The sequence below is a fragment of the Lepidochelys kempii genome, chromosome 7, assembly GCF_965140285.1.
Source record: "Lepidochelys kempii isolate rLepKem1 chromosome 7, rLepKem1.hap1, whole genome shotgun sequence".
NCBI classification, from domain to species: domain Eukaryota; kingdom Metazoa; phylum Chordata; order Testudines; family Cheloniidae; genus Lepidochelys; species Lepidochelys kempii.
In genome coordinates, this window is record NC_136386.1 from 101,077,609 (window position 1) to 101,149,697 (window position 72,089).

A 72,089-nucleotide genomic window follows, 5' to 3' on the forward strand; every position below is an offset into this window, starting at 1 on the left:
ACAAATGAGCATTTGAAAGTTTTGTCCTTTTGAATAGTTTAAGAGAAGATCTGAATAGATGTTTTAATCTGGCATGAGAGGACGGCATCTAATTGCCACCATCGCTGTAATTCATCATAGACCTAATCCAAAAACCCATTGTAGTGAATCAGAGTCTTTCCATTGACTTTACTTGGTTTTGGATCTGCCCCACATACAGAGGAGACATAGAGTTAACATACAAAATGCAAAAAGGAAGAAAAAGAGAGAGAGATTGGAAAGTAATTAGATATAGAATAACAGAAGGTTCTCTAATGGGTTTGTCAAGGTTCCTCCCCCACTCTGAACTCTAGGGTACAGATGTGGGGACCTGCATGAAAAACCTCCTAAGCTTATCTTTACCAGCTTAGGTCAAAACTTCCCCAAGGTACAAAATATTACACCTTGGACAGGCCGCTACCACCACCAAACTAATACTGGTTACTGGGGAAGAGCTGTTTGGACGCGTCCTTCCCCCCAAAATACTTCCCAAAACCTTGCACCCCACTTCCTGGACAAGGTTTGGTAAAAAGCCTCACCAATTTGTCTAGGTGACTACAGACCCAGACCCTTGGATCTTAAGAACAATGAACAATCCTCCCAACACTTGCACCCCCCCTTTCCTGGGAAATGTTGGATAAAAAGCCTCACCAATTTGCATAGGTGACCACAAACCCAAACCCTTGGATCTGAGAACAATGAAAAAGCATTCAGTGTTTTACAAGAAGACTTTTAATAAAAAATAGAAGTAAATAGAAATAAAGAAATCCCCCCTGTAAAATCAGGATGGTATATATCTTACAGGGTAATTAGATTCAAAAACATAGAGAACCCCTCTAGGCAAAACCTTAAGTTACAAAAAAGATACACAGACAGAAATAGTTATTCTATTCAGCACAATTCTTTTCTCAGTCATTTAAAGAAATCATAATCTAACACATACCTAGCTAGATTACTTACTAAAAGTTCTAAGACTCCATTCCTGTTCTGTCCCCGGCCAAGACGACTACAGACAGACACACAAACCCTTTGTTTCTCTCCCTCCTCCCAGCTTTTGAAAGTATCTTGTCTCCTCATTGGTCATTTTGGTCAGGTGCCAGCGAGGTTACCTTTAGCTTCTTAACCCTTTACAGGTGAGAGGAGCTTTCCCCTGGCCAGGAGGGATTTCAAAGGGGTTTACCCTTCCCTTTATATTTATGACACGCCCCCCAAATCTTAGCTAGGGTGAAACACTGGCTGGGATTTCTTCCTGGAGCTCTAGGAAAACAGAGTTAATAAGACACATGCATCTCTAAATATACTACCAAGTACATAAAGACTAACAATATTTTCCACATCTCAAGGACGATTTTAACCAGTTGATTCTGGGAAACTTTCACGGGAGAGTGCATCAGCCACTTTGTTAGAAGCTCCTGAGATGTGTTGGATGTCGAAATCAAAATCTTGGAGAGCTAAACTCCACCGAAGAAGTTTTCTGTTAGTTTCTTTGACGGTGTGAAGCCACTTTAGTGCAGCATGGTCGGTTTGCAGGTGGAAACGCCGTCCCCAAACATATGGGCGTAGCTTTTCCAGAGCGTAGACAATGGCATAACATTCTTTTTCAGTGACTGACCAGTTGCTTTCCCTCTCAGACAGTTTTTTGCTGAGAAACACTACAGGGTGGAATTCTTGATCAGGTCCTTTCTGCATTAAAACTGCTCCCACACCACGCTCGGATGCATCTGTGGTTACTAGGAACGGTTTGTCAAAGTCTGGGGCCCTTAGTACAGGGTCAGACATGAGTGTCGCTTTAAGCTTGTTAAAGGCCTTCTGACACTTTCCGGTCCACTGAACAGCATTTGGCTGTTTCTTTTTGGTTAGGTCTGTCAGTGGGGCAGCGATTTGGCTGTAGTGAGGTACAAATCGTCTGTAATAACCGGCCAAGCCTAAGAAGGATTGAACCTGTTTCTTTGACTTTGGGACAGGCCACTTTTGGATAGCATCCACTTTGGCCTGTAGGGGGCTGATAGTTCCTTGACCCACCTGGTGTCCAAGGTAAGTCACTCTGTTTAGGCCTATTTGACACTTCTTAGCCTTAACAGTTAGTCCTGCCTCCCTTATGCGCTCAAGGACTTTTTGTAGATGTTCCAGGTGGTCTGCCCAGGAATCCGAAAATATGGCCACATCGTCAAGGTAGGCGACTGCATATTCTCCTAATCCCGCTAGGAGACCATCTACAAGTCTTTGGAAAGTGGCGGGTGCATTTCGCAGCCCGAAAGGGAGTACATTAAATTCATACAGCCCGAGATGTGTGATGAAGGCTGACCTTTCCTTGGCAGATTCATCTAGCGGTACCTGCCAGTACCCCTTGGTTAAGTCCAAGGTAGAGATGAACTGGGCCCTTCCCAGTTTCTCTACTAGTTCATCTGTGCGTGGCATGGGATAGTTGTCTGGGCGAGTTACAGCATTTAGCTTACGGTAGTCCACGCAAAAACGTATTTCCCCATCTGGTTTGGGAACTAGAACCACTGGAGATGCCCATGCACTTTCAGAGGGGCGGATTACACCCATCTGTAACATATCCTGGATCTCCCGTTCTATAGCAGTTTTAGCTTGAGGAGACACCCGGTAAGGTTGGACCCTAATTGGGTGAGCATTACCTGTGTCAATGGAGTGGTATGCCCGTTCAGTCAGTCCTGGGGTGGCTGAGAACGTTGGCGCGTAGCTAGTGCACAGCTCCTGGATCTGCTGTCGCTGCATACGCCCAAGGGTCATGGAGAGGTTCACCTCTTCCACACCACCAGCACATTTCCCTTCGTAGTAGACACCTTCAGGCCACTCAGCGTCGTCTCCTCCCTGGGCTGTAAACTGACAAACCTTTAATTCTCTGGATCGATTAGAAGAGCTGAGAGGCGGTGGGTTGCTCCGTGCCGCCGTCCAAGCTCTCTGGAGGCTTTCATCTGCTTCCTGTTCGGTCTGGAACTGTTCCCTTGATGCTGGAGACATCAGTTCCTCATGGGATTGTGGACCTAGGCTTGGTCCCTCTGGAAGCGATATAGGGGATGGAGCTGTTTCTGTTGACTGTGAACCGCTCTCCGCTGGTGCACTATGTTGGGATTCAGGCTCCGGCTGAGCCTCTTGTGTAGGGTTATCGGCTGCTGCCAGTTCAGGTTCGGTGGGGCCCTCTGGTGTTGAGGTTGCAAGTACTGGATTCAGTGCTGACACGGGGTCTGGTGTTGGTTGTTCGGCTGGTTCCGGTTCTGGGACTGGTTCCGTCTGGGTCTCTGGGACTGGATCCACTACTGCTGTTGCAGACATTGGCCTGGGGTCCAGGTCCATCACCTCTGACTGGGTCCTGATAGAAGTTTCCGGAACAGAGCTAGGCCTCACGGCTTGTTTAGCCTGGTTGCGGGTGACCATTCCCACCCTCTTGGCCTGCTTCACATGATTGGCCAAGTCTTCCCCCAACAGCATGGGGATGGGATAATCATCATAGACTGCAAAAGTCCACATTCCTGACCAGCCCTTGTACTGGACAGGCAACTTGGCTGTAGGCAAATTGAAAGAGTTGGACTTGAAGGGTTGAATCGTCACTTGGATCTCTGGGTTGATTAAATTGGGGTCCACTAAGGAAGCATGGATAGCTGACACTTGTGCTCCGGTGTCCCTCCACGCGGTGACCTTCTTCCCACCCACACTCACAGTTTCCCTCCGCTCCAAGGGTATCTGGGAGGTATCTGGGCCTGTGGACCTCTGGTGTGATTCCGGTGCAATGAACTGTAATCTGTTGGGGTTCTTGGGGCAGTTGGCCTTTACATGCCCCAGCTCGTTACACTTAAAACATCGTCCAGCTGACGGGTCACTGGGGTGAGGAGGGTTGCTGGAGAACGGGGTGGTGGGACGATAAGGGGTCTGGAGGGTTCTTTGGGAGGTAGGTGGGGCTTTGGGCGACCCCCGGTAAAAGGGTGTGGTCTGGGGTGGTCCCTTCTGGTCTCCGCTCCAACTGCGACCAGTTTTCTTCTTCTCTGCCACCTCCACCCATCTGGCTCCAATCTCTCCTGCCTCAATTACAGTTTTGGGTTTCCCATCTAGGATGTATCTTTCTATTTCCTCAGGAACACCCTCTAAGAATTGTTCCATTTGCATTAGGAAGGGCAAATTTACTGGAGATTCAACACTTGCTCCTGATATCCAGGCATCCCAATGTTTTACAATGTGGTAGGCATGTCGGGTAAATGACATGTCTGGTTTCCACCTTAGGGCTCTGAACCTCCGACGAGACTGCTCGGGTGTTATCCCCATTCTGACTCTCGCCTTGGATTTAAACAGTTCATACTTGTTCATGTGTTCTTTAGGCATTTCAGCTGCCACCTCAGCTAAGGGTCCACTGAGCTGCGGCCTCAGCTCTACCATGTATTGGTCAGTAGAGATGTTGTACCCAAGGCAGGCCCTTTCGAAGTTTTCTAAGAAGGCCTCAGTATCATCACCTGCCTTGTAGGTGGGGAACTTTCTGGGATGGGAAGTGGTACCTGGAGAAGGATTGCTAGGGTTTGTTGGTATATTCTGCTGGGCCTTTATCCTCTCCATCTCCTCCACATGCTTCCTCTCTTTTTCCTTCTCCTCCTCCACATGCTTCCTTGCCTCCATTTCCCTCTTGTGGGCAGCCTCTTGGTGTTGTTCTGCCTCCCTTTCTTGTTCCTTCTTCAGCTGCATGAGTTCTATCTGTCTTTCATGTTCCCTTTGTTTTTCCTCAGCCTGAAATTTGGCTAATTCCAGCTGTAGTCGAGCTGAGGATTTGGCCATTCTAACCTCTCTGTTTTTAACTAACTTTACACCCGAGGTTTAGAAATAAACAAACAAAACTTGGCTGTAAAATTTTGCTGTGCTGGAATAGAATACCTATTCTCTGATAGTGATTGTCAGCCTACAGAAAAAGACAATTCCCTTGTCTCTGCTCTGGGCCCAAATTAAAGCAAAAACCCTCCAACTACTTGGAAACCTGCTTACCCAGCCCAAAGAAGAAAAAAAATTTCTTTTCAAACCTGTGCTCCTTGTAAAACAAAAAAAAAAAATCAAAATCCTAAAAAAACCCTGCCACTTTTGTCTCCAGGCAAATGGGTAGAGCACACACCCCCTATTTACTTTTAGGAAGAAAAGAAAAAAAAAAAAACCTCTGGGTTGGAAGACTGTGAATTTCCCTGCAGGAGTTAAGTACCCTGCCTCCAGGCAAAGAAAACCTGCAATTCACAAGATAATCCCCTTTTGTCTCTGCTTGGCCACAAAGCAGAGAGAAACCAAGCTGCTTTCAGTTTCAAAGCTGCCTTCTGGACTTCCTAAAAATTCCTTTTTAAAATCTGTATTTCTAGTTCAAAAAATCTCAACTGGATCTCAGAATGATTTCAGGTTAATCCCACCACTGTGCCACCATGTCAAGGTTCCTCCCCCACTCTGAACTCTAGGGTACAGATGTGGGGACCTGCATGAAAAACCTCCTAAGCTTATCTTTACCAGCTTAGGTCAAAACTTCCCCAAGGTACAAAATATTACACCTTGGACAGGCCGCTACCACCACCAAACTAATACTGGTTACTGGGGAAGAGCTGTTTGGACGCGTCCTTCCCCCCAAAATACTTCCCAAAACCTTGCACCCCACTTCCTGGACAAGGTTTGGTAAAAAGCCTCACCAATTTGTCTAGGTGACTACAGACCCAGACCCTTGGATCTTAAGAACAATGAACAATCCTCCCAACACTTGCACCCCCCCTTTCCTGGGAAATGTTGGATAAAAAGCCTCACCAATTTGCATAGGTGACCACAAACCCAAACCCTTGGATCTGAGAACAATGAAAAAGCATTCAGTGTTTTACAAGAAGACTTTTAATAAAAAATAGAAGTAAATAGAAATAAAGAAATCCCCCCTGTAAAATCAGGATGGTATATATCTTACAGGGTAATTAGATTCAAAAACATAGAGAACCCCTCTAGGCAAAACCTTAAGTTACAAAAAAGATACACAGACAGAAATAGTTATTCTATTCAGCACAATTCTTTTCTCAGCCATTTAAAGAAATCATAATCTAACACATACCTAGCTAGATTACTTACTAAAAGTTCTAAGACTCCATTCCTGTTCTGTCCCCGGCCAAGACGACTACAGACAGACACACAAACCCTTTGTTTCTCTCCCTCCTCCCAGCTTTTGAAAGTATCTTGTCTCCTCATTGGTCATTTTGGTCAGGTGCCAGCGAGGTTACCTTTAGCTTCTTAACCCTTTACAGGTGAGAGGAGCTTTCCCCTGGCCAGGAGGGATTTCAAAGGGGTTTACCCTTCCCTTTATATTTATGACAGGGTTCAAAAGCAATATTATAAAGCACACTAGTTTGATATTTTTCGTGCACATGCAGGGTCAGTGCAAGAAATATTGCTGCCACATTCTTCTGTTTTGTAGTAAAATGAGCTTTATTCGTAGAGCTAATGTAACAACAGATTTTAGTTGAAACAGAGTTTACACCAGTACTGAAAAATACAGGAAGTACTGGTGTGCATTTCATAGCTTCCTGGAAAACTAGAATGAGGTGGGTATCATTATGTGGGTAGTGTATTGAAAGAGAGCTACTGTAAGGCAGATGATGTGCCAGCCTATAAATTATGTTAAACTGATAGAGGTTGCCTTTGGTTGAATTTTCCCAAATTCTTGTGAAGGCTCATGTAGATAGTCCTAAGCTTGATCTTCTACACAGTTCCCTTTTCTAACTTTTCATATTATTACATCCATGTTATAGTAAGTACTATCCACATTGTTTGTGGCTTAAGCTCCTGCCCTCAGTCTCGTCTTCTGATTTAGTATTTGTCCCTCTTTCACATATTTAGTTTTGAACATATTTGCTGTTACTGACTGGGTGTAAATGTGAGATTTCTAAGGGAGTGGTTTCCATAGCAACAATAAACTTCATAGAAGGTTTCAAAAGTTCTACCTCCTACTCAGAGTACTGTAGAAATTCTGAAAGCATAAGGAATAAAATGAGTGCTAATTACCGGACCCAAATTTGCTGTGGTGGGCAGAACAAAGACAATTGCTATAAAATGGCAGGCATCATTCAGCACATACTCAAATTTACTTTACTAAAAGTGACTCGTGCAAGTATGATTACTTTGTGTGTATATAAATGGATAGGTAAATAACACATTTTTATATGAGGTGGTTAAGAGCAAAAAAGCATAAGCTTCAAACTACAGGTCGCTTTCTATTTACTTTGATATACTCTTTTTTTAGTCCTCTGAAGGCGTTTTCGTACAGTAAGTACCTTTTTGGTACAGTATGTACCTGGTCAAGAGGTTGGAAAATGAAACATTCTCTGAAGATACTTAGTGATGCTCTGAGAATCAGCCTGAAAATTATTTTAAAGAACAGTGTAACCAGCATTTGCCTTTACAAAGACACCTTGGCAAATTGTTTATTCCACTATGACTTCAGAAGTGTCTCATTGTTACTCAGTCCAAATCTCCTGCATCACAGCACTGACTCTGACCAAAAGAGATGCAGTAAGGCAGAATATAGCAAACGTGAAAACCCCTATTTTTTATTTCTAATAAAACAATGGTATTTTATCACCCTAATTTGTAAGTAATATTGTACTGTACATCTTCGTATTACCATAAAACATACAATATGCCTTTCAAAAACCCATCCAACAATTGACATCAGTTACCTCAGAGGCAGCAATACAATTAGCTATGAAGGTAGGTGGGAGGCAGTAGTAGAGAAAAGATATGGAAAGTTCATAATAGGATGTGTTGATTTGGGGAGCTGGTTAACAGGTTACTGGTTATGCGTAGATATTTGCTTTTAAAAGTGGTGGGGAAATCATTGAACTTGGCATGCTACTGTAGCGACAACTAGAGGTACAGTCAGAGAAAGTATTTACATGATATTTCAAGATAACTTCAACTGAACTAATTCATGAATGTATCTTTCAAAATCAGCTACCAACCATCAATGGGTTAGTACATTTATTGATTTCACAGAGTAAGGTGGCAAAAGAGTGCAAATGTATTTAATGGAAAAGCAAGCCATTAGCTTTGTTTAAACAAGCAACAAAATTACTTATATTGGGAGCCTAATAAGAATTTGTGAAGCATTCAGAGAGGAGCATATGTTAAGATAATAATAAAGAACCAAAATAAAGCAAACCATCAAAAGAGTAACTCAGCTTCCAATTAGTATTACTGTGCAGTGCTAACAAATTATGATCCAGAAAACTCTCTATTATTAGGTCCTAACCTTTCAGGGTTGACACTAAAGTTGAAGAAATTGCACATGTTAGAAATAATTACTGTTGATAATGAATACAATTAAGCATAAAAGAATCTTTATAACCCTAGCACCAATTGTACACTTAGCAAGAGGTTCATATATTTTTCTTCACAGATGTTACAATAATGGTGTCAACACTTTTATTTCTTTGTCCATAAGTTGAAAATTATGACTGTTTCGTAAATTGCGAACATGCTTAGAAGATGTAGGCCCAGCTGCAGTGCACATGAGTTCAGGATCCTGCCCAGGCCTCATGTTTCTCAATGACCTCAGTTTCCTGTGCTGAATGGGAACCAATACGAGTAAGTTCTTGTAAAACTGTTTTTGAAGAGTGAAGTTATGAAGAGGTGCTGCAGTGTCAAACATCTGCTTCATCCATTACACTCAAATAGCAGCAGTGAATGTACAGTAGGGCAAGAGCCATCAATAAATTAAAATTCTCTTGTGACACACTTTCCTAGCTCACTTAAGCTGCCTGATTTTTGTGCCAATTTTAGCCATGAAATAAAGATGCTAAATAAAACAATGGAAACTTTTTTCTTAATCTGAAAGATTCTTTTTTCTTTCTTTCTTTCTTTTTTTTTGTAGCAGTAATTAGTGTCAGCTTTTCTTAAATAGTTGCAGGATTTTTTGTATAATTATAAGCAACTTCTGACTTTATTAATCAATTAATATTTGTTAATGGGTTCATTTGATCATGGGATTTCAATACTAACTTGAATAGAATTATGATTTTAGATTTCAGTTGTCCATTTTTACTTAATAGACAAATGAAAATAAATAATGTCATTTTTGATAAGTATGAAGTTTGCAGATGGAATAAATACTGAAATCCTGTATTTATGATTTCTGGAATCCAATACAGTTAATCACATTAGGAGATGCACTGTAATAGCAACAGAATCTCTTTTGTCAAAACTGACTAGTACATTAATTATCTAAAGGAAAAATACACGATAGTTTAATAGGACAGCTGTTCCTTGTGATAAAGTATAATCTGTATTCCAGACAAGATATGATACACAAGCAAAATTTTAAAAACAGAGATCTATTTATAGGCAGAGAGAGTCTGGAACTGAAACCCCAAATTCAGGCACTGTGTGGTCTGGGAAATAATTAAGCTGTGAAGATGCTCACCTCTAGGTTATTGGTGCATATCTTGTCTAGATCAGTTATATTAACCAGAAGTCATTACCACCTGACAGCTGTTAGGTAGCCTGTGTAAAATGAATAGGTGTTTCTTGCGGTCCATTTTCCACAAAAAACAAGATAGGGTTTGCACACTTATCATAATACCACTATATAAATCCATGGTACACCCACACCTTGAATACTTTGTGCCGTTCTGGTCACCCCATCTCTAAAAAGATATATTAGAACTGTAAAAGATGCAGAGAAGAGCAACAAAAATGATTATGGGTATGGAACAGCTTCCATACAAGAAGAGATTAAAAGACTGGGACTGTTCAGCTTTTGAAAAAAAGATGACTGAGTTTAAGTTTATGGAAGGAATATTTGCCAGTGAATTTCAAACAATTATCATAGATTGTTCATGAAAAGTGAATCTTGCATTCATAATCACAAATATCTGTACCACAAACCTGATTATAAGAGGTACGCTTATCCCATCAGGGACAAATAACATGTGATCTACAGTATTTGGACAATCAAATCAGCTTGAATTTCACATATCAAATACAATAAACTGCTGGCAAACTACCTATATTATTTGGTTTATAGAAAGTATTTAGCAAATAATTTTCAAAAATGGATAAAGCCTAGATTCTGATACTCTTATTCATGCTTATGAATATTTTACTCCTGAAGTAATTCTTCTAATTTTAGTATGCAGATACTACAACCTTTACTCACACTGAGTAGTATGCTACTCCATGAACAGTCCTATTGATTTCAATAGGACTGCCTGTGGAGGAAGGCGCTTCTCAATCTGAATAAGGATGGCAGGATCTTGCAATGCAGTCTATTTATAGACAATTAAAGAACATAAAAAGAAACAATTTTATTTGAGGAATTTTATTTGTTACAGATTATTTAACCAGTTCTGCTTGTGCTGTTTCTGTAGCTGTTCCATGAGTAAATAGGGACTCTTGGGTTCTATTGTTATCAGTCCAGTGCCTTTCATCAATGTACTAAAAAAAAGTAATTAAAATTACATTTACCTCATCTTTCTTGGTATTCATAAAATGTCAGGTGTTTGATAATACAAGTCTACTACAGAATAATGGCCCAAAGGTAGAATAAGTATCACATTCTTATTTTCAGTATCACTGCCATGTCATGGAGGAAAAATGCTTACATGAGAAGTACAGTGGATAAAATACATTCTATTGTAATGAGGTCCATATAGGTACCATGGATAGATAAACAACTTGTTGCCACTATATCTTGTATCTTTGGGGAGGCTGAGAAACGTGTTTCTGAAGATTTTTGCTTCCTCAGATTTGTGGTTTGAGATCTATTTCTACGATCTAAAGGGTAGTACTTGACAGTCATTTGGATTGTTAATATTCTATAAAACACATTAAACAGATTGTTTACCTTTAGTTTAGGGCTGTCGATTAATCGCAGTGAACTCACACGATTAACTCAAAAAATTAATTGTGATTTAAAAAATTAATCGTGATTAATTACAGTTTTAATCACACTGTTAGTAGAATACCAATTGAAATTTATTAAATATTTTTGGATGTTTTTCTACATTTTAAAATATATTGAGTTCAGCATACATATATTGATACAGTATACAAAGTTGACAGTGCTCACTTTATATTTTATATTATTTTACATTTGCACTGTGAAAATGATAAACAAAAGAAATAGTATTTTTCAAGTCATCTCATACAAATACGATAATGCAATCTCTTTATCGTGTAAGTGCAACTTACAAATGTAGATTTTTATTGTTACATAACTGCACTCAAAAACAAAACAATGTAAAACTTTAGAACCTACAAGTCCACTCAATCCTACTTCTTGTTCAGCCAATTGCTCGGACAAACAAATTTGTTTACATTTACTGGAGATAATGCTGCCTGCTTCTTATTTAAATGTCACCTGAAAGTGAAAAGAGGCATTCGCATGGCACTTTTGTAGCCGGCATTGCAAGGTATTTATGTGCCAGTTATGCTAAACATTTGTATGCCCCTTCATGTTTTGGCCACCATTCCAGAGGATTTGTTTCCATGCTTATGATCCTTGTTGAATAATTCATTTAATTAAATTTGTGACTGAACTCCTTGGGGGAGGATTGTATGTCTCCTACACTGTTTTACCCGGATTCTGCCATATATTTCATGTTATAGCAGTCTCGGGTGATGACCCAACATATGTTGTTCGTTTTAAGAACACTTTCACTGCAGATTTGACAAAACACAAAGAAGGTACCAGTGTGAGATTTCGAAAGATAGCTACAGCATCAACCCAAGGTTTAAGAATCTGAAGTCCCTTCCAAAAGCTGAGGGACTAGGTGTAGAGCATGCTTTCAGAAGTCTTAAAAGAGCAACACTCCAATGTGGAAACTACAGAACCCGAACCACCAAAAAAGAAAATCAACCTTCTGCTGATGGCATCTGACTCAGATGATGAAAATGAACTTGCTTCGGTCTGCTCTGCTTTGGATGGTTATTGAGCAGAACCCGTAATCATTATGGACGCATGTCCTCTGGAATGGTGGTTGAAGCATGAAGGGACACATGAATCTTTAGTGCATCTGGAACATAAATATCTTGTGACGCTGGCTACAACAGTGCCATGTGAACGCCTGTTCTCACTTTCAGGTAATATTGTAAACAAGAAGCAGGCAGCACTATCTCCTGCAAATGGAAACAAACTTGTTTGTCTGAGCGACTGGCTGAACAAGAAGTAGGACTGAGTGGATTTATAGGCTCTAAAGTTTTACATTGTTTTATTTTTGAATACAGTTATTTTTTTACATAATTCTACATTCATAACTTCAGCTTTCATGATAAAGAGATTGCACTACAATACTTGGATTAGGTGAATTGAAAAATACTAGTTCTTTTATTTTTTACAGTGCAAATATTTGTACTCAAAAATAATAATATAAATTGAGCACTGTACACTTTGTATTCTGTGTTGTAATTCAAATCAATATATTTGAAAATGAAGAAAATATACAAAAATATTTAAATAAATGGTATTCTATTGTTTAACAGTGTGATTAATTGTGATTAATTTTTTTAATCGCTTGACAGCCCTACTTTAGTTATATCCACAACTGCTCTTGGTGGTTTAATGGTTTGTCAGTCGAGAAGGAATAATAGGAAGGCATGATATGCTAATGATGTAGTTCTAGCCAGTTGGTAGCCAGTAGTGATTATGTTTTTCAGGAAATGTACTTTTACTTGAAAATAGTCAACTCAAGTGATTCTAAAATGAACAGCAGCAAAGATGGCAGCAAGCCCTTCTGCTAAGGTCTGTATGATTAACTATAGGAGGTTTTTGCCTGAAAGGCACTATGGAGGTGAAAAGTATTATTGCTATTAGTATAGAAGAAACCACAGAGTCTATATTAAATACCTCCAACTCTCTTAAACTCTGTGGGTGATAGGGTTACCAATTTTGGTTTTACATATTCCTGGAGATTTCCTCACATGACATAGTTTTTAATTAAAGATCAATCTTTAATTCCTGGGGACTTCAGGAAAATCCTGAAGAGTTGGCAACCCTACTGGGTGAAGGAGGACCCTCGTACTGGTACTCAAACTTTTCCAAAATAGATTAATCCATTTCTATTTTAAATTACAACACCCTATATTAATCCCAGACATAATAAAATAAAAATGTGTATTAATTACAGGTCAAATCTTGATTTTCCTTCTCAGTTTTCATTAGTCCACATCCAGGCAAAAATCCAATGGGAATTTGTCTGAGCAAAGGCTAAGTACCAACTGAGCATATACCTCAGGATCTGGCAATTAATAACGCTTTGTATCTCCATGACACCTTTCATTCAATGGTCTCAAAGCACTTTAACCAACTAAGTCTTCCAACACTCCTGTAAGGCAAATGCAAATCACTTCACCCAAGCCGGAAATGTGGCCACATCTCTGGGCAGAATTATGGTTTGAAATGTGGCATTTATTTAACAGAACATAGAACTTTCTGAATCTGAATCCTGATCATGAGACAGCAGTGTAAAACAGCAGATATTTTTCCTTAAACTTTTAGGAGTGAATGAAGTCTTCAGCAAAACTTAATGGACCAGATTTTCAGTGGGTGTAAACTGGTGTAGCTCCCTTGACCAGGGGTTCTGATTTTCTTAAGATGTGCACATCAATCAAAGAACAACCATGAGACATATATGAAAACAAAACAAATCTAGAAAGTCTAGACACTTGGGGATTTCTGTTGACCAAATCATGAACTGATTCCCAGTATTTCTCTTTGGGAAGGAACTGAAGTCATTGTTCAAGTGTACAAATAAACTGGATCTAGTGGGGATAATATTAAAAAAATTACACTGTTCCATCTCATAAAACTATCAATTACATGGTATTTTTCTTCATTTGTGTAAACTTTGTGTAAAATAAATGTTTTTACTTAGTTCTGGGTAGACAGTGGAGCTGGCATAAATTTGTATGCTAATATAAACAATAGGCTAGGAATCTGGTTAGCAAACACATTGTGGTTTTATTCAAAGAGCAGTACTATCACAAGGAAAACGAATTCAGATACTGCACAGTGTCTATGGATCAAGAGTTTTCAAAACCACCTGCCCTTTTTGTTTTCCCCAGATAAATCCTGTTGCCTTTGTTTATAGATGCTATTCTGCATGGAAGGAAACTGGATTACCTGCTCTTTGTATACATATTAGATAGATTAGATAGATCTAATATATAGATTAGATATCTTGGTTACAATTATATCATTTACATTTTCAGAATGTCCTTACATACATAGCATAATGAGAGGTATTCAAAATAGACTTTTAATAAACCAATATATTAACAGGTAATATAATTTGACAACAGGGCCTTCTTTTGGGAAGCCCTATGTTGTGGGTATTGTGTCCATGTTTTGGAGGATGTAGTAATGGGTGAACCTCAAAAGGTACAGAGGTTTGGCTGGACTAGAGAATGCACCTAAAAAAATCATATGCTTATCCAAAGACCATACGACTATCTGAACTTCTGGGGTTTGCCAAATTGCAGTGGAAAACACATGAGAACAAGCTTTCTTGTGAGATTTCTTGCACTCTCTGCTTCTGGTCAGATTAGAAATGCCATGAGAACAGTCTTTCATATGGTATTTCAATACCTCTATTGCTGTTCACAGCCAGAATTCAGAAGTACAGAGAGGTAGAAAAACCCAAAATAATGGAAAATATATTGACTTGTTTTAATTTTTGACCTCCAAACATAGGTTTAATTTGTATTTTCAATAAAGTCAATTTTATTTCATCCAAGTTGGATTGCCTATCCCTTCTAGAAAGTCTCTTAGTTGAAATGTCACCTTTACTCCTTTTTGTTTTGGTTTTTTGGAGAAAGGTGCACTCTCCTTGGGAATATTTGCAGGACACTGAACTCAGCAAAAATATGTCAAGGATTAGAGTAGTGGATTTGGCCTTTGACTGGGGAACTGCAGGCCAGTCCTGCTGACTATGAAGAGGAGTAATTGTGATGGAAATCAGCTTAGATCACTTCACCACACCAATGTGAGACTCATTATTTGGGCTCAGTTTATGGCTCACATATGCAAGAAAAAAATAAGGCAGGACAATCTATGTCCATTCCTTGATCCAGATGCTTGAAAAGTCTTAGGGCAATCAACTAATGGCAGAGAACCATTGTCGTGTCTTGTTTTCAAGAAAGGATCAGTTCCCTTTGACTCCCACTCTAGCACCTTTGGTGAATTACTCTCTTTTGATATTTTCCTTCAGGTGGCTGGCAGGCAGGCAGGCAATTACCCTACCCCTTCAAGAACAGATGATCTTAGATTGGTTGAACAGCAATCATGATTTGTCTTCACACCTAAACTGAAGCAGAGGGCTGCTTCCTGTTGCTGTCAGCAATTGCTTTTGGACTGTTTTTGAGATAATGAACACTCCCAGAAGAGCCAAAACAGCTTCTTCTAATCCTCCTTATTACATAGAGCAAACTCAGCTAGTCAGAACATGGCACTGATACCATGTGACTTAGGTGACCAATCACAACAGAAAAATTTGTTGGAAAACTTTTGTAATCATCTTAATACCAAAAAAGGAGGAGGAAAAGTACTGAAATTTCATAAATTTATTCGTAACCCAGAAAGTTGACATCTTCCAACATTCTCTGGCATTTTTCATGCATCACAACTATCTTCAACCTTGGAAAACATCAGTTTGGGGATCACCCACCAGAAAAAAAAAATTATGTGAAATCTCAAAACTGGCAATCACAAGGGAGGAAAGGTCCCACTCATTCAGGTAGATGGCCTTCAAAACTAAAAGGGTTAGTAATATGTCAGGTTAAATAAACCTCTCACAGTTTCCCATTTGTTATTTGAAGACTGGTCAAGTTATGGAAAAGCATTTTAATTCATAGTTCACAGATTTTAAAATAAAAATCAATACAGCACATATTTTTCTATGAGTAATGTCCAGAGTTTTCCTCCTAAATTACAGGTTGACAGATTTCCATTAATTATATTGTCTTGAGATTATGTGATTGTGTTTTAATATGAAGAATTAATAAAAGGTATATGAACTTTTATTTATATAACCCTATAAGAAAGGGTCAATGTTTTTGCCCTCTAACTTTCTTCAGCATTTAGATTTATAATGAATTTAATTCTACAAGGAAGAGCATAATGACATGAAGAGATTACCCCTACCCTTTCTACCTCCCACCCCAGCAAAAAGAAAAGGAGGGGGGACAAAACCCCTTTAGAATATCTTAATTTATATTGGCTTCATTATTCTCTAGATAAAAGGCTACTCAACATAAAATGAGGACTCTGAGTTCAAACTTTTAAAGAATTCACATATTTACATCAATTTTTAAAAGGTTTTATAACTAATGAACTCGGATTTCTTTTGGCATGGCATAAAATCCATTTGTACAGTTTTTAATTAAAAATGCAGCCTATGCAATTAAAATTAAGGGTAGAGACTTCATCAGATGTCCTGTGAGAACCCCAGTCGAAAAAATTATGTTAATGCTGTATGTCCTAAAAGCATTCTCTGAATGTTGGAAACACTTTATGAGAAATTATTTCTGCCATACAATAAGGATTTATTTAAAGTTGATAATTAGGAGCTTTTAATTTTGGAGTGTAAGGACCTTGTTTATCACTAATCACTTTGGCATTTGCTATGTGTTTGCAAATCAGCAGTAGGAGCATTTAAACTGAGTAAAAAAAAAAAAAAGAGAGAGAGAGAGAGAGACCATACACTGAGTCATGCCCACAATCTATAATGCAAATAATGCAATGCATACGTAGACAGGGGAATTCCTAATGTGAATTTTAATATTTAAAGTAACCTGTGCTATTATTGAAAATATTAAGACACTTTTATGTTGAACTGATTAAAATTACATTTGAAATAACAAATGAAATGCATATGCAAAAAATATAAATAACCTCATTTAGTATTTTGACCTATATTTTACAGAAAAGTGAAGTTTAATGTATTCAAAAGGTGCGATATTGATAGCCCTAGGGAATGGACTTCATTCTTTATCTATATAACATGAAAAATGTGGTCAATGGTGGGACAGGCTTCCCCACAGCCATGGTTTCTGAATTGAAACCTGGAGGGCAGTCCTCTAGTGATGATAATTATTTTTATTTATATAATGCTGTAGATATGCATGGAGCTTTACATATATGTAATAAGATACTGTGTACTTCTTACCCTGAAGAGTGAACAAGTTAAATGATATACAGACAAAATCAAAAGGGAGGGGAAAATGGGGCGTGACACAGTCATGTAATTTTGTGTTCAAGTTAGGCTCGCTTCATGCTGGGTCCAGGGATTTTCTCTTTTATTTTTTATATAGTTTAACATAAGACAGTGTTTTATATTTAGAATGGCAACAGAGGACCTGAGGTTTAGCAGTGAAAGGCAAGCCAATTTTAGTAGGAACTTAAAAGGGAAGAGTGGGAAAGTTTTGGTGATTTTGAAGTCTATTGGTTGGCATAGAGAAAGGGGCAGAGACATGACTGGCCGAAAGAGAGAAAGGGGTTAGTGGAGTGGGAACCATTTTGAAAGCATGAATGAGGGAAAAGAACAGCACCATATGAAGGTGCAGAGTTTCATGGGGCATAGAATGTGAGGATGAGGAAGTTGGACCTTGGTGAGGATTGAGGTCAGAAGCCAGTAAAGGTCTCAGGCAGGTGGGGAATGTGAACAGAGGTGAAGAGATATAATCAGAGCAGCAGGCAATGAAGATAATTTTAGCAGCAGTAGGCTGTATATTTTGGAGAGGTGGGAAGATCAGAAGGGGGAAGGCTGCACAGTCCTGGCGAGATATAAGCAGGGCATAGATGTGAGTTTCGGCAGTGCTAGCATGACGTGGCAGGAATATAGTTAGTCTGCTTGCAAAAGAATCTGCTAAGACTGCCAACAAGGGCACAACAATTGTAAAAGTAGATTTACTGTGATGTGGACACACATGTAGAATTAGCATGCATCCACCAATTCACTAAACAGACCAGCGAACAGATCTCTTTAAAACGGGAGTGACCAGTGCTAAACCCCATCTTTTGTATAATTTATATTAAGTAGTATTTTGAAGTGGAAATGTAACTGGTTAAAATATGTTTCACTCAGGCAATGAGCTTTCTGCAAGTCTTCTTACATCCCAGAAAATGAGTCTGGTGCTCTCAGCTCTGTTACTAGTAGACAGTAGGACTCATAAGCAACAGTTTGAAGCTTTGGTATGGCTAGCCATCATTAGTCAAAAAAGAAACCCGGAGCTGAGTTATAGTAGCTCTTATCTTTAGAGAGGATAGTCAACAGCTCGGAGTTAAATCATAAACAGGAAAGTGCCTGCAGTGCACCAGCCATAGCTAGTATGCACCAGAATGTGTTACCTAGGGTCCCTGCATGCAAACTGATATTTATATCCAGTTTTTGACTAATGGTCTAAAATTTGGATAGAAACACAAATAATTGTCCTTATTCTGATCCTACTTTACACTGGTTTTACAGCACAATAATTCCAGCTGTATCAATGGAACCGTTCCTGATTTACACCAGTATAAATCAGAGCAGAGTCATTTCCCAAAAACTACAAATGTCTCCAAAGACAACATTCTGTCCACAACCTCATTTTTGTCCCTCCTTGCACCCACAAGCCCAAAAAACTACATCAGGCCCAGACCTGAGAGGCCTCACAGTCTGGGCCAAAAAATAAATAGAAAAACATAATAAAATTTTAATGTGGGGCCTCAAAATATATAGAGCAATATTTAACTGAATGTACAAAAGATGAAAAGGCAGCCAAGATATACATTTTACCTATAATTCAAGAGAAGAACATAGAGAGGAAGTAAACCAAGTAGAAAAGAGAGTGAAAAGCATTTTGTAAAATAATAATGCTCAGGAACTTCAAAATACCCATAAAATTATAGTACTAAATTACTGGTGCTCTGTTGTATACATTTTTTGAGTTCATCAGGATCACCAGGTGAAAGGCAGTGAAAAAAACTGAGAGGAAGTAAGTGAGGCCATCATGAAAGAACCACCCACAGGAATATTGGAAACAATGGTCCAGATTCACTTGTGTTGGGGCTGGGAAGTGTACATTAGGGGCTTCTTGTGCTCACGTGGAATTCATCCCAAAGGGAGGATGGCAGCAGTGTTAGAAAGTTTTGACTGTACTTAGTGGAGGCAGTTTTAATTATTGCTGGTGCTGCATATAAGCCTTTCTCAGCAAAGGCTGGTGAAGGGGATTTGTGGAATCAGAGCATTCAGCCATTACCATGCCTCTTCTCCAATGCCATTTACTTTTAGAAAACTGCTAATGCTCTGTGCCTTAGCCTTCTCACAGCAGAATTTGTTCTCTCTGGGCCCAACACCAGTTTGTATTTTGATTCACATGCCAGAGTCCTCCCTGCACTGAATCTAACCCAATACCTGAAAAAAAAAACCTCCTTACACAGCAATAAATCTAACAGAAAGAGATATAGGTGTGCTTTTCTTTCTGTAATGGTACTTTTTAATCTTTTAATCTCTATATTTTGCTATCTTCCTATTTAGTCTCTCTCCTCACAGTCTTTCAGAAGGACGACAACTCCTCTTTCACAGTCGACATCCCCCAACCTCCTCAATCTAACCCATACAACCAAAGGAAAATCTGATTATAAACCAACAAAGTGCACCTGAAACTGCAATCTACAAGTTTTGCTTGGTTTTTCCACAAACCTTGCCAGCTTTGAGCAAAACTAACTATCTAGAAAGAAAATACAATGCTTCAAAATTTCTGATCCCATTTGTTTTTCTGGCCATTTGAAGAGGTGAAGAATGATACCTGGTTTCCAAAAAATTAACACACACGAATTAAATCAAGGAAAATAGAAAGAGTTTCTTAAAAGATTTGTCAGAAAACATTTTCAGAGCCTTTGCTTACCTCAGCTGAAAATGTTGAGACCTATAATACAAATCTATGACTTTGTCATTATGGTAACACCCAGGGCACTATATCTGTTTTTTATTTGTCTGTTTGTTTTTAACCAACAATGCTTTGTAGATATTAATTTACATTTTATTATTTTCTGCTTAACATATAGTAGCTTCAGCTTTAAAGTTTCTTTTTTTAAATAATATCTATCCTAAGCTCATGCTCAAATAAATTGGTTAGTCTCTAAGGTGCCACAAGTACTCCTTTTCTTTTTGCGAATACAGACTAACACGGCTGTTCCTCTGAAACCTGTCATAGTGAGAGTGAATCAAGTTCGTTCCAGTATCCTGTTTGTACACAGTAGCCAATACCAGCTGCTTCAAAGGAAGATGTGAGAAACCCTGCAATAGGTAGCTCTGGAATAACTTGCCTTTAAGGAAAGTTTCCTACTAACCCCAATAGATAGAGCTTGAATTATCCCCCTAACATGGGGTATATATCCCTTCCACAACTTCTATTTTTTGTTAAAAAAATTCTATTATAATTTAATCTTCTTGTTATCAATATAAAAAGCTGTTTGAATCCTGCTAAGATCTTGGACTCTGGTCCAGAAAAGGATCCATGTGTTTAACTTCAGTAGGATTTTAAGCATGTGCATAGTTAGCACACACTTAGGTGCTTTGCTAAATCAGAACCTTGGCAATAGAGGAACTTCAGATTGTTCAGGTTCAATTCAGAAAACTTCAAATGTTTATATGTTTACCTGTATCTCTTTAGTCTGCAAAATTGGACTGGAAATTTTAGGAGTAAAGGCATTTTGGCATAATGACTGATACTTTCTCCTTTTGTTCCTGGCAGAAATGCTATATAAATAACCCCTCTCATGGAACTTTGGAAATCCTGTTTCCAGTATCAAAATGTATCTAAAAGAGTTTATATTGTGTACCAATTATGACGAATGCCACTGAACTAAAGTAGAACGATGTGGCCTAGTGGATGAAGCCCTGGGAACTAGGAGAATTGAGTTTTAATCCCAGCTCTGCCACTAGTCTGCTGTGTGTGACCTTGGGCAAGTCACTTCTATTTTCTGTGCCTCAGTGTCCCTATCTGTAAAATGGGGATAATCACACTGGCCTCCTTTGTAAAGCATTTTGAGATCTATTGATGAAGAGTGTTATAAGAGCTACATATTATTATTATAATTAGTAGTAGTATTGAAGAAATAATTTACTAGGTTACCCCTGAATATACTTTTCCCTAGGAGTATTAGTTAATTGATAATCCTCAAATATAAATATTACATGGATACATTAAGAGGCAGATATAATTTTTCTGTGCTGCCATTCCTATACTTAACATGCATGAAAGTAATGTACTGTCAAAATATAGAGGAATGGAATGCAGTGTATACTAATAGTGACTATATATTCATGAAGCAGATATAGTGCAGACTAAGCTTTTGCTCTACATTTTCTATCACTCCCCCCCGCCCCCCCGCAACCCTGAAACCTTGACCTGGAGAAATCACCTTCTGGCTGACGGGGGGTTAGGCAATATTTCAAAATCTGGTCAAGATTTTACAACACCAGATACTGTTTCATTCTCTGTGCTTTTTCTGAGCAAAGAATTTTTAACTAGGGCAAACTGTCAAGTATGCAGTGGTTTTGTAGGGAGGCTGCAAGCCAAGGAAAACTCTACTTAGAACACCACATTTATTGATAAAGACCCATACAGCAATAATTAGATGGACAAATTCTATAAAAATGGCTGGTCTGTAAAGAAAAAAAAGGAATGGCTTGTTACTGTACACTCAAAGTGATATGGTACAAACTTCCCAAAGAGTATTCATACTGGGTTTGTAAAGTCTTTTATGGTCTTTAGAAAAACGATACATTAACATGATGTTGCTTTGCCACATATTGCATATTTATGTAAAATGTAAATTAGCAAGGAGGCATGTTCTCTTGAAGATTTTTCCCATGCTAGAATATTTTCAGTTTTCCTGCCAAGAACAGTGTTGCAACCTCTGGCATGCAAGTGTTGTAAGGTTGTGTTTTTTTTTGTTTTTGTTTTTTTAAACTTTGTGATAATTAGGAGCCATATTATTGCAAGCTTATGGAACTTCAACTTCAGTTGTCCAACAAAAGTTAATATCTTTTTCTTAATTGTTTCTGACATTTCACCCATTATTCCTTGAGCCTCCTCAAAGGACATATATACCCAGTAATTCTCTTGCAAAAGAGAGCGTGAGGTGCAGAAATGTAAACACCACACTATGTGCTGTTAGAGCAATCAGAGCTCTAAAATATGGATTTAAGGCTCCAAAATGATACAATCAAGAAAAATAAAGAATCTGATACAGTTGGTGTGGCAACTAAAAGAACTCAGTTGCTTTCTCTTCTTTCAGATATCCAGAACTAAACATCAGGAGCAATTAAAAAATTGTGGTCTTTTGTAAATTACTCCCAGAAGAAATCTTGGAAATCTTTCATTTTAGTCATTTCGGTCCACTGAACCATAAAGCTATTATGAACGAACAAAAATACTAGAGAGAAAATTGAAATACAACAGTAATTAACAATATGAATATATCAAAATAAAAATGAACTGGCAGGGTATGGTCATGAAATGTTTTGAAGCTGAATTGATTGACATACAAGTAAGGTATCTTTAATTTGATACTTTACTACTTACAAGTGGACAGAAGAGTCACCAGTATTATCTTTTTAAAAGTACGCTAACAGTTCATTTTGATGGTTTTTGTCTTTTTAAAAAATTCAGTAGCTATATGCAACTTGTCCATTTTGTTTATCTTAGAAAAATAATAACTCTCATTTTAGGATCTTACTTTCTGTTACCATATGCTAAATGTCAACAAAGGATTATAGAAAAAAAATCATTGAAAATGTGCAGCTATCACAAATACAGATTTCCCTATGGGTTCTCTAATACTTTACAGACAAATGTTAAAGATTTATTGCACATGAACATCAAACATGGTTTTACTACAGTTCTCATTTGGATCAAATTGACACATTTTACATTCATTTTAGCCTAATGAGATTCTTTCACTACACATTATATTCCAAGTGACCTCGTGCATTAAATTTGTGGCATGGAACAAACCCACTGATATAACAAAGCCCTTTTCTTACCAAGTTTCTAATAAAAAAAAGAAAAAAACAATTTAACAAAATAATAAATCTTGAACATGTACATTTATTAATTGGTACTCAACAGAGAAAAAATATTGTGTAGATTATTATATTATGCCCAATTTTCATTTTCACTGTTTATAGTTTAGAACTCTTTTGAACTTGGATTAGAACCTGAATAGTTAGCAGTTCAGACATATTTTCTGATTTTTAAACTGACTCCTTCCTCTTTAATAAAGGGTCTACTCCTGCAGTTTTTACTCAGGCAAAAATGCCAGGGAAATTTTGCTTAAGGACTACAGAATCAGACCCCAAATGACCAGCTGAACCCACGCAGTTAAAACTAGGCCTTTCATTGCAATTGAATATGGAATCCTTGCCAACAGTTTTACAAAATACAATATTTGCTTTTGCACATAGTAATTTTTTACAAAAAACCTGGCCTGGAAAATAATTTTTTGGATTATGAAAGTGATTAGTAATGGAATGTAAGTTTTTTACCATTGTGTTGTAATATTGTATTAGAAGAAGGTAGTAAATGACCTTGAAAGGAGGTGAAAGGAAACTAGAAAACATTAATTAAAATTATTAGTGCTGTTTGAGGTGCTTATCTTGTTTATTACTAAGGTGTTGCTCCCTTCTGCATAATTAGGGATAATTTTACTTACTTTCAAGTCTGTAATTTTAAATATCACAAAGTTTTATCTTCAACAAGAAGTAATTCATTATTGGTTTGTATGTAACCACTTGATGTTTTAATCAATATATGCAACTTCCACAAAGTCTGTTATATTTGTCAAGAGGTTTTATACATCTTTTATAGTCCAGGATTAGGCATGGTATATGAAGCTGAAATCCCATTTGGTAATGAAATTTAAACATAATTCTGTGTTTATCATGTGAAGATATATATTTTACTTCATCTGTCCCTTTACATTTCCCTTTATCCATGATTATTGGAGGACAATGATATCTGGAAAACAAACCACAGTGAAGTTAAATCCATTTGAACACAAAGAGTTACTGTCAGTTAATCCTAATAGAGACAATACAGATTTTTTAACTAAACTGCTTAAGAAATGAATATGTCTTGCATGCTTTCAATTTGTTTTAAATCCTAGTATGCTGAGCTCTTTGCTGTTGTCTAATATTTGCATAAAATATTTAATCTCACACTTTAAATTAATGATATTAAAGGTCTAAATGTTTGAAAATTGTTGTTGTCAGAACAATGTAATCTTTTCTCTCCAGACTTCTTCACATAATTATGGTGCCCTTATCCTAACATACTTATAACCTTCTTCAATATTGTCCTGCACTGAATATACTCTGACAGTACTTCTCTTAATTTTGAGCCTTCTGCACTTTTGAGGCAGGGAGGCAGTAAGAAGAATGGGAGGAAAAACCTTTTATTGGTCAGGACATGCAGGAGAATGAAACAGGGAGATGGGCATGCAGGGGGATGGATTGCAAGGGAATGGAATGTAATAGGAAGGCCACAAATTTATTAACTTTTGTTTTAATGGGAGGAACAAACTCCCCATATCAGGCATTTACTGTATTTGGGATCCAGTGCAGTGTCCATCTTGCCGTGAAGGAAAAAATCCTTTCTGATCCCAAAAACTAACCACTGGTCAGACCACAAGATCTTGGAAAGGCAGTTCAAGCTATACCTCCATTATAGGGCATGCAGGTGGGGCAGCAACCACAGCAGAATGCCTGCTGCTTGCCCTCAGGGCTCCACAGACAAGAAGGGGAGGGTCATGAGAGACGGTGAGCTTTCCCTTTCCCCTTGCCACAGACTGGCCAATGGCTAAAAAAGAGAAACAGAGAATTTTGTCCTCCTGTTTGGTTCTCCTCCTCACTCAGGCACACACAATCTCTACGTCCATTTTGGACAGAGAAAGAGAGGGGAAGACCTCAGTGCAGCCAGCCCTGTCCATCCCGCTCATCTTCCTCTGAGGAGCCCGGGGTTGTCATTTCTCTGCTAGTCTGATGAAACATTCCACTCCCCTGAGATGCAGGGGGGAAGGGAGGGTATTTTTCACTGTGCAATGTTTATAATAAAATATCACTATTATTTTATCTGGAATAGAACAATTAATGATATACAGGGTATGTGAAGCCCCATAATTTTTCTGACCACTGGCATAGTGGTAAGAAAGAAACATACTATTGCTATGAGGTTTTAATTAAACCATAAAAAACTGTAAAATGTCTACAGAGCACATATTAGAATAGGTGAGAAGCTTCAATTCATTTTCTTAAATTTACTGAACAAGGAGCTTCTGAATGTTTGCTGGTTTAAGGGATGGCATAATCCTCAATCCAGATGCTACAGTATATAAATGAACATATGTCTTTAATGTACATGCTACACAAGAACAGACAAAGCTTTAGTAGACATAGCCCATGTTCAGAGAATAGGCTGATAATGAATATGAATAATAATCAAGCTCAAATCAGTAATATTCTGCCATATGTCCCTAGAATCTCATCATTTGAAAATGTAATTCACATTGCACATATTCAGTATATAGGGTAAAATTTAAATATTATGTATGCAGAGCAATATAGTCTGACCTCATATCATATGTCATGTTTATTTACTGATGTAATTTCTCTCTCTGTCTCTTTTCTGTATATGTCTCAGTGATAATATGTGTCGAGCCTTTCATCATTGACTTTACAAACTTTGGGCCAAATCCTGTATGTTTCACTAGCTGAGTAGTCCCATTGACTTCAGTGAGACAATATCTGATTTTATACAGATCCCAAGGAAGATCTGAAACATTCGTAAGATTGGACTTCTAGAAAAACAGCTCTCAATTTTGATACAAACTTTGGATACAAGACCAGATGCGAAATATGGATAATGTAAGTTTCACATATTCAGTTGCACTTGAACTTGCATGGGTAAGATGGATGGAATTTGTCCTTCTATAACAGATATATGTGAATTGCCTAAGTCATCACTAAACTTAATCTCTCAGGGGAGTATGGCAGATCTTTGACAACCTATAGCAACACTACTCACAACCTGCTGTATTATACGGTGGATAAGCCCGTCATTTATTCTCCCAAATCTCCCAGTTTATGTGGCAGAGCTGCAGTGAATTATGTGGCATACAAGGAAGTACAATAATTAATGGGAGCAGAGTTTTGCTCTGGCCACATTGTCTCCTGCAAACATCTCCCTTTCTCCTCAATTACTGTGGCTTCTTATGCTGCTGACTGCCCCGGTTACCACAAATTTCCAGCCATGTACTGTCTCACCTCCTACAGGCTTCCTCAGATCCACAGGAGGGTTGCTGTTAAGAAGCTGCCACATGCCTTCCTTGTCTCCAGTATGGATAGTAAAACTTAACTTAGAAACCCCCAATGACTTCTAAGAATTAGTGCTGGCAGGTTGCTAAATGTTCTTTTCATGGCTACTTTCCTAATTCTAGAAGGGTCTCCCTTTCACTGCTGTCCTTTGAAAAGCAGCAGCACAAGAACAGGCCCAGGAAATTGTCACTTCACCTGAAGAAACCACAGGACAAAGGAAAACAATGGAGGAGGAAGGCAAAGAGGCAAATGGAATTCAAGAGCTGAAGATAGCAGTATTTTGAAGGATTTATTTGGCACTAAAAGGGATGTAGGTGGCAAGCTGGTGAAAGGACATATTACGCTGTCATATTCTCTACATGGCCACATAATCTCAGTACTCTGAATCTTGGACAGGAATTGAAGAACATTCCTGTAGCCTATTGGAACTACAAGGAGGATTTAGGCCGTCAATATTTGCTATTAATCCAACTAGGAATTCAATTTACTGTATGACACTTGGGTTAACACCTCTACTCTTGAAAGAAAAAAGCCATAGAATATTTAATGACCATAGGTTGTCAGGATTTCAGTTTTATGTCAAATTGAAAAACTGGTACATTTTTACAGCACAGTATCTACAACACTGTCCTGAGATACTGAGTCACTGCTGACTCAGAAAGAGTGCAGCCCACTGAGTCACCAAAACCACTCTCGACAGCATCCTGTTCTTCTCATCCAAACAATAACCATGCTTATGCAAACATTTTCTCCAGTCCCATTTGGGTTCCCCACATGAAGCCAAAATCTCAAAGCAAAAGTTATCTGAAACTACTGATTTTCATCTACCTTGACCTCAAAAACATGCCAAGCCATGTTTTTTGTATGATTTTGACACAAAGGCATTAATCAGTGCAGGTTCCCTTCAGAGGTCTCAGAACAAAGCAGACCTTTTATGAAAACCTGGTCCAAGTTCTGAATTTGTAACAAAACTCAAAACTAGGGGAGTTTTGTGTTGTTTGTTGTAAACATTTCACACAGCTGTAGTGACATCTAGTGGAGAATAAAACCTCTGTTAATGGCTTCAGTATTAAGGAAAATCCCATTAGCCTTTATTTTTTTTAATCCACTGGGCAATAGTTTTCCTCTGAAAACTTCAACTGCACTCTGCGTGTCATTCATAGTGATTGAAAAAGAGTTTCATAGTCCACAGAGGATTGTTCATATCTAGAAATTTTTCATATCTGAAGGACCATATGGAGTTTTCTTCAGGATATCCCACCATATCTGAAATAAACAAATAGAGTCAAAATGCACAGGGGGAAAAAATCTCTAACGTCTAAATAACCCTGAAGACAACATGGTAGAATCCATTCTGATATCAATTACATCAGTGAATATCAGAAGTAACGCCCACTGAAATCAATATTGCTAAATTGATGTAAGTTAGATCATTACCAGATCCAGATCATCCTTCTCCACTCTCATCCTCATGCCTTCTTCTATACTGTCTCCCTATGCACCAGGTGGCTACCCTCTTCTTTTTCAAATCTCGCCTCAGACCTCACTAAAGGAAGTGAAGCCCACAGACACTAACTACTGTGGGGCTACTCACATGAAAGATTTTTAATTTGAGTGGATAAAGGCCCTTTAGAGAGACCTTTCCTCTGGATTCCCCAGTGTGCTTTACATTGTCCATCTTTGGAGTTTTGCACAGTGCCAAGCATGCTGTTAATACTTAAATAATGTTTTACATTGTGAGTTTTGACACACACAAATATGTGCTGGAATAGAAGCTGATAATGGAAAATGTTATTCTGAAGATTTAAAGTGGTTGTTAACTGTCATGGCTGAACGATGGCAAGCTTAGGAGAAGCTCCTTCCCCACTTGACCAGCTGGTTTGATTGGGTCTCTCACGCAACCTGGGTGTGGCCACAAGGTAGAGTGTACCCTTTTAAATGACAAAATACACTGGGTGATTTTTAATTATTTACTTTATTTTTTACTAGCAATTAGAAGTTTGGCAATCAAAAATAAGGTGCACATGCTTCTCACATGCTTCTCAAGAGCTATATTATAGCTAACCAGTTTGTTGTTAGTAGAGACATGGCAACAGAGAGATTCAGCAGGAGATCACTAATATTCAGAGCACTTTTACTTTCCATTTATTAAATAAACTGAACTGGGAGCATGAAACAAATCTCGATATACTGTTGTTATTATTATTCATTATTTATTTTATTCATTACTAATAAAGTGTCAAGTGAAGAAATCTACCTGCTGCAGTTTTACAGTGATGTAAATTATTATCTTTACAGTGCTAAATTTTTGTTCTATAGTGATATCACTATTGGTGAAGGAACTTCATAATGTTCAGATAAACCAAATCTCTTACTGCAGGTGCTTATTCTGGAGTTCATCCAAACAATCTAGGACATTTGGGTTTGTAAAACTGGGCTGAAAATCATACAATAACATCATTTCTCACAAAATTCCAGCACTACTTCTGATTCTGGACAGAGCCTGGAAGCACAGAGGATTAAATATTAAAAATAAACAAGAAAAAAAATGGACCTTAAAAAAGAAATTCAGTTTTAGTTTGCTTTGAATTTTGGGTGAAGGTTCAAGGAGTCACCCAACCTGCTACAGGGACAGCTGTGAGGCAGTTGCTATTCTGTGATCAGTTCAGAAGCCAAATACTGCAAAGGTATTCTATTCTGTTCTATTCTATTCTGTGTAAGTTTTTATTCTATTCTTATCACTGTTGTATGTGAATGCCTCCCAGTAGTGCTTTCAGCAAAGCGACTACACGTCTGTCATGTGTTTGTTCTGTCATGCTCCTCCAAAGCGAGAAGCGTGTGCAGTGGAATGTCTTTTTGGTAGGGATTTTTGTTATTATTTATTAAATGTTCTTGTTGCTATGTGATTATATTAGAGAAGGCACTTGGAGAGGAAAGTAGTGAGATTTGTGATGGTTTTTAGTTCCTGGCGGAGTTATTCTACAATTTTGGATCACCTCTGGGGAAAGTTCTGTTCTCTGCACAGGTGAGCTTTACTCTTATTGTTGAGAGTTCTTATAATCATAGAATCATAGGACTGGAAGGGACCTTGAGAGGTCTTCTAGTCCAGTCCCCTGCACTCATGGCAGGACTAAGTATTACTTAGACCATCCCTGACAGGTGTTTGTCTAACCTGCTCTTAAAAATCTCCAGTGTTGGAGATTCCATGACCCTCCTAGGCACTTTATTCCAGTGCTTAATACCCTGACAGTTAGGATGTTTTTCCTAATGTCCAGTCTAACCTGACCTTGCCGCAATTTAAGCCCATTGCTTCTTGTCCTATCCTCAGAGGTTAACAAGAACAATTTTTCTTCTTCCTCTTTGTAACAATCTTTTATGTACTTAAAAACTGTTATCATGTCCACCCTCAGTCTTCTCTTCTTCAGACTAAACAAACCCTTTTTTTTCAACCTTCCCTCATGTTTTCTAGACTTTTAATCCTTTTTATTGCTCTTTTCTGGACTTTCTCCAATTTGTCCACATCCTTTCTGAAATGTTGCACCCATAACTGGTCACAATACTCCAGCTGAGGCTAATCAATGTGGAGTACAGCGGAAGAATTACTTCTTGTATCTTGCTTACAACGTTCCTGCTAATACATCCAAGAATGTTTGGGTTTTTTTGCAAAACTGTTACACTATTGACTCATTGTTAGCTTGTGATCTACTCTGAGCCCCAGATCCCTTTCTGCAGTACTCCTTCCTAGGCAGTAATGTCCCATTTTGTATGTGTGTAGCTGATGGTTCCTTCCTAAGCAGAGTACTTTGCATTTATCCTAATTGAATTTCATCCTGTTTACTTCAGACTATTTCTCCAGTTTGTCCAGATCATTTTGAATTTTAATCCTCTCCTCCAAAGCATTTGCAACCCCTCCCACTTGGTATCATTTGCAAATTTTATAAGTGTACTCTCTATGCCATTATCTAAATCATTGATGAAGATATTGAACAGAACCGGACCCAGAACTCATCCCTGAGTGTCCCTACTTGATATGCCCTTCCAGCTTGACTGGCAACCACTGATAACTACTCTCTGGGAACAGTTTTCTAACCAATTATGCACTCATCTTATTGTAGCTCCTGGAGCTTTTTAGTGAATCCCTTGTGTTCTCTCTCTCTCTCTCTCTCTCTCTCTCTCTCTCTCTCTCTCGTTTTTATTTTTCTTAATGAGGGGGGAGAAAAAAGTTTACATACTTTGCTCATTGTAGATGGGGAAACCAAATAAATTATTTTCCCAGCTCTGCCACAGACTTTCTGTGTGACCATGGGCAAGTCATTTTAGCTCTGTCCTTCAGTTTCTTCATCTGTAAATATGGCTAAACGTTGGCCATGGATCATTGATGGCCTGCAAAGCACATGTTTGTGATCCAAGAAGAGCAACATGGTTCTGTTATGCTGGATCCTCTTGCTTATTTCCAGCTACCAAATTACATTAAAAGACATCTAAACATGCATTAAATACTCTTCCATGAAGACAATTGTTTTAGTTACCACAGGGATGTCACACCCTCGTGAATGGGAGATAATGTGGTCTTAAGACAATCTCCACACTAAAATATCATCCACGCTAAGAAAAAGTTTGAGAACATTTGGGATAAATAATAGCCTACCTCAGAGGAGTGTTATGGGCCTAAATTCATTAAAGTTTGTAAAGCACTTTGAGTTGAGAGGGAAATGAAAAGTATTATTATTATATTCCTATTTTATTTCCTCCAGAAATGTTTGGAAAAACCTCGCAGTTTTGTACATACTCTGTATTGAAATCATTATTTTATTTTTGCTGTTTTCGTGAAATAGTGAAAAATGTCTCATCTTCATAGCTATAATTTGCTACAGTTTTTGCCAATGAAAATGCATTCCATTTAGCAAAGACACAACTTAAGCCTCATAGTGCATGTGAAGGTGTTAAAGTCAAAGGGTACATTTCACTTAGTTGCAGTCTATTTTCATGGGCTGCATCTTACATGATTAGCAGTGTCTGGCTGCAGTTCGGAGACACTGAAGAGAAAGGGAGGTCAGGTGGGTGTCTTGGGAAAAAATCAGACAAATACTATAAAATATGTGCAGTTAAGTGAGGAAATCAGCATCTGCTAGCTCTTTGTTTTCTTTCTTGTTTTTGGAACTGGAGGAAATATGAACACATTGTTTTCGGTTTTATTATAATTCTGAATGGAGAAACTGATGAGGATGAAGATGGCAGCTTAGGGAATATGAGTATGAAGCTACTAGTGACAACAAAATCTATAACAACTTAGTGATTACTATAACCACAGGGAGGATTAACTAGTCAAGGGAAAAAAGTACTAGCCTTTGACTTTTTACCATCAACAGCTACAAAACTCCCCCAATAAGAGTCCTTTGGTTTCAAAAAGGAAGTAGACGCAGGAGTTATAAGGCTTGGTACATACATCAGTGGCAGCTGTAGTAGGCTTCTGATTTCTCCTTCTTCCACTAATAACAGACAACAGAGACAGCAGTAACCAATTTTCATGTCATCTTGACATAAAGATTTGTCTCTTTCCAGCAGAACACAAACAGCTAGTAGTCACCCATATTCTGAACTGGCATCTCTCTGAAGCTGTTACCTACATCTCCAGAATATCAGCTTTCGTATTTTTTAAAAAGTAAGTCTCTACCTGTTATCATTGCAAAGAAACCCTCAAAAATGGGAACTGAATGTAACCAATGCAGAAACATCTACATGAGTCTGCAGAGAGCCTGGAACAAAAGCACTAAGAGTTTTGAAGTGCTCTATTTATCTCTGTGAGGTGTTAACTCAGATGACTAGTGATGATTATTTAAATCTCAGTGTGAACTATTTAACTCTTTTATGTAAGAGGAGAGGGAGGATCACAGATCTGCACTGTTTACTGTGAGTGACATCTCATATTGGGGACCCAAGTGGGTAACATTTGGGAAATACCACCACTTTTTTTTTTACCTTCAGTCACAGAGCCAAGCCCAATGAGACTAGGGGAGCCCCACCAAATGGGAACCAAGCAGAGCTCTGATTTAACATCTCCTTTGTGTGGCATCTCATTTTGGTGATTTACTTGGGTGGAGCTTGGAAGAATACTATTACATCCTCACTCCCCCAGTTCTGACCCTTGCTTTCTATCAAGCCACCTGAAGAGACTATGAATTGATGTGGGGCATTTTGAATTATATTTATAGAATGGCAGGAGCCATCTTCCATCTATCTCTGTTAAAAAACAACAAGCCAACAAAGAAGAGGTTGTTGATTCTTTGTCATTGGTATGTTCTTTTATTTATGTCAGAGCCCATTTAAACCCAAAGCTATCCTCTCCAGCGATGCCTGAACCTCCAGAAGGGTCCAAGGTTCTCTTTCCTCTTTGGACATTTCTGCTTTGCGTCCTGCCAGTACAGCCATAGCTGATCTTGTCTGATCTGGCCTAGCTCAGCTCCCTGTTACTACAGCCATTCTAACTCTTTAAAAATTTCTTCTGTGACCTATAATTAATATTGGGAATACAGCTAGAACTAATAAATACTTTAAACTAGTAGAAACTTTTCACTTTACAGGAGTGTGGTTAGAATAATTAATTATTTATAAATGCTTTGTTATCATCAATGATGCCACTATATATGTGAATTAATATAGCTTTACATCTGCTTTAGAGAGCTTACTTGATATATTGTTCTCAATTTCTTGATGTTTATACATGAGAATCTAAAGCCAAGACATTTCCTTTGATATTTGTCATATCTGTTGCTGTGGGAGGGTGGGGCACAATGTCAATTTGAAAAGTTAGTATGTGATTTAGGGCACCCCAGAGTTACTGTACATTTGAACTTGCTAAGTGGGAAACTCCAGTTTCCCTTCTCACTGGTAGTGTCTACAGCTCAAGTGGGGACTTGTCCCTAACAGGCAGTAGAGAGTAAGGAGGTAACAAGGTCAGACGCTTGTAATGCTTATATTTTGAAGGTACATGCTGTTCTATTAGGTGCCTATTCTGGAAGACACTTAACAATGTGCTTAACTTTAAGCTTAAGTCCTTTTGACGTCAGTAAGACCTAAACATGTTTATGTGCTGTCCAAATTGGTGTCCTTATTATCAAATAGACTGCTGAAAAGAATACTGTGCTGTGTGAACTAAGTGAGCAAAAAGCAGAATGTGAAGCACAGGAGTTTGTATAGAAGCATCCTGTAGATCTGGAGCTGTCTGAACCTTGTGTCAAAAATATTTCACGTGTGTTTATAAGCAGGTGTAGCATTTACATCATTCTTTTAGGCAGAGGGGAAGATCACAGAAATGAACAAGTTTTCAAAATGGCACATGAGAATCCCTCCTCTAGTCCCATTAATGATACCCTGAAGGGAAGAAAATAAATTCTGGATCTGATTTGTGTAAGTGTCTAAATTGGAGTGCACCAAGAGATTGTATAAGCTCTGTAAGCTATTCATGTTACCTGTGCTTTTTACACCTAAATGTACTGAACTCAGGCACTCTGCATTAAGGCAAATTGATGTCAAAGAGGGTAAGCAATGGGTACTATATGAATAAAGCAAAGTGTATTGTGCTTGGCCTATCTTGTAAAAAGATATGCATTGAAAAGGCATAGCATTGAACTAGCATAAGTAGAAAAAGCATATTTGAGTGTCTTGTTGTTTTGTTGATAGAAAGGTAGAAAAAAATCATTGCCAGCAATTTGTTATGCCAGAAAATCATACTTGTGACTATTTGCAGCAGGGTGGCAGATCATTGCCAAGGGAATATCCTAGGCACATTCCTGACCTATATACTATCAAATTATTTCTGCTTTATGTTAGCCTCATTATCAATAACCTGTAAAATGCCTATGATCTTAACAAAAATGAAAGCATATTGCAACTTGGAATCCATTGTGTTTCATCTTTTGGTTTATCTCCTTTAGCAGGGTTATTATTTAGACCAAGTTAATATTAGTATTTTCTATGAGCATATTCTCTTCCATGAACCTGATATCATCACTGTGAGCTAGCACCCATAGGACTCAATGACACCAATCATATGACATACGGTCATGGATTGCGGTATAGCTGTAGGCTATATGAAAGGTAGTGAGGAATTACCAACTTGTATTATTTTGTTCCACAGGGAAGTGTGGTGGACTTTTTTGTTACTTAATCAGCCTTATGTCCCATGGTTGCTGAGACAGGGAAATTTCATAGAAAACCCTTCTTGAAACTTCATAGTAAACTCCAGAGAAAACTAATTGTGGTGAAAGTAGCCCTTAGTTTAAAGGGTTTGTACAGTAAAATCTCATGCTATCTTAGCTTCATAATATATGGGCCCTATCCTTTGTCAATACACACAAAGCTTTCCCATTGTTTTTATTGGAAGTTTGATGGCACGAGCAAGAGGCCTATATTTTCAAAAGTGACTACTCATTGTGGATGCTTCCGTGCCTGAATGCCCAACTTGAGACATCCAGGGCCATTGATTTGGAAGTCATTGGGAAATGAGAGTGCTCAACATCCTACAGGAGCTGCCCAGTAAGTTTCAGGATTGGACCGAAGCTGAGCTTCTTATGGAATTGAAATCATGCATCCAAGTCATTATGGCCCAGATCCCAAAAGGTATTTAGGTGCCTATCTTCCACTGGAGTTAGCTACCTAAATACCTTTGGTATCTCGGCATATTAGTTGAAATTCACAACATTGATTTTCCCAGTGCATTCAAATACTTTACTCCATGATGATTAATATCAAGGACTGTATCCTAAATCAGTGGTCCGCAACCAGGGGCCCGGGACCCACTGTGAGGCCCCAAACAGGTTTCAGGGGTTCGCCAAGCAGGGCCAGGGCAGAAAGTCCCACCGCATGGGGCTGAAGCTTGGGGTTCCAAGCCCTGCCACCCAGGGCTGAAGCCAAAGCCTGAGCAACTTAACTTCACAGGACTCACTGTAGCATGGGGCCCCAGGTAACGGCCCTGCTTGCTACCCCCTAACACTGGCCCTGCCTTTTATATGCAGAAAAACAGTTGTTGTGGAACAGGTGGGCCGTGGAGTTTTTATAGCATGTTGTGGGCGCCTCAGAAAGAAAAGGGTTGAGAACCTTTGCTCTAAATAATGTTGAGAAAACTTAAATTTACTAAATAAATGGTATGGATGTAAATTTAGGACCCAAATCTGCCACAAGGAGTAAGGAATGATTGTTTATGTATGCGGATGACAGAATTGAGCCCTTAGATGTCATGACCTTTAACCTGATTCCGATTAGTTTATCCTCTTTTGTATTGCTGGTTTTTTAAATGAAAGAGCACATGCTGTAGTACTGTCAATGGTAACAGCTGCACATAATATATGACTGTAACAATTCTTAGGCTGAAATATAGCTGTAGCATTTAGGAGGGGAAAATTATGACTCCAAAATTGGTAAAACAATTCTAGCCACTATAAGATCTTTAAAAGCCAGAACACTTCTAAAACTGTTTTACAAGTGCACATGGTGAAACTGAAACAAATATTACTGTTTGTGAATGAAATAGAAATTAGTGCTTTTGTGTTCACCTGTAAGTTTTTCTTTAAAGCCAGTGATTGCATTTGAAACCTGCAATTCTCAACAAAAAGCAAAAAGTTCAGTGCTGATTGCTGGATATTTGGACCTCCCAGTGCAAACATTAACTGGCTGAGAGGCACTCTGGAATGTAATGAAGGAAACAATACTGGGAAAGGAGCCAAAAGCAGAAACACTGGCGCCTGGAACCTAGGGATTTGCCTCCTAGTAATAGGAGCTGAACGAGGCCCAACACTTCTGTTAGGCTGGAAATGACATACTGTGATCCTTGACTTAGCCAAAGGGATTTTAAATGGAGGAAAGAGCTGGCAAGACAAAATCTCCTGCACTTTTCACAGTGTTTTCTAAAACAAGCAAAGGAAATAAAGAGAAAAGACTGAAGTCTATTACATTTGATCCAGTTAAGGCAAGAGTGGAAGCTTTTTAACTGCTGTTATTATTTTTTGTACTTTCTCATCATGTCACACCACCCAGAAAGCACAGACATAAAGCAGAAACTTGAAGCTGCTTTCATTCAAGAAGAAGGGCACCCCAACATTGCTTTATTGACAGGAGGCCTGAAAAAACTGACAGCTGCAGAAATTGTACAGTTGAAGTTCAATTCCCAGGAGCAGGAACAATATACTGATGGTATTAATTCCGTTTGGAATTGTTAAAATAAGTAAAGGTTATGGGCTGAGGAAGGGACCTGATATTTTTTTTTCTTGCAACAAAGGCGAACCTTCCTTCTTCCCTTGTGTCCTTGGACTGTCATCTCCAACCTTTTGAAACTGTATCTGATTATCCATGTGGCAATTAATCATAATTAAGCAGGCTTGAGATTTGGAAAGGTACAAAGAGGGTGGCTATAGATCTGGCTTTTGTCCTGAGTAACCTCTTTTTTTTTCTTTTTGGCTGCTGAACCTCGTTTGGAGCCATAAGTGAGAAACTTAAAAAAAAAAAAAAAAAAGAGTGAGAGAAACAAATACCTTCTCTCTCTCTCTCTCTTTTTTTTTTAAAGATCATAGCAACAAATGTCCTAGTTGTTCCTTTCTTTCTCTTTTTGGACATTATAGCCCCTGCTAAGTTCCAGCAAACTTGGAATCAGTTAGTTTCCAAGAGGAAGCTAGGTAACAAATTACCTTTCTAATGCCAAGTGATTTGGATCCATTCTTACAAACCAGATTTTTTCAATTTATTACAGGAAAACATTCAATCATTATATGCTGGCACTCTATCCGGGGCACATGGAATACCATTCTACCTACTCCACCCACATTGAGCTTTTTAAAGGCTTAGTAAGCCCAGACTGTCTTCTTATTAAATGTTTTATATATTTATAATTAAAATACTGAGCTGGCATTAGAATCATTTTAACAGATGTAACCTGACACAAGGCTTTCTCTACCCAGGGTCAGGCTAGAAAACAATGGGTTCTTTAACTCCTGCATTCTGCTCAGATTTCTGTTTGCACATGGGTCCAATTTGTCCCATTTATGATTAGGTTTAAGTAAGTTGATGTGCTATTTATTTAGGAGAATTGCCATTTCAGACTATTACCATATTTCCCTACAATATACATTACAGTGTGGTCTATGGCTGTACTGTCCATTATTGGGTTATTACAGAACAAACTATGGTCCCAATTCACCAAAACAACAACTAACTTGACGCAGGCATTAAGTGATTTATTACAGCGCTTTACATTGGAGTTAATGTGCATATGGCACACATAAGCAAATCAAAACAAAAACAAAAAACAGCCGAAAGGATCATAGGGCCATGTGGTGGCATGTGAAAAGGACTTAAATGTCTATGTAATTTATTTAAACTTCAAATATGAACACTACCCTGGGAAACCTGAAGGGGCAGGTTCTGTCACCCTTACTCACTAATTTCAAAGGGATGACTGCTCAGCATGAGTAAGGGTGGCAGAATCAGGCTCATAGTTAGCAGAACTCAGAAACACCCCATCAGTTAACAACCTCACCTTCATTCTAGAAAACCCAGATACTTACTTTTTCTCTGTTGTTAATAAAATATCCTTGCTTCATCTTTGACATAGCACTGAACCTGGAGTGGGTGTAATTTATAAGGACTGGTCTAAAATATATGGCTGTTTCTTTGCACTCCCCCTTGCCTGACACAAATGTCTACCCCTCATGTAGTTAACATATTTATTGAAAACCAAAAATACAGTAGCTCTCCAGCTCCCCCCAGTTGTGGAATTCTATTCTGATCTCTTGCATTCAGAGCAACTCACATCATAATGATCCATCTGATGAAGTGGGTTCTAGCCCAAAAAAGCTTATGTCCAAATAAATTTGTTAGTCTCTAAGGTGCCACAAGGATTCCTCATTGTTTTTGCTGATACAGACTACCTTGGCTACCACTCTGAATCACATATCATAAAGTCCCATATACTTTCCATATATGGCCAACTGCCACTCCTACTCCTCTTGCTCACCCCAGCTGACTGCTTTAGAGTGTGATGAATGGGCAAATGGCAGCTAAACTTTGAGTTTGGAGAGACTTTGACACTGAAGTTTGAAATTCGTTTAAGCAGTTGTTGCAGCCCTAGAATGTATTTGTTTGTTGGATTGTTGGGAGTTCTGTTTTGTTTCTCTGTGTGTCTTCATAGCTGGAAACACATGATCAACAGCTGGAATTCACATAATAATAATTTAATAACCACAATTCTGATGCATGCCAAAAGCTACAATAAAATGGTGGCAAAGGAGAAACAGCCATATCACAAATGCTGTCTTTGTGGAACACACAAGGTTCTATTTTCTCACATGTAATTAAGTAACCATTCACTCTTTCTTCAGTTTAGACATTGGTGATAGAAGATGCTATCAGGTTACAAATAACCTTTTTAAAAAAGCCTTTAAATTGGTCTGTTACTAATAATTCCCATGATATCCCACTGAGATGGAAATGTTTTTTTGCAAATTGAATGTGGCTTACTCCAAGTTTGCAACTTGTTTTATGCTCATTTACATGCAAATGTGCAATTTGGCTCAGTATTCTGGAACTTGCTGGCCCTATGAACCAGCATGGTGACCACAACATGCTCATGTAGTGTTCTGAGAACCTACATGGTGTTACCAGGAGAAGCATATGAGATGAGATGTCAAGTGTCCTGCAGTGTTGTATAAGGAGCCTAAGTAGCCTTCATCAGGTGGATAGAATGTAAGTCATAATGAGATACTTTATAGAAACAGAGGAAGTGTTGAGGAAAAAAGGCAATATAGGAAGTGATGCTTAAGGAAGCATAAAACAAGTGGTACAAAGGAAGGTAGCTGTCAGGAATCAGGACATGCAGCAAAGCCAACTACCTGATTGGCTTCAGTGCCTGATTGCTTGAAAGGGTCAGCAGACCAGCTCTTAAGCCCAGTAACAGCCACAGTTCAGTGGGTGTACAAAGCATTTCCCTGCAGCTGTGCCTGCTTGGCTCTGCTGCAGGCCCTAATTCCTGACATTGGCTTTCTGAGCCCTGTGATGAATTTTAATTGCAGCAGCCCATCAGAAGGCCATGTAGGATACCCAGGTAGCAGGATAGGAAAAAACAGGGAGTACTGGCACATTCCAAACACCACGTAATTTACTTCATTCCAAATGCTGGCTGTTGAAGAAATTCACCATGTAGATCAAGGTCATGCCCATGAAAGGACCCCAAAAGCATCCCAACTGCTTCTATGAGTTAAGGTCCCAGGGTGACAGGCAGCACTGCACACCATGCAACCACCACCCTAACAGGTTGTCAGGGGAAAAAAACAGCTGGAGGTATGAATATGCTGCATAGTGGACACCAACTGCAGCTCATAGGTGACATATATACTATGTTAAGTTATGAGTTGTCAAGAAAATCATCATTCCTAGTGGGAATAAAACTCACAAAGCACACCCCACAACTAGCTGCAGTTTGCACAGCATTCTATTCCACCATCATAGCCATGGCATGATATGAGATATCGAAGACTTCTCTGCAATTTCCCTCACTGCTGCTTTTGCAGATGCTCCCTATTATTTTTTATGGTATTTTGTATGTACTTTCTGTAGCCATTGTCAGTCTGCTACATATGAGTAAACCACTTTTCTTGACTGTCTTGGTTGCAAGCTACTCATCCAGCAAGTTACTTCTATGCCTGGTTCAATTTACACTTAAACATCACATGATCCCAGCTTGACAGCATCCCTTTAATAAATTATACTGGGGCTCAAAATGGGTAAGGGAATGAATCTGGGGCTATGTCATGGCTGGTCCATGAGGCACATTCTCCTTTTCAGAAAGAACCTCCTCGTATTTGACATATGTCCTCCCTAGCTCCCCCAAACTACAGATTTTGGCCCACCCACAGTGAGCACACCTGGTTTCCCTTCTTCTGTTAAACACAGTTCCTGAAGCGATACCACATAGGTTTTGCCAGTTCCTGCCCTGAAACTGCACCTCAGAGAGAGTGGGGTTCACTGTATGGAGGAGAAATTAGTGCTAGTGGAAGCAGCAGGAACTTACAACTAGATTTCTAGATGAAAATCCACTCAGTCCCACTTTGTAAAGCATCAGCTCCCCAGCTCAATTTTTCCAAAGCCACAAAGCCCCTTCCCCAGTGGCAGGCTTCCCTAATGCCAGCCATTTCGCATCACCTTCCTGTAGGTTAGAAGCCTGTTTGCTATATTTTGCTGCCTACCAAACTATGTTGCAATGAGTAGCATGCGGCTCAATGGCAAAGGTAGAAATTATTTGGAATGATAGATTAAAATCAAAAGAGATTCTAGTCCTGTGTTTAGTAGTCTATATTTCAGAGGGAGCTAATAACACAAGGTCTGGTAATTGTGCTTATGTTTAATGTGGGTTTTAAGCTGAATAGTAGATAGACCTCTCCAGCAAAACATCATGGCCTGAAGCCACACTATCTCAGTTTGTGATCTTGTCAGATTTCATAAATTAAGCAGGATGAATTTAAGTACATCGGTGCGAGACTTCCAAGAGTATCAGAAGTGCATTAGAACAAGGGTGCTAATGATTCACTGAGTATCATGCTTCCCTCTGAAGCAGTAATGAACAAATGCATCTGTGTGGTGAGTACAGTGTTGCTGATATTAGTCTTGCAGAAGAGATATAAAACCAAGGACCTCTTGGTGGCTGATTCTGATCTCAAAGACAAGCTTGAGTAATTCTCCTGAGTCAGTCATTGGAGCCAATGGATTAGTAAAAAATTATACCAGTGTTGCTGAGAGCAGAATTTGGTCCATTGTCATTAAAAGGGTCCATTGCATTTTCCACAAGAGCAGAGGGATTAACTCTGGTGTGTTGGCCAAATTCAGGTTCATTTACTGCATCCACCTACACAAACATCTCATGTAATTTTGAAAGGAAAAGTTATTCTTAACTTTCCCTTCTAAATATTGTTTTATAATGTTACTGGGGAAGAATACCGTCCACTTTCCACCATAAATTTGAACTGTGACTGTATAAACTTTTTGGAAAGCAGTTTTAGATCCTCTAGATAAACTGAAATGTTGTTATATTTTGTCATATTATTGCTAACATATAGGAACATTTTTTCAGTATTCACTAAGAATGCAGAACGCCACTTACTGAAACACTGACATCTAAGAACCTAATCCCATGCACCAATATACAATTGTTTTCCAGATAATTGTCTGTTTATTCTTGGCTTGCAGTAAGGTTGTTTCTGCTAGCACCTCTGGAGGCAAAGACTTCCAGACATTGATTGCCCTGTGACAAACCCCTCTTCGGAGATTTGTCCTGTGTAATTCGATCACTGGGAAGAGAAAGTGGACTCAGCCATATCTTTATAAAATACTTGGCATTAGAAAGAAGTACTGAATCAAGATATTCAGAAACCTATTTGTACTCTATACAGATGTATGTAAGTAAAAACAAGTCTGTGTACAGTACGTCACTTACTTCCCTCTAAAATGCCACTCATTTGTGCTACCTGAAATGCTCTGAGGATTTGAACAGACTCACAACATTAGGTAGCATGAATGTGGAAGCCTTTTTGGTCATTCAGACAACTGTAGATCTCAGTCCTTGGCTAATTTTGAATGCCTAATTGTCTCCTTTAGTTTTTGTGCCTCATTCTTGTCACTATCAGTGGAGCTGAAGCCTTGAAATGCCGGCATCCACATTAGTTTAGGATTCCTTCCAGGTCGTTTGGAATTCAAGCTTGGAACTTGATCCAGACAGAGAGCCACATAACGTAGAGCTAGGAGAACTTGGGAAAACCTGCTTGGCAAGCTAATCCTCACCCTTTCTCGGTTTAAAAAAAAATCCTATTTATATATAACAGAATCCTAAATTCACCAAGCTTTTAAATCTCACATGAGTTTGATTAAAGTAAATGAGGAATTTTAAACTAAAGAGGAAAAAAATCAGGGCAGCAAGAAAAAAACATGTTGGTTTTTTAATTATGCTATGGACTTGTTCTCTAATGGATTCCCTCTCCCAGCCCACCCTGAGCACAGCAACTGGCATGTGTTGTGTTCTGCAGATGGATCAGAAGTGGCACAGATAGAGCCCTACATTGCTGGCACACAGATATTTGAGCTTGCGCTTGCCAGCTAGACTGATTTTCAGGGAGCTCACATCCAGTTGCTGTATGGGAAAAGGGAGGAAAGAAGTCCATTGGCACTAGTAATCCTTCACAACAGGCTCAGAGCTTCAGCCAAAGAGACTATACTCATTTCATGTTCCTTTTTCAACATGGCAGCAGGCTTACTGCCTCAGGAGGAGCTTGCTTGCAGTGTTTGCTGTAGCCGAGTTGGTCCCAGGATATTAGAGAGACACGGTGGGTGAGGTAATATCTTTTATTGGACCAACCTTAGTTGGTCCAATAAAAAATATTACCTCACCCACCTTGTCTCTCAGGACAAGCTTGTGTTTTATGCTCCCAGTAAATTTTATCTGTTTATTGCGTTTCTCACAATAGGGACGACATAGGACTCAGCAATAGTCAACATTAAGGAAACTCTTTATGTAGGCTGCTGGGCACACCCAGACCCTGAAATTCCCTGGCTCACTGAGGGCCTGATCCAGAAAGATCCTGTGGACCTCAAGGGGCTTAGCACCTTGCTGTATCAGGTCCACACTGAGGAACACAGCTTGTGGTACATAGTGCAACACAGTCTATTTTTAACTGTCCCATTGCTGACTAAACTACAGATCAGCTTCTTCTTTTCAGGTTTGTTACCTTTTTTTATCTTGGTATGTCTTATGGTTTTGTTTGTTTGGTTTTTTGACTGGGCGGTGGGGAGAGGGGGGATTTAAATGATGTCTAAGGTCTGAGATCAGAACTGTGTTCGCTGTGTTGAATCATGGCTTTTGCTGGCAGCTTTCCCTGAGTGATGTTCAGACATTTTCTTACTTGATTAAAATGGGTTCTCTATTTGGTCTGAGGAACTTGAGCTCAGGGGAGTGGTCAAATTACCTGACTGCCAAATCTGGATAACTTGCATGTTGAGAAGTGAGCAAGGCAGAGTTGTATTAGGAAAAGCAATCAGCAGGAAGGTGTAAGCTACCTCAACTTTCCAATGTGTCATTTACACCATATTTAAGTTACTCTACCAAGCATCCAACATTCCATCATCTCCTTCCAGTTCTCAGATTTTGCCTGCCTGGGCTCACAGGCTCCAACTCAGGACTTCCCGGGGGCCTTTCTATGCTGGTGGAGCTGGTATAGAGGGGCTAAAAAGCTGGCACATCTCTCCACTGGGGATTAACTGTGGAGGGGGCATGCCAGGGTGCTGAGCAACTGAAGTTACGTTGGACTGTACTCCAGTTATGCTGGTCTGCTGCCATAATTCAGAGAAGGTCATTGCAGAAAAGTATAAATTAGAGAACCCCCCAGGATTTTGCCAAGGACTGCAATCCGGTAGCTGGTAGTCCCTACACCCAAGAGGAGCAAAGGTAGCAGAAAGCCACCTTTCTCTTCAGCCTCCCTGAGTATAAGAATGGAGAAAGTGAGAATGGGGCCGTAGTCTTGAACATCTCCTTGAGCTTGCGCATTATGGGGACTGCCACTGGCATTACCATGTGTAATATGTGCTGCAAGTTCTTGTTATAGTTACTGTTGGTCTTTTTTTTTATTTGAAAAGAAAAGGATACATGTTAGTTTTGTGCAATAATTTTACTAATTCAGCACTACACAGTGAAATCCTAAGAATTGCTCTCTCTTTTGTGGGTTTTAGGTGTGCCAGACACAACACACATAACCTTAGATATGCCTGCTGAATCAAAGTAGAAAAGGGGCCACGCATACCGTTATTTCGGAGTCCTGCCAATAGTTGGGTGTGGTGTTTTGTTTTGTTTCCTGTGCTAATTCTGTGCTTTTCTTCAGCAAGCATCCTGCTGAGTAGTTCCCAAGCACCACTGAATATAACAACATGCAAGGGCTGAACTGGAACAGCTATGGGTGACTTAGTGAGCTGGTACTTTTATCTGGAAGCAGATCCTTATCAAACCCTAACCTCCAGAGTCTAAAACAGTGGTAGGCAACCTGTAGCCCACAGGCCACAGGCAGCCCTTCAGGGTAATCCGCTGGTGGGCCGCCAGACGTTTTTTTTATATTTGAACAGCCGCCCGCAGTTCCCCGTGGCCATGGTTCGCCACTCCCAGCCAATGGGAGTTGTGGCAAGCGGCAGCCAACACATCCCACAACCTGCCAGCAGATCCCGTGGGATGCAGGTTGCCCACCACAGGTCTAAGAATTAATGTAAAATAAATTAATACTCTTGCCCCTATGAATGCAAAGATAATCTTTAAAAGGTGAAATTAGCATTAACTGATGCTGTCTATCTAAGGGCATGGCTACACTTGCAGATGTAGAGCACTGAGTTAAACCAGCCCTCGGAGAACACAGTCGGGAAAGCACTGCAGTGTGTCCACACTGTCAGATTCAAATGCACTGGAGTGGCCATATTAGCAGCTCTTGCAATGCCACAGAGAGCAATGCATTGTGGTAGCTATCCCAGCATGCAAGTGGCTGCAATGTGCTTTTCAAATGGGGAGGGGTGGGGTGGAGTGTGACAGGGAGTGTGTTGTGTATACGTGGGGGGGGAGAGAGAGAGTGGGTTTTTGAAGACGTGAGACCGTGTCAGCATGCTGTCTTGTAAACTCAGACAGCAGCAGACCCCCCCACACACCTCTCTCTGGCACACACTCACAGCAAGCAACATTCCACACTAATGGTTGCTTTGTCCCAGAGCAGATAAGCATGTCAGCTGCCAGAAACGGAGCTTTGAAAAGGCATATCTGCATTCCTGCAGCTGATTCCAAAACAATGACAAGAGTGGCCACTTGACTTAAGGGGATTATGGGATGTTTCCGGAGGCCGATCACAGCGCAGTAATGAAACACCTCGTTCACACTGACGCTGGGGCATTTCAGCCAAGGCACAGCAAGCGTTATGCTTCTCGTGGAGGTGGATTACCAGGAGCACTCCAGCCGCAGAGCCCAGGCACTCTTAAGTGCCTTGCCAGTGTGGATGGGTCATGAGTTAGGGCGCCTGGGGCTGCTTTAATGTGCTCTAACTTGCAAGTGTAGCCAAACCCTTAGTCTGCTGACTGCTTGTAACAAGAGCCCTATCCATCTTAATGGGCCATTAACCCTTAAGCTAATGATCATTTAAAATGACAACATTGTTAGCTATTTCATTTCAAGAAAGAGGGGGATTATCACATCATAAAGATTTCTGGTGAGTGGTGTTTCTTATAGGTGTCTCAGGTAGGTAGAGCTTGGAAGACCATTACTATATCTTTTTTCCCCAATTCAATCCCTGTAGTAAAGCAGCCATGTCATGCTCATCTCATTTAGATTTAGTTCTAGTTACATAGAATGAAATAAGAAGTGAGCTCAGACCCAAAGCATTTTTCTTTAATATACTTTTGAATAGTTATTTTTCCTTTCTTAGTGCCTTTGCTCCTCCTGGTGTGGTTCTATCCAGGACAGGAAATGGAAGTGACAAAATACTGTTTGAATCATAGAATATTAGGGTTGGAAGTCCAATCCTCTGCAACCATCCCAACCAAGGCTTTGTCAAGCCGGGCCTTAAGTCTTTTCGAGTGGGTCCTAACCAAAGATTAAATCCTGCCCTTACATCCTGGAGCCAAATGGAAGGAGAGCAGTGCACAGCTCATTTGGTTAATCAGAACTATCCTGACAGCGAAGGGCATGGTGGCTTACGACAGGCAGACATGGGGTTGGAAAATAATTGGTGTGGCACACATTACTATTCCTTTAAAAAGGAGCAGGACAAACCCCTAGCTAGCATGTGCTGGTGACTTGGAGCAATGGGATGCTAATAGGCATATTAACCAGCTACCCCCACCCCCTGCTTTCCTAAGTGCTAGGTAGTAATCATGCCTGTAGATGCACAGGTGGGGGGAAAAGGAGAGACTCCTTCCTTCCCCAGGGCATCCATGTTACAGAAAGCAGGATTTAGCCCCAAGTAGAGATGCAAGTGGCTCAGATAAGTATACAAACATCTGAGTATTTGTAGGAACCAAACCAAGTCTCTGAATCTTTTTCAAGGTTTGTCCATTGCTAAATCACAGCATCACTTTTGTGTCTTGTGATTTTTCATTTGCTTTATGTTTAGCCTTTTCTTGAACCACTTAGCTTTGCTCCAGGCACCAAATCAAGTGGCTTTCTCCTGTTCATAACTGATCTCAGATATAACAAATCAAATCCTCAAAAAATGGCATATCAGTGCCTCCATACTTTTTAAATACAAAACATAAACTTTAAATGCTAGGGGCAAACACTCTCTCCTCTGTCTCTTGGGAAAGTTTGGGGAAGTATTTTTTTTAAAGTAAATGTCCATTAGATATGAAGATAAAGAGAAACAGATGCACTCAAACTGTGTAAGATAGTGGGGTATAAATGTGACAGCTAACAGGTAAGAATTCTAGCAATGGAAGTGCCTGGTGTACTATTTGAAAAGAACTTTAAAATATTGATTTGAAGTCTCAATTCCATGCTCCCTTTTGTCTCTGAAATACTTTCAGAAAAAAATTTAAAAGTACTTATGGCTTTAATCCACTTTTGTACACTCTTTCTTCCTCTCTTAGAACCTGAGTCAGAGTCCATTAAAATCTCTCTGAGTCTTTCCACTGATTTCAATTGGCTCTAGATCAGTCCCTTTAGTGTATGGGCGTGTCCACACTGTGGCTGGGAGCATGCCTCTGAGCCCAGGTAGACGGACTTGTGCCACTTCAGCTAGTGTGCCAAAAGTAGCAGTGTTGACATTGTGGCATGGGTGGTAGCAAAAGCTAAGGGCTCAAGTAGGCTTGGACTTGAGAGGCTAGTCGAAGGCACTGCCTGTGTCACAAAGTTCATTCTGCTATTTCTAGCATGCTAGTTTGAGCAGAGCTAGCCTGAGTCTGACTGTCCAGGCTCAGCTGCAGGGTGGAGGTCCCTGTGAGACAGTAAACTGTCTGACTGTAAGTTGGCCTCACATAACCTGGCCACAGCCTCTCTCCATCCCCAGAATGAGATCAAGACACAGTGATCTCACTGTGAACATTAACTTGCATTGCAGTAGCTCAAATGGCTTTTGGTTTTTGTCAAATCAGAATTGGTTTTGTTCATTCAGATTGCTGGATTGGTGTTATGCATTCAGATTTTTTTTTTTTGTAGTTTAGCTCTTTGCTCCCTGTAAAGCTAGGCATGTTGAAGACAGTGCAGAGGAAGGTGAATGACAGAGTTCACAAGTCTTGAGGGTTTGTTTACTACTTTCTTGACCAGTTAGCCTGCTACTCCATGTATAATTGTAGGAAATAGTCTGTTGGTTGCAGATTTAATTCCTATGTGGTATCCCATCGCAAAATGTCATCTTTACACTTTGTTACATTTATACCAGCTCTGCTTAATGATACTGGTGTCTTCTTGCAAAAAGAAACATTCTGGGTCAGACCCTCAGATTATGTAAATTGATGTTGCTCCACTGATTTCAATAGAGCTACATCAATTTATACCAACTGAGGATCCTGCCCTGTATTTAGTAATTCAAATGGTGGTGAAGCCTATGATAAACTCTACATGTTTAAGCTCTTAGGGCTCAATTGGGCCTCAAAATAGGGAGAGAAGCAAGTAAAGGGTGTAATCTCCCTCTACATCACCTGTGCACCAGATCCAGGGCCAGACATGGTGGCATTGCTTGGATCCCCCTCAGTGCATAACTAATCCAGACTAGACCTGTTCCGGTGCTGCCTTCCTTACAGGGGGTGGCAGGGATCAAGGAGAGGGTAGGAATATAACTCCCCATAGGTGCTGGAACTAGGGGTGCTCCCGCACCCCCTGGCTGGAAGTGGTTTCCATTATATACAGGGTTTACAGTTTGGATCAATGGCTTTCAGTACCCCCACTATAAAAATTATTCCAGCATCCTTGTAACTCCCACTGTCCCGAGATTTTACCATATTGAGTGGGTGTATGTGTGTGAGTGGCTGGCTGGCCCTTTAAGGAGAGTGGTTCAGCATTGTCTTTAATCTAGCAGCTAACCCTCACCTGATCCAGAGCTGGTGACTCAATTACAATGAGTGATCCCAGCTGTGAAAGGGTCAGGGCGGACTACATAGGCAGGGGAAGAGAACTCAGGGAGTGAAGAGATAGATATATATATATATATATATCTATATATATATATATATTTTTAAAAAAAAGTTGTTTCCTCCCTTTCTCTGAGAAGGGCCTGGTGAAATTAGGATGACAAGGACCACAAAATGATGTAGATTAGGCCCTGAGACAGGGTCAGTTAGAAGAAAGGAAGTTCCTAGAAGAAGCTACCAGAGTAGCTGGAGAAAGGAGTCAGTCAGAAAAGCTGCTAGGAAGAAGAGACTCTAGGAAAAAAAAACCTGGGAGGCAGTGCTCAGACAAAGATGGAACTCTGCAGTCTGTGGTAGTTGGGTGAGGAGCAGGGAACTTCAGTGTAGTTCCAGAGGGACTTGGCGCTTCTGTTTGGATTCTCTAGTTAAACTTTTGTTACCCCAGAAGGGTAACAACATTAGAAAGAGGTGAGCAGGCTGGAAGGTGGGGCTACAGAAGATGGAGCAAGAAACAGGCCATCATAGAGCTAAAAAAATGGTCAACAGGGCATACTAGAGACAAAGAACCTTGCAATGAACACAGATGCTAGAGGTATTACGGTGGTGAGTAAAATTACTTACAATGTAGGTGTGGAGGGTCTGTGATGTGTTATGTCTCAGGCAGATAAAGCAGGGGAGCATGGCTTCTGCACCAACCTTTGAGTTTGGCACAGTGGCCATGCGTGTGAAGTATCTGCCTGAGATGTAATCCCTCTAGGAGCTCTCACTCGTTTGCTGTGCCTCTGCATTGCCACCTATGGCTGACTGTGGTCTAATGCCACAACTGTGCCTGTGACAATTAATATTAAGTCAATAATATCTGAGGCACCCATAAGACTGCTTCTTCCCCCAAAAGCTTACAGTCTAGAAGACAGGCACCATATTACTAGGGGGGTGGGTGCCAGCAAAACATCCTAGAACCTAAATAGACGAGAAAAGATGCACTGGAAAATCTAGAGGAGATGTGAATCAGCGATAAAGGATTAGATGCCAGGAAGGAACCTGTTCAACTCTGGATTTTCTAAAGCTTGCTTTATTTTTGTTACAGTTACCATCTTCATCTTCCCTGCCAATCCAGAGGAAATGTACTTGGGGGACATCAAAGGAATTCTGCCTTTTCTTACCTGTCATATTGCTAAATGGGGACATACATCAGCTGTAGCAAGTAAAATGTTGCTGGAAAAGTGATAGTCCCCTTGACCTTCATTTAAGTCTATTCAATTTGCACTTAGTTTTATTATCTGATTGGGGTGATTTCTTTTGAGCATAAAAGTAAGAATTAGTATCATTCATTAAGCTGCTATTTTGTCTTATTAGTAAACTTTATTTTTCATGTTTGTTGTAAGCACTTTTGTGGTAGAGACCATTATTTGATTTATATTTGTTATTACAAGATCAGATAATTATTGATTCAAGGCATGAGATACATTTTTTTTCATTCACATAATCAAAGAGGGGATTCCCAATGATATTTGCTATCTCATCTCCCATCTTTTAATGTATACAGTGAAGTATACCACTTCTTTAAACAAAATTCTTAGCTTTGACTGTTAATTTAACCTCCTACAGATGACTATATAGTATCATTTACTGTTATCTATTTTTATTCTCCCTGGGGATTACGTAAGCAGCTAGCAGTATTTCCAGCTGCCCTTTTTGCATCACTATTTTAAAACTATGTAGACCACAAAGAACATAATTACAAAAACAAATTTCTGGTGCAACTGCTCTGTTAATAAGGAGCGACCTGTTGTAAGTTCTGAAACTTAAAAAAGCCATTTCATTCTTCAGTTTTCATTAAACTGTAGTTGCAGACAGTAGATATAATTGCATTTTTTTTCTTTTTTAAAAGGCTTCAGGTTACCTGAAGTAATTTGTATATTACTCTTTTCACTGTGAGGCAAAATCATTTCTCTCAAAGGAAAACATTACATATGGGGGATAACTCTAGAAATGTTTTGTATTAGTGCAAAAATTGCATTCATGTACTAAGATGTTTAAGCTCCTACAAAGTTGTCGCCAACCATCTGCACTGCTGGTAGCACTAAATCAGCCGGTTGCATAGGCAAAGCCAATGTAATTTATCTGTTAGGCAGTATTTCATTTAAAACATATTTCTGTAAAAAATGAAATACTTAAAGGCACCCACTTTCCTACTTGAATTTGATATTTTCCATTGCTACATGGATAAAATTGTCTTTTTAATGGAGCAAGAAACTCTTTTGTGCACTGGGGCTCTTGCATTAGAAAAGGGGTTTCAATTTGCATTATGTAAATAGTCAATTATCAGTGTTTGAAAGACAAGGATCTTGTTTTGTTATGATGCTTCCCCCTAGCCCTTCTCTAAAGTACATATGGACTAAGAATGAAGATCAAGTGAGGCTTTCCACTGCAATTCTGTGACAAAACATGAGCACATTATCCAAATGAAGTACTTAGAAGCCAGGGTATTGTTTCATAGCTTCATACGGAGAGCTAGGAGAGCTTTATGAAGCTTGAGTTTAATCTTTGGTTCAGATTTATGCTATGAAGCCCTCTAAGTCTGGAAATACCTTGTACTATTTTTTGCTGTTCTCCATGATCTGGTAGAATTATGCTAATACAGAGTATGGCAGCAGCATATACAGTGTAAATGTTCATGGTCCCAATTGCTTAAGCAGAAAAGCTGAGCTGGGGTTGGGAGGAGAAATAAGATTATTTTGTCCTGCTTCTAGCATTTTGTAAGGGGCGGTGTTAAAAACAAAAATTCAATAAACCAACTAACCAGCCATACGTTGCTGCATTTAATATAAGAAGCTAAGTCCCTATGTGATTTCTCCAGGTTCTGGACCTGATTAATGTCATATCACTTTGACTGAATTTATGTTCAGGGAAAGTGCAGAGTGTACTTCCTTCTCAAACAGAAACAATATGTGCAGGCTCCTTCCCCTACCTGTAGCATATGCCACAGATTTGAAGAAGTATAACGGGAACGGAGGTTGGCTTGAGAGACCGAGCTAGTGAACAGTAGGGTTATTCCTCTTCAGAGAAAATGTTTCCACTCCAATGGCTAAATATTTAGAACCTGATTTTGGTTTTACTTGTTCCAGTTTCACACTGGTTTAACTCCATTACTTTTGGAGGGTGGGAGGTTGATCCTGATTTACACTAGCAGATGTGAGGTCAGAATCAGACCTTTCATGTCTTTGAAGGTATAAAGTAGTATACTTAGCCTCAGATCTGGCTCTTTGTTTTCATACAGTCCTTGAAGTACATTTTGTATCATAACATTTACATTATGTTGGAATTAGAAAACAGCAGATGAAAACAAGAAACAAAACTGACAGCACCCTCACTACTATTATTATAAGTAAACCTGCTCTGATATGGATTAATTCAGTGCAAAATATGCAAAATGTAATCTAAATAATACAAGAAGTTGGGGAAATAGAATATCCGTTTACTGATAAAAGGGCTAAAGTCACATGATCCTGCTACATCTTTTTAAATCAAATTCTTGCTGAAACAGAAATTCTCAAATAGGCTAAAATAACCTAAGAGCAATTTTTTTCAGCGATCAAAAAATATTTATATTTGTTGTGAGTCTGACAAACACAATTGTACATAAATGTGTAATATGTGCATTGTATGTACTACAGATGAAATCCTGGCCTTGTTGAAGTTAATGCAGCCAAAATTTCACCTTATAAGATTAAAATATTACAAAACTCACCAGTTCCTATAACTCAAGAACTTAATATGCACCAACAACAAATTTTATTAGAATAATCAATGATTGTGACTTATGTTTGTAGAGTACCTTTTGTCCAGAAAAACACCAAATCACTTTACAAAGTATTCATATATGGGAATGTGGTCATCTCTGGTGATTTATTTTTTTCTGTTTTCTGCTACACATAGAAAATCAGCACATCAGAAAATTCCATAGCCATAAATCAATATTCAGGCCTCTTCAAATGGTGATGACTGATGCTAGCTCCAACAACCCATGTAATCCTCCACAATATGTCATCACAATGTCTGCTCATTGTTTGTGGGGTGGAGCACTGCAGATCTCGTAATTTTGTATGACAGTACTACAAAGCAGTTTAGGATACAAACAGAAGTATACATACCATACCTACTGAAAGTGCCAGCAGGAACTAATAGAGGCAGATTACAATTACCAGATTTGGGCTGGACCCTGAAACACCAGCTCTGGATCACACAGAACTCTGGTGTAATTTGATCCTGATCTGAATTTGTAATTTGGGCCTCTAGGTATAATAAACCAAATTACATAACACTGAATCTGAACATCCCAAAACTTTAAGGAAGTTTTGATTCTGAGCTGATTACAAATCTGAACTTTCCAACTCAAATAAATGCCCAAATGAAAGTTTGGCTAGGACACCACATCTAATGGCCCTCTTCTCACAGCTAATTGGAAACTTCATTTTACATTTGATCCAAAATATGGCACCTCCAACAACTCAGTGTTCTCTATATGTATCCTGTGGCATAGGTACATTACTGACTCAGAGAGAAAGTATATTACTTGTTAAATCATGAACACCAGTTCCTGTGGTGCTTAGCTTTTCCTTGGAGATCTCATACCAGAGTACTGACCAGAACCAACTTTGTTTATCTCATAAAACCAGATGTGATAACAGCCCAAGGTGGCCTGGCTGAAGGCAATATTCTGAGTTTTTTCTTTCTCCATTGAATTCCTGGGTTATACACCCCATGCATGGGGAGGGGGGAATTGTTTTTTTTTTTTTTTTTAGTCTTCTGAGTTCTGCATGTATTGGATGCTACATTTATTATATATCCCCAAAACAGACAGAAGTCAGTGCATGGATATATTAGTTAAGCAGTGTAGAAACGTGTGTGGGTTCAAAACTACCATTTCACTTGAAAGGCATTCCCTCCTGGTCAGAATTGAGGCAAAGGCTAGAGTGGGTAAACTTACATTGTCTCCATTAATACTGTACCTGCCCTATGAATAGATGAGCCAGATTCTCAGTTAATGTAAATCAGCACAGCTTCATTGAAATCACTGTAGTTGTGATAATTTGTACCATCCGGGAATCTCATTTAAATGACTTCAGTTTCAAGGGCATTTCTAGCATTTTTCATTACAAGGAGGGGGAAGAAAAATTGCTGTTCTTAACCTCTGAGGGTAGGACAAGAAGCAATGGGCTTAAATTGCAGAAAGAGAAGTTTAGGTTGGACGTTAGGAAAAGCTTCCTAACTGGAATAAGCACTGGAGTAAATTGCCTAGGGAGGTTGTGGAATCTCCATCCTTGGAGCTTTTTAAGAGCAGGTTAGACAAACACCTGTCAGAGATGGTCTAGATCAGGGGGCTCAAACACGCGGCCCACAGGGCTATTTCCGGTGGCCCGCCAGCTCCCCGCAGCACCCCCGCCCCCCCGCAGCGTTTACCTAGAGCAGCTCCGGCCTGGTGCGGGACCTGGGGTTGGGGGAAGGGAGTCTGTGTGTTGCCCTGGCCGCTCCTCCAGGTACCTCCCCCAAAGCTCCCATTGGCCGTGGTTCCCCGTTCCCGGCCAATGGGAGCTGCTGGGGAAGGTGCCTGGAAGCAACAGCAACACACAGACCCCTGTGGCCCTCCTCCCCCAGGTTCTGGCCACTTCCCAGGGTGGCACAGAGGCAGAGCGGGCAGGCAGGGAGCCTGTGCTGCCCCTGGTGCACACTGGGCCAGAGCCCTTCCTCGAACCCTTCCTGCAGCCGAACCCCCTGCCACACCCTGCACCCCTGCCCTGAGCCCCCTGCTGCACCCTGACCCCCTGCCCTGAGCCCCTTGCTGCACCCCGCACCCCTCCTGCACCCCTGGGGGCAGGGAGCGGGTGGAGTTGGGGTGGGGATTTCAGGGAAGGGGTTGGAATGGGGGCAGAGAAGGGGTGGGAAGAGGCAGGGCAGGGGCAGGGCCTCATGAATGGGGTGGAGTAGGGGCGGGGCCGAGGGCAGTGGGAGGTATCAGTAATACGGCCCTCGGGCCAATGTACTAGTCCTCGTGTGGCCCTCGTGGTCATTTGAGTTTGAGACCCCTGGTCTAGATAATACTTAGTCCTGCCATGAATGCATGGGACTGGACTAGATGACCTCTCGATCTCCCTTCCAGTTCTATGATTCTATGATTACTTCAAAAAAATTTTAACTAAAAACAAACATATGAAGCAATTTTTTTGTGTATGACATCCACAATCAGTTAAGCTATTTCTGTACCTTCTGCCATACTGATGGGGCAGCAGATACATAGCAACCTGCCTTATTATTAAAGTAGGTGGCACCCAACCGCATGAACTAGAATTCAGCCTATCACAAACACAGATGGCTTCGTTCCTAGTACAAAGACATTAATGGAAAGAAAGTTCAATGTGAAGAAGAGTGATGGAGGGCACTCTGCATTTGCCATCTGTTCTGTGGTGTCTCAATTTAACAAAACTCTGTATATCATCCTGCTCCTGTGTCTTTTTTGAGAAGGCCATGCAAAAGATGAGAAGTGATGATGCTGGACCCAGCCAGATCAACCCTCTTATTTGCTTGCTGAAGAATAAAATGTGACTTATAAAAGAGTACACTGAACCTCTCATCTCAGGGCATTAGGGGAAAAGCATCATGACCTTGATGAAAGAAGACCCTTGTATAAAAATGTACACTGAGGGATAAGGGTATTGTACTGCTACATTTTTTTTAGATCCCTGATTCAAAGACACTATGCCTCATTTTTTCCCTGGGGTGAGGCTGACCTAGAACATAACAGAAAGATTCTCATGGAAAAGACTGCCAACTGCATGTCAGAAATAATTATTCAGAAAGATAAAGTCCATCAACAATAAAGAACAAATAGAAGAGAGTGTGAAGAGAGCTACACATCTGGGAAAACTCTATAGTCCAAAAGGGAGGGTGGAAATAAATGCCTACCTACCCCCTTGATCTTAATTATTAAATCAATTTTTAAATTACATAACCCCCCACCTCTTTTCCTCATATTTCTCTGTCACCCTCATCACCATAGCATCTGAGCACCTTATTAATAAAAGCTTTTTTTGGAAAATAAAACACCATTGGAGGATTAACACTATATATAGACCACGATGGCTTCAAAGAGATTGTTATGGTCTGTTGTGCAAATACATATTTACAGAGCTTTTGAAATACAGATCATGCAAATATGTATTCAGGGACTTTTAAAAATGCACATTATTGACCTGACAGATCATAAAGGCTCCTTTGAAACTATTATGGGCTACGGTAACAAGTAAATACTTATTTAGACAATTTTTAAAAAATCTGTATTGGTAAGCTCAGTGAAAATTCTCAAGAAAGTACATATCGTGCGTACATGCTCCTCCCATGTATACAAAAATTGGCTGAATCCTATCTGGGGTGGTTAATGCTTTATTTTGCTATGTATAAATATTATGGAAGTAGTCATTTAATTAGGTGGTTTACATTTAATCAGCCAGGGTTTTGATAGTGAATACTATTTGATCTGACTACTCCTGTATACAGTGACATTGTATAAAGGCTTGACCCTAGGAGGTGCTTAACCACGCCAACATCCATCTTCAAGGCATCTCACTAGATCAAGCCATAAATGCACAGTGAACATGTACATTCTCACCATGAACCCAGACATCGTGCACTATTTGGTGATATAAGGTACAGATGGGCCGGAGGGAGTATCTGGATGCAGTGCAGGTTTTGGCAAAACTCTACAGTCCCGGAAGGGTGGGTAGAAATAAATACTTATAATTCCCAGCTTGAGGCAACATACCTGCACTAGTTCTTATTGAGCTAGCATACGAAAAATAGAGCGTAGCTGCAGTGGTGCAAGCAGCAGGAGGGTCGAGCCACCTCAGCATCTCTGATAGGTAACTACTGGAGGTAGCTCACTGCTCATGCCACCTCTACTCCACTCTGTTTTTAGTTCATGAGCTCAATCAGAACTAGCAGGGATATATCCTTGAGCTGGGATTTACATACCCAGCTCAAAGTGTAGACATACCCTAAGACTTCGATCCTGCAAAGAGAATCTCTGTAACAGAAGTCACTAGGGCTCTGTTCAAGCACAAAAGTGTTCCTCATTGCTTTCTTTGCAGCATCAGGGCTTGAGCAAGCCATGTGTTCATTCGAGGCTGTACTTGTCAGTTTTTGGAACTATGCGTCTCCGGTGTGTCCAGACATTGCATGTATTTGCATTTCATTGATTGGAATAGACATGATCTTTTAACTGTTTCTGGAATATTCTGTAGACAATCCTATGAACTCTTTCTACAAAATATATCCCATGGGGGAAAAAATCTCCCTGACCTTGATAGAACACAGTTCTTGTACCGTTTTCATAATCAATGGGTTTTTTTTGAAGCCGCCTAGAAGAAGGGCACACAGTGAGTTGAGAGCTCAGGCATTGATCACTGGAACAGGAGATATACAGACCGAATCCATCCAAGCTTCTCTTAATTGCTTCACCTATGTGCATCAAGCCCACTCACGAAGAACCACCTAGTTTAAAGCCGTATCTATCTGGATAGGCAAGGACAAATTGTGTGTTCATCTAACCATGCTTAAACACAGCATAAACTTGTCTGCACTAGAAGCTTAAAAATACTTGGTGCTGTTTCAGCTAAATTGATGGCTGATAACCACAGTTTAATTTTGTAATGTAGACAATGCCTATGAGAGGAGCATAAGCCTCCCTGCTTCAATCTTTGGCTTCTTTGCTGAGAAAGCCAATAAGATGTCTGCTTTGATGGTGATTTTTGTAATGTGGATAGAAATGGACTGAGACCATAAACTCACTTCACATAGGCCACAGACAAGCAATTAGATGGCAATGAATTTCAGAAATTAAAAGGTTAGTGTGGATTTCCACTGGTCATTTAGCATTGAAAAGATCTATATCTTGTTACTAATCCTCTGAATCAACTACTCCTCTAGTTTTTACACATGTTCAATATTATTCAATCGTAAACCAAAAGGACAATGACCTTTCGTTAATTTATAAGCACATCTTTCTAACATTTCTTAGACTGGTCTTATGTTACAGAGGTGTTATATTTTGTTATGTGCTATAATCACATAGTCTTCCTAGAGTTTGTGTATGTGTGTTAAACTGATTGTGCCAGGTGATTGCAATATTCCTGGAGCACAGACACTGCCTTGATGAATAGTGGTGTAAAAGCTCCAGCAATTTTGCACATAAATGTGTCAGCTCAGTTCTACATAATGTAGAGAGGTCCTTTCATGGACTGGATAAAAGGGGGTTTATGAATCATGGAAAAACATGCTTCCCATGGAAAAAAAGCACGTTATATGAATTTTCTTCAGAAAGTCATGAAAAAACCACATGGAATCTGGCCAAAATATTGTCAGGCTCTTTTATCATTCTGATGGTTGAGAAGAGCTGTTTATGATGGTTAACAAGATTTAAAAATAAACAAACAATACTACAAAAGACTGGTAGTTTATTTAATTGTTATTAGGGTAGAGTTACTGTTCTTTTACTACAGGCAAGAATCCACATTAAGAAAAGCTCTTGTCACTTCTTCTCCATTAGATCTGGCTTCTATTTTCCTCAGATATAGGAAGGTTTGACTTAACATTCACTATCCAACAAGGCATCATAAAATCTCCAGCAAGACAATTTACATTAACCGTACAGTAAATCACATCAGGGATATGCATGTTCATTTACAAAACAGAGAGTCATTCCAGTGTACTAGTAACACATAAGGGGACATACTTTGCGGAAGTCAAATATTTTAAAATTATTTATTGGCATTTAAGACTACTATTAAAAAAATCTCATGGTGAGATCTTCATAGAAACATAGGCAAAACAAATTTAGGGCAGAAATTTGTGCACCTAACATTATTTTTAGTACTAAAGGGCCATTAAGGATTCATGAATCAATTTCAGCATACTTTCTACTAAGGTGGCGCACTACTGGGGTAAACACATGAAGACTATCCCCAAACCTACAGTAGATAGAACATACAACCTATATAATTCCAATGATAGCAACAACATTATGTAACCCGCTATCTAGGAAAATACTAAACAAAAGGCAGAGCAGACATATGTTTGTCAGCTTTGTCTCGTATATTTAGAGCATTGTGTAAATTACACTAGTATAAGATCTTGTTTACATGGTGATTTAGTGTATAGCAAGCCAGGGTGTAAATCTACAGCACTCTGTCTTGTCACACTCACCTACCATGTACTAAAAGTTTCATAGTGCTCTTTAATGTACTCCCATTTCAAACACGTACTCCCATTTCAAACAGCAGCAAGTCAAAGCACAGTATGTAATTTTTTAGTGCACAGTATTAGGGTCCATGTACACTGTTAGTGCACAGCAAGCTAGCATGCTGTAGATTCACACCCTGACTTGCTAAGCACTAAATCACTGTATAGACAAGCCCTAACCTAGGGACTCTAGGGTGTAAGCAATTCACTAGTAGTGTAAATTTACCTTCTACCCCTCTAGTTCCTGAGCTGTATTTGGACAGTGTAGTCTAAGGGGGGGCAAATGAAAGCAGGAGCATCTAGTGGTAAATAGCATCGAGTGGTATAAACAGACCTGGGGCAACTAGCAGAGGCATACAGGTTAAACCACCTTCACCATATTTTATGATGTATCTTAGGGACAAATCCTGCTTTACTGATGTCAATGACAAAACTCCCATTGACCTGAGTGGGACCTTGCTTGACATTTAATACTCTAAAGGGCTAACCGCCCTTTTCAAATTCTGGTGTCTCTGGACCGTATACCTTGCATCAAACTATTAGTCAATTACAGTATTGGAAAATGTTTTGTTTGTTTAATTTCTCCAGTTTACACCTTTATGGGGAAGAAAATTTATAACTAAAGGAGACAAAAAGACAATAAAATGTTATACATTTTCTGTTTGTTCTGTATTACTTATACCACAGCCAGGGTGAGGGGAGCAGGAAAAGACTTTAGTGTGCCTTACTGCTTGTCCCCAAATGCATGCTGACTGCCACACCCAGAGAGACAGACACACACACTATTCCCTCACTGGAAGTGAAGGAAGTATTGTTTTGTGGCTAGAACTGGTGGACCAAATTGAGGACTCCTGGATTTAATCTTTGTATCATGCAAACATGCAGTCTTCCTTTGGGATAGGGCTAAACACAGGCAACCTGATTCCAAGTCCCCCATGGTCTAATCACTGGACCACACTTCACAGGCTTCCACTAGCTAAAACTGGCCCTGCCACTGGAAGTATTAGGCTTCAGAGGAAACTGTGATTCCTAAAGGGCTATAAACAAAAGAGGAACTTTGTTGAGGAGACCACCTGAAGTAGCCATTAACCCTCTGAGAGTGCTGAGGGAAGTAGGAAGCTGGTTACTGCAAAGATAAGTGACTGTGAAATCCTATTTTATTCTTCCTGTAGTAAAGCCTGTTAGTTCTTCACTGTTTCTATTAGTGTGTCACTTTTCTGAGTGCTATTTACAGAAGCAAACTAACAGTAGGGTTAATAACACTGGAATCACACATGTACAATACAACCAAAGACTAAAGTTTGTTGAAGAAAAAATACTTTTAAGATGTCTTAGATAATTTCATAAAGTGGAAACACATTTTTTAACAACAGGGAGACTCATACTTTGTGGCTCAGGAAGCCACGTTGGTTATTTACCACAAACCTTGTGGCCACACTTAATTTCCTGACTGATTCACATTTATAGTAAAATGAAATACACTCAGTCATGCTCTGTGTTGCACTCACATCTTCATGGATAGATTGCTAGGAAATGCATGGTACTTATGTTTACCAGCACTGTTATTAAATTAGTTAGAACTTAACTTGCGTATTTGGTTATTGAAAAATAAATAAAGACCTGTAATTGATCAGATTTGTGCTCCTCACTGTATAGCTGTGGGAGGATGTTGGCAATGGACCAAGTTCATGACTCAATAGGCCATACTTGGGCATCCCAGAGTACCCCACACAGGGTCTTTTGTCATGCTTTCTTTATGCAGATGATTGAATGTATTCCTGTTGTGCTACCCAAATGGCTAACTTCATTCTAATTTAATTGGACAACATGGTACAACAACGCTGCTACTATATCATCTCTTGAAAATGTGGTTAAAAAAACCTCAGACATTACTATATTTTATCATGTTCCAACTGAATTTAATAGCTAAACTCCCCATCTCCCCTTAACTTCAGGGTTGCAGGATTGGACCTTTAACTCTTAAATAAGAACACCTGCCTCGCCCTCTCTCCCTTCGAAGCAGTATCAGGGCCTGGTCCGACGCATGAATAATCCTTACTCCTGTGAGTAAGGAATGGAATTACTCTTGATGGGTCTAATAAAGTATTTAAGGAAGATTCACAAGAGTGAGGTCCTGTTTGCAGTGGCAAAAATGGAACCTGTAATTCATTACTTGTGCAACTTAGCCGGAAGTACTGTGGTAGAAGCTGCGGTGTAGAGTTTTATACTGCCACAACATCCCATGCTGCTCAGCTTCTGAGTCCTAGCTGCTATAGACTGCCACTACACCGTACTACACCCGTGGTGAAACATGGGTTTCATTTTTCTTAATGGAAATGCAGTCAAAGGGTTTGCAGGACTGGGCGCTTAATTTGTAGTCACAATAGTTGAGCACATGCTTTTGCTGCTGAGTATTATGATTTGTTTATGCAGATATTAGAGATGACTGAAGTGTTTTGGATACTGTCAGAAATGGTTCAAATCTCCGAACATTTTGAGATTCACTGCTTGCTGACAGATAATTTCCAACTTTCTTTCTTGCCACTAACCAAACAAATGCAGGGTCACTGAAAATATAATACAAACCGAAAAGACTGAAAACAAATTGGTGTGTAAACTGCAGCTTTTGGCTTATAAGGCAAGCACAACTTTTGGAAAACGCCATTTATTCTTCTATGGTTTCATCTGTGCCCATTTCCCTTACATTACTGATCTCAAAAAACCTTTGAGTTTTCACACAATGCAGAGGAACCCCAGAAAATAATAAAGGTATTTTGTGAAAAACTCCTTAGTCTCTTGGATAAACCTGGAGCACTGACTTGTATAGCTGGAGGCTTATTTTCAGATCCTCCAGAGAGTATGAGTGAAAAAAGAGAGAAAGAAAGAGCAATTTAAATAATCATAACTTCATGAAACAGACTTTTCTTGTAATATTCTTTGGTAATGTGTAGTCAAAAATAGATTTACAATCAAAGTGGGTTTAAACTGATATTAAAGCCTTTGCCTTAAAAAAAGACATTGTGTTGTTTGTTTTTGTGTTAGCTCATCCAAGATTAAAAATCAAAAATTCTTAATAAAATGTGTCTGTGTTAATAAAATTGCAGATGGAAGGTCATTCTAGATTAAGATTCTCTTTTTTCTCTAGAAACTAGAAAGGTTTCAAGAGGAGAATATTTGTTTGAACGGGTATATCCACCAAACTGTGAGCAGACTCTCAGCTGTGCAACAGGAAGAGAATATGAGGCATTCGTATTTTGGCTTAGGTTCCTTATAAAATGAAATTGTTACAGTAGATAAGAAAATATGGACTGGTTTAGTCCTTCTCCTCTGGGGAAATAAAAAGAGAAACAAAAAGACAACAAGTGTAGCCCAAGATTGCCAGAAAAAGTTCCAAATGGCATGATCACATAGAAGAGGGACAGGAACCAAATATCATCCTGGAGCAGATGGTGCCAGATCAACAGGCCCATCTGTTAGACCAGTGGTTTTCAACCTGTGGTCTGTAGACCCCTGGGGATTTGCAGACTATGTCTAAGATTGGACAAAGGGGTCTGCACCTCCATTCAAATTTTTTTATGAAGTGAAATGGGAAAAAGTTGAAAACCACTGTTACACAATGGAAGGACAATATATAACTAGACCAAGAACATGTGGAAGGATTGAGAAATGGGCAACTTGTAAAAAAAAAAAATACACCATTAAATGTTGAAATATGGCATATCAACATCTCAACTCCAATTGGATAAAGCGAGGGGAATAAAATAAAAGAAACAAGAGCATTGTTGTTATGATGCTGGTAAATTATCATTTCTTTTTTTGCTTTCTACAGAAAGGAGAGGCCATTTTAGAAGGGCAGGAAGAGCAGGTTGGGTGGGAGAGGAAATATATTTTATAGCACTTTCATTACTCTACTTGATGAGAGATAATAAAAATTCTTAATTGAAAATAACTACCTTAATGACAATACCATAACCAGGAGTTATATTTCCTATTTATTTGCATATAAAATATCTTGCTTTCTGAACAAATCATAGCAAATTACTCTGAACAGTTTTACTTATTGGCCATTATAATGAAAAGATAGTTAATATGATTTTAAGTAGAATCACCTGTGGTAGGTTCTCTGTACACTTTCTGTTCTGTGGCTAAACACAGTATTAGATAGGTTTCAGAGTAGCAGCCATGTTAGTCTGTATTCGCAAAAAGAAAAGGAGTACTAGTGGCACCTTAGAGACTAACCAATTTATTTGAGCATAAGCTTTCGTGAGCTACAGCTCACTTCATCGGATGCATTCAGTGGAAAATACAGTGGGGAGATTTATATACATAGAGAACATGAAACAATGGGTGTTACCATACACACTGTAACAAGAGAGTGATCACTTAAGGTGAGCTATTACCAGCTGGAGAGTCGGGGAGGGAGGGGAAACTTTTGAAGTGATAATCAAGGTGGGCCATTTCCAGCAGTTGACAAGAACTTCTGAGGAACAGTGGGGGTGGAGGGGGGGAATAAACATGGGAAAATAGTTTTACTTTGTGTAATGACCCATCCACTCCCAGTCTCTATTCAAGCCTAAGTTAATTGTATCCAGTTTGCAAATTAAGTCCAATTCAGCAGTCTCTCCTTGGAGTCTGTTTCTGAAGTTTTTTTGTTGAAGAATTGCAACTTTTAGGTCTATAATCGAGTGACCAAAGAGATTGAAGTGTTCTCCAACTGGTTTTTGAGTGTTATAATTCTTGACATCTGATTTGTGTCCATTTTTTCTTTTACATAGAGACTGTCCAGTTTGGCCAATTTACATGGCAGAGGGGTATTGCTGGCACATGATGGCATATATCACATTGGTAGATGTGCAGGTGAACGAGCCTCTGATAGTGTGGCTGATGTGATTAAGCCCTATGATGGTGTCCCCTGAATGGATATGTGGGCACAGTTGGCAACGGGCTTTGTTGCAAGGATAGGTTCCTGGGTTAGTGGTTCTGTTGTGTGGTGTGTGGTTGCTTGTGAGTATTTGCTTCAGGTTGGGGGGCTGTCTGTAGGCAAGGGCTGGCCTGTCTCCCAAGATCTGTGAGAGTGACGGGTCATCCTTCAGGATAGGCTGTAGATCCTTGATGATGCATTGGAGAGGTTTTAGTTGGGGTCTGATGGTGATGGCTAGTGGCGTTCTGTTATTTTCTTTGTTGGGCCTGTCCTGTAGTAGGTGACCACAGTATTCTTGCCAGCAAGTTAAAGAAGTATGGGCTGGATGAATGGACTATAAGGTGGATAGAAAGCTGGCTAGATTGTCGGGCTCAACGGGTAGTGATCAATGGCTCCATGTCTAGTTGGCAGCCGGTATCAAGTGGAGTGCCCCAAGGGTTGGTCCTGGGGCCGGTTTTGTTCAATATCTTCATAAATGATCTGAAGGATGGTGTGGATTGCACCCTCAGCAAGTTTGCAGATGACACTAAACTGGGAGGAGAGGTAGATACACTGGAGGGTAGGGATAGGAAACAGAGGGACCTAGACAAATTGGAGGATTGGGCCAAAAGAAATCTGATGAGGTTCAACAAGGACAAGTGGAGAGTCCTGCACTTAGGACAGAAGAATCCCATGCACTGCTACAGACTAGGGACCGAATGACTTGACAGCAGTTCTGCAGAAAAGGACCTAGGGGTTACAGTGGATGAGAAGCTGGATATTAGTCAACAGTGTGCCCTTGTTGCCAAGAAGGCCAATGGCATTTTGGGATGTATAAGTAGGGGCATTGCCAGCAGATCGAGGGACGTGATCATTCCCCTCTATTCGGCACTGGTGAGGCCTCATCTGGAGTACTGTGTCCAGTTTTGGGCCCCACACTACAAGAAGAATGTGGAAAAATTGGAAAGAGTCCAGCGGAGGGCAATAAAAATGATTAGGGGACTGGAACACATGAGTTATGAGGCAAGGCTGAGGGAACTGGGGATGTTTAGTCTACGGAAGAGAAGAATGAGGGGGGATTTGATAGCTGCTTTCAACTACCTGAAAGGAGGTTCCAAAGAGGATGGCTCTAGACTGTTCTCAGTGGTAGCAGATGACAGAACAAGGAGTAATGGTCTCAAGTTGCAGTGGGGAAGATTTAGGTTGGATATTAGGAAAAACTTTTTCACTAGGAGGGTGGTGAAACACTGGAATGAGATACCTAGGGAGGTGGTGGAATCTCCTTCCTCAGAAGTTTTTAAGGTCAGGCTTGACAAAGCCCTGGCTGGGATGATTTAATTGGGGATCGGTCCTGCTTTGAGCAGGGGGTTGGACTAGATGACCTCCTGAGGTCCCTTCCAACCCTGATATTCTATGATTCTATGATTCTATGACTTCTGAGTTCTCTTCTGGCTCTGTCAATCTGTTTCTTCACTTCAGCAGGTGGGTATTGTAGTTGTAAGAATGCTTGAGAGAGATCTTTTGGTGTTTGTCTCTGTCAGAGGGGTTGGAGCAAATGCGGTTGTATCGTAGAGCTTGGCTGTAGACAATGGATCGTTTGGTGTGGTCTGGATGAAAGCTGGAGGCATGTAGGTAGGAATAGAGGTCAGTAGGTTTCCGGTATAGGGTGGTGTTTATGTGACCATTGCTTATTAGCCACATAGCGTCCAGGAAGTGGATCTCTTGTGTGGACTGGTCCAGTCTGAGGTTGATGATGAGATGGAAATTGTTGAAACAATGGTGGAATTCCTCAAGGGCTTCTTTTCCATTGGTCCAGATGATGAAGATGTCATCAATGTAGAGCAAGTAGAGTAGGGGCATTAGGGGATGAGAGCTGAGGAAGCTTTGTTCTAAGTCAGCCATAAAAATGTTGGCATACTGTGGGGCCATGCGGGTACCCATAGCAGATCTAAAAGTTGCAATTCTTCAACAAAAAAACTTCAAAAACAGACTCCAAGGAGAGACTGCTGAATTGGACTTAATTTGCAAACTGGATACAATTAACTTAGGCTTGAATAGAGACTGGGAGTGGATGGGTCATTACACAAAGTAAAACTATTTCCCCATGTTTATTCCCCCCCTCAGCCCCCCACTGTTCCTCAGAGGTTCCTGTCAACTGCTGGAAATGGCCCACCTTGATTATCACTACAAAAGGTTTCCCCCCACCCCCGCTCTCCTGCTGGTAATAGCTCACCTTAAGTGATCACTCTCTTGTTACAGTGTGTATGGTAACATCCATTGTTTCATGTTCTCTATGTATATAAATCTCCCCACTGTATTTTCCACTGAATGCATCCAATGAAGTGAGCTGTAGCTCAAGAAAGCTTATGCTCAAATAAATTTGTTAGTCTCTAAGGTGCCACAAGTCCTCCTTTTCTTTTTACAGTATTAGATAATCTCCTAATTGTTATTGAAACATATATGATTGCTTTCCCAAAGCTTTAGCTGGCTTTTCAGCTGTGGAGTCAGCATTTAATCCAACCATTTGTGACATGGTTAACACCCACAGTCATTTCCTGTTATGCCTGACACTGACTATAGTGGGCTGCTGTATATTTTTCAACACCCACTCTGCTGTCTTTACAATCAGATTATGCCATTAGACATAGACAATGAATCACTTTAATTGTTGTAATATGACCAAACTGCGAGCAAACCTTAACTCTTTCTCTGTAGTTTATTGTTAATTATGTACAGACCTGCAGTTACATGGTGTTGAAAACAACAAATAAAATAAAAGAAGAGTAAAGCAAAACAATACTGTAAAAAATAAACAGCCCGGAATCAGTGTATATTAGCATTCAGCATGGATATAGAGCCAAACCCTAGAGGCTGACTCATGCAAGCAAATCTTACTCGTGTGAAAAGTATGGATTATTTGCATAAGTAATGGTTAACAGGGACAGGCCCATAGCTTTCACAGTAGGGTTGCCACATATTGCTGTGTTTGCTGAAGACTTCAGAATTCTTTTAAATAAAGAATAACATCCAACAATTCTGCTTCAGTTGCTTAAAAATGTAATCAAATGTTCAGCAGCACACATGACTGAAAAGTCTAAAGAGAAGAGAAGGAGGCACAAGGTAGTAAAAATAAGCATGTTACTCTTTTTTTTTTTTAACCACAGTAATTTCTTGCAGAAAACCATGACTAGCTTCTTCTGTAAACCAACTTCAGTAAATGAGGATTCTTATTAGTTTTGAATAGATCAGACTAGAGAATCATTCTGTTTGACCTTGATAATTTTCTTTGGAATACCATGAAGGCAGAGTGAGTGTGTGTGTGCATGTGTGCACGCGTAGCTTCACTATAGTGCCATTAAGGTGTCTCCTTTACACGTACATTGCTGTAGATGTACTACAAAGATGACGTATCTCTCTAATGACCTGCCTCCTAGCACAATGATGCATTTTCCCACTAGCCTTTTGTTGGAATGCTTACACTAAGCCTGTAGATCAGCCACTGTTCTAAGGGAAAACAAGTATGTTTGAAAGAAGGTAACTGAATGTATGAGGGTAGAACTAAAAGAATGGAGGAAAGCTGACTAACCTTGGAGTGCCATTCTCTAGCTGCCTGGTAATTTTTTCTAAATATGCCCACTGAGGTTGTTTACATTGAAGACTTTACACGGGGGCCATTTGGCACTGGTTTGGGCCAGTAGAATGCAAGATTGGGTTCAATATAAAATTCCAATTGTGTAATCAGATCTCTCTATTTAAGTTGAAATTTTCTGTTTAAATTGGACACATGGCGTCAGATCACTCTCTCTAATGGAAAACTGATGGGATTGGATCTTAGAGAGAGGAGAATGTTGTGCTGTTTCCCTCGTGAAATTTTCTTTGACTCAACCCTTCTGATGTGAAGATATTGGAGGCCATGGATTCTGTGGCCCATGTCCACTCCAAAATCCACATTGTCTAGAATATGTAAAAGAGAGGCATAAAAGTTACCATTATCACCTCAAAGCCCAGTGTATGGGTTCAAAAAAGCTCCTTTTGTTTAGTTATTCCTTAAAAATGAGGTATCAGAAGAAGTTTTTAAAGCCAGAAAACTTGGTGTGGGTAAATTCAGGGGGAAATTGAAAAAATCCCAAGGTAAAAATTGCATGATTCCAGGGAAAAACAAATCTCACAAGGAAGTGAAAAGCCATTAATAAAATACGGGGAAAGGCAAAAAACCTTACAAACAAGAAAAATCCCTGGGAAAATATAAAAGAACAAAGGCGAAACACACAATCATGGAAAAACGTGAAAATCAAGTCTGTATAATAATTATGGGAAGCACTCATTTGGAAAAATGAACATTTTTAAATGCCAGAGAAATTCTAGGAAGAATAATATAATAGTGGAAACTTAAAAACTGAATTCAAGTAATAGTGCTGAAGATAGGAAAGAGAAACACATTTATTGTAACAAACTAAGGGGAAATGCTGTATTATAAGACGCACACAAAAAATCAATTGAACCAGTTTTTAGAATGATGATTCTTTAATGCATGCTTGGTACACACTTGCAACTTTTAGTGTAGGAGCCAGGACTGAGACGGTGATAGAGAGGACTTTGAACCTTTGTTTACAATCTACATTTAGCCAATGTTCTAATGGCAGAGCAGATACATGTGCAGTTGAACAATTGTCAGGTTCCACCCCAAAAGCATTTCAGGGGTGGGTGGAGTGACTTCTGTATATAGATTATTAAGGCCCAGTCTTGCAGTCCCTGATGAGAAAACTCACAATGAAGCCAAAGTCCTGATCCTGTTCCATTGAAATCAGTGGCACTTTTGCCATTAATGTCAGTGAAAGTTAAGAGCAGGCTCCAAATGAGTTTTTCCTGACCACGGACTGCAGTATTCCTTATACTTTGATGAGGGTTTTGCATGAATAAGGACTTAAGAATTTGGCCTAATATTTGCAATGTGCTTTGGGATCCTTTGGGATGAAAGAACTTTCACTTCAGCTTTTGTAACTTTGGCAAAAAATGTTTCCCTTCAGGCTCAAACTTGGCCTGTTCTCAATCTGGGAGGGAACATTTTGCCAAATCTCAAGGAATTTGGTTTGGCTGATTTTCAGTCCATTTAATGGGGGGAAGAAAAGAAAACATCTGATGGTAAGATCATTTCTGAAATGAACTCAAGACAGCTTTATCTTTTAATACCAAATTTGGCAAGCCATGACTAGGCCTGTTTTGAATAACTTCCATAAAAACCCTCTTCATTCTCTTCTTAATAACATATGTCCCATAGGCCAACAGACCAAATTTCCTTAATTTTATGTATATAAATCCCACTTTTTCCCTAAAATAATTGTTTGCAGTGAATATAGAATCATAAATGTCACTTTTTTATACAGTAGATATCCAACAGCATTGTATAAAGCAATAATAGCTACTGGTTGTGCAGTAAATGTAGGATAACACAGCAGCTGTTATAGAGCACACTCAATATAGCTATTGAGGTGGTGATGATGATAAGTCATGGGAATCGTGACTTGGTGAACACTATGACATTTTGCTATGGTGAATGTGTATGTGAACAATGGAGTTAACTGATACAATACTGAACACGGCTTGTCAGTCTTCAACATCATGTCATTTAACTCAGTTGTCAATTACATTCAGCCACCATAAAATTTCATAGTATGTCTTCTGGGACTCCAGCCTTTCTGTGATAGATTTGTGTGATTTATTAAATTGATGATGTTTATGGGCTATTTGTACCTCCTGCTTCTACTGTAGAATTAAACATATTGAGTCATGTCTATTTTAGTGTCAAAAATGAGTTTTCACTGTTTTCGTCCCTTTAACCCTGAAGAACCAACACAGCTATGGGAGAGTGAACTGCAGGCTTTCCCTTCTTCTGGATTACCGACTGAGTAAACTGTCAATTGCTTTCCAGTTCTGGCCAATCAATGTTGCCTGTGCGGAAACTGGAGAAGGCAATTGGACATTACAGGTAAAATTATAAGGGCAGTGTTTGAAGACAGGGCTGTTGCACAAGTGTCACTGGAAGCCTTAATTTACTTGGAAGAACCTTTATTATTGATGATGAATGAGAGAAAAAAAACTCCGCTTGACTCTTAGAGCCCAGGCTGGGTTTGCAGGGCTGGCAGAAAAAAAATAATCTTTTTACTTGTTAACTGAAGTTAATTCTCACCTGGGAATTATTAAGAGACAGAAACAAAAATAAACAAACAAAAAAAAACCCATGGGGATACATGCTGCCATTTATATAGAGTCACTTCTCAGAGTAGAACTACACTTTGAGCAATTCTTGTAGAGGACACTCAATAGCAAAGACAGGTGCCTGGCTACTGTCCACGTGCAAAGGCTCCTGAGAAAGGCAAAAGGTATTAGCATGCTATCAATGTGCATGCTACCAAACCAATGGAAAAATGGCTCATGCTGGGTCTCTTCTTATGCCTCTGACAACAATACCACATCTGTTCTGTGATTAGCACTACTTCCTTGGCTATGATGATGGCAAATATACGGATATGTAGATCAGACATGGGTGTATGGATCACACGTGGAATGCTATGGATAGGAGCAAGGGGCCCACAACTTTCTAATGTTTACTGAGCCTAAAATACTTTTGTGACTCTGGCACTCACATTTGGCTCATGCACAGACCTGAACATTAGAATTTGTTTATTGAGATAGAAAAGAAGGTCCAGGTAGCTGGGGGTTATATATATTCCTTTTCTTCTTGATTTAGTACTGACTGTGTAGAATCACCTCAGCAAACTTGTGAATGACTTACGACATGGATAGTCACAGACAAGTGCAGAGGGTGAAGGCAGGAAATATTGTGCAGTCACTGCTGTGCTGTTTTCTGCAATATGCAGCTTGGCTAGATGAATAAAATCTCTAGAACACTGAAGCTTGTAAGGCTCAATGTCTTTTTAACATAATTTCTCCCTGTCTCAGTTTCTTAGAAAATGTCTTCCCTTTTACTATGTATGTGAGCTGAATCTATGGGCCAGCTATTCAGCTGGTATAGATAGATATTGTACCAGGGGAGTTTTGCGAGGGAGTTCTCCAGGTGAAGGAGGAGCGATTATGTTACCCTTTGTTGTCTTAATGTGTGTATTTGTGGTTTGCTTGCCACTTGACTGAAATATACCATGTGCTCTCTTTGTTTGGGGTACCGTGTGCTGAGCCTAGCAGCCTGCTAGGCAAGGCTGAGAGCTACTTAACCAGCCCTTGATCCCTAAGCCCTTTAGCACCCATCAACCCTTAATCAGGGGGCAGGGCTACTCAGGAAGACCAGGGCTTTAAAAAGCCCGCTCCTAGGCGACCAGAGGAGCTAGCGAACAGGAGCAGCTAACAGAGTTTTGCGAGGGAGTTGAGAGGGTGAATGTGAGGTGGGGCTATCCAGTTTATTGCATCCAATGCAGCATGTATGCTTATGTGGCATATGTGTGCATTCGGTGCAAGGAGCTCCTGACCCTCAGAGACCATATACAGGCTTTGGAGACCAGAGTGGCTGAACGGGAGGAGCTAAGGGAGACAGAGAGGTACATAGATGAGACTTTCTGGGACACAGTAGAAAAGTCCCACCCCCAGTCTGACAGCCTCTGTGCTGTTGAGGAGGATGAAAGTCTCAGGGAAGGAGAACATCCAACTGGAGCAGAGGGAAATGATCCCATGGTTGAGACCCTCCTTCCAGAGGATGTTGTGGTATGCCCTGAGTTTGCGAAGACCGGGAGAATCACATGGTGACTTGCCTGCCTGGTGCGAGATCTCTCGAGACATCTAGATAGACTTATGTCTAATGCTGGTGGTTGGGTACATGTAGTTACCAATGACATAGGGAAGGATAGGAGAGAGGTCCTGGAGACCAAATGTAGGCTGCTAGGTAAGAGATTGAAGTCCAGAACCTCCATGATAGCATTCTCTGAAATGCTTCCAGTTCCACATGAATGGCCAGTTAGATAGGCAGAACTGCAGAGTCTTAATGCATGGATGAGACGATAGTGTAGGGAGGAGGGGTTTAGATTTATTTGGAACCGGGGAATCTTTTGGGAAAGGGGAAGCCATACAGGAAGGATGGGCTCTACCTAAACCAAAATGGAACCAGATTGCTGGCACTTAAAATTAAAAAGGTCATAGAGCAGTTTTTAAACTAAGGGCTGGGGGAAAGCCGGGAGGTGCGGAGGAGCACATGGTTTGGGTAGAGATATCCCTTAGGGGAGGATCTACTAATGGAGATTCTCTAAGTGCTAGTAAGGAGGAGAGGATGGGAGATGATAAAATATGGGTAGGATCTGATGAGAAACAGTCAAATGAAAAAGAATCCCATTCAATTTCATCATGTAATGGCAAACAGCTAAAAAGTGACGAGTTTTTAAGCGTTTTTATACAAATTC